Raw genomic sequence first — 72,089 nt, forward strand, 5'->3', positions numbered from 1 at the left:
CTAAAAGTTTGCCCTTCACAGTTGTACTTGTCCACGTCTGCGTGGCAAAAGCATGTAATATTTACTCTCTCTTTTTGTTTTTGGTTCATTAGAAGTTTACTTGATCGCGGTTAAAGCATTCATCGATTAAGTAGATTAATCGATCAATTGTTATGTTCGTCAAGAAGTGCTGATTTGGAGGAAGCGTGTCGAATAAAGTCTTGTTTTCCTGAAGTTCTTATTTTACGTCTCTTTTCAACGAAAATGTAAATTTAACAAATTTTCCTTTGGAACGAAAAAAAAAAGAGATAGAAAAAAACAAAAACATCACTGAACGAAAATGGTACAACTGCAAAGCTTGCTATAATTAAAACAAGAAAATACTCGTGCTAGAGACAAGTTTTTTTTTTTTTTTTAATATTCATTACTTACTTTTACCTCTTTCTCCTTCACTAGAAAGTTGCAGCAGTTTTATGTATAACATTCCCATGTTATTTGCAAAGCACACGAAAAAAAAAAAATAAACGAAAAAAAAAAAGAAAACGTATGAATGAGGAAAATTATGTGATCGAGAATGACTCGCGCCCCGTGTCGCTTCCAGCGAGCACAAGCTAGCTCGCCATTCTAAGTCGAGATTATCCCCGCGGCCCCTTTTAGGGAGTTCATTTTCCCACTGGGAAGCGCCAGACGCTCTTCTTTTTCCCCTGTTGCTGTTTGCGCTTAGTTTGTATACGGTGCCGCACTTCAATCCCAGTACCATTTGCGCGTCCTCCCCACTTGTTTTCGTTGGGGGCATTGGTTATTATACTCTCTCAATTTTTCAATTCTCTGCGAGGGTGAGACAGCACAGGCGAAGAGATATATAGATGGAAAGAAAGAAAGAGAGGGAAAGGACAGGGAAAAAGAGGTGGTCTCGGCAGGAGCGTTCATTTTTCCTAATTAAAAATCGTAATTACGATGCCAGGTAATTTGGGAAGGAATCCTCTTCCCGATTTTTCGTGGGGTCCTCCATTTGCTCTTGCTTTTTTTCTTTCTCTCTTTCTTTCCCTCTCATTCTATTTGTATTTTTCCCTGTGCAGCTCACCCTTCCCTCGTCTTCCCTAACGTTTGATCCCTAGTTTCTCTTTCCGTGTCCTCATTTTCTACCCTACATTTCTAAGATGCAATCGTTGGTTTGGAATGCCAACCACCCGACTTTTGTTTCTATTTTTTGTAATCAAAGCTTTTCTTTTACTCTACCTTTTTGCCCTGCATTTTTGATTTCGAGATTTTTTTTTTTTTTTTTTTTCCGCTTTGCCTTATATGTTTCCGAATTTTTTTTTTATTTTCCCTTTATTTTCTTTGGGTGACGTCCACCCATCTTTGACTTACCCACCTTTCAGTTTCTGGTTTTCTTTCTGCCTCTTCCTTAACCTTTTCTCAAGCCTGCCTTTCTTCAATGCAAATTGTTTGTTTAGTATGCCAACGTACCACCTAATTCTGTATGCAATCAGGTCCCCTCTCTCTTCCTGATCACCCTTTTCTCCCTACATTTCTGATCCCTAGATTCCTATTTTCATATTGCCTCAAATGTTCGCTCACTTTCATTTTATTTTTACCTTCTCCCTGTGATGTCTTCCCTAACTTTCGTTCCTTAGGTTCATTCCGACATTCGTCTTAACTCTTTTTCTTGTTCGCTATTCTCTAGATGCTTTTTTTTTTGGCATGCTTGGCATGCGAACCCACAACCTGCTTCCCTTTAAATGTAATCACTACCAACCTTTTTCCCTCTCGCCACATTTGCTCCCTAAATATCTTATCCCTAGTTCCCTATTTCGACTCTCTTTTCCTTCTACCCTCTTCTCTCTTTCTCTCTCTCTCTCTCTCTATCTCAATTTATATGGCTATATGCTTGTTTGACTCACGCGATTGAACCTGCTTTTTCCCCAATTGGTTCTTGCTTCCCCAAATTGAAACCCGATTATAAAAAATAGAAAAGGGACTCCTTTGTTTTATTTCTTCTTTTAAGTGCAACTCTAATTGCGATGCTTCGAGCGCTCCCTGTTTGATGTTAAACAATTTGTACGGTCTGTGCACGTTGAATGTAGCCTCGGGCTCCGAAGTTTAATGATTTTCTTTGCTCTGCGTCTGTTCATTTGCTCTTTGACAGAGTTTGCATGTCCAACGCAAGACGACAATTGAAGAAAAGATAATTGTCATACCAATTTGGCCACCGGATTTTCACGTGTGTTTCACTGTACGGATGTGCGCGCGCCTGCACGATTTCGTATGTTTGTGTGTTATGCGCCCGCGTGCACGATTTTGTACATTTGCGTCTTTGAGTTTATTCTTGTGAAAGTTTGTTCGCTTTTTAGTTTCTGTATTTGAAAGTCTTTACGTGCGCATGTTAGCTTGCGTATTTATAACTTAGTATGTGCGAGGCTGGGTGGATGTATATTTGTAAGTGTACCTGGGAGAGTTTGAGTTGTATTTTTAGGTTTATTTGTGCGGCTTTGGGTAATGCATTTTTAAGCTTGTCTGCGAGGATTTGAGTCAGTGTATTTGTAAGCTTGTCTGTGGGAATTTGAGTGATGGCATTTGTAACTTTGCCTGCGAGAGTTTCAGTTTGTCTGCTTTGTAAATTCGTCTGTGCTATTTTTTTTATAACAAAATATTTTGAATGCACATACAAGTGAATTAATTCACCACGCGAAGGCGTAAATGAGGAAAGCTCTGTACTTGTTTACACGTGATTCCTAGGACCAACACAAGTATAGTCCCGATGAAAAGGTACGAACATTGAAAGGCTACGACAAACAAGAATGAGTGCTGGGATGGAAAATAAATAACCCAACAATCTTAAGAAAATCCGTTATTGCTTCTACTTATGCACAGAAGTTGGACTTGTATGAGCTTAAGTGCACCGCACTAAAGGGCCATTGTTTATCTAATACTAGTGGATGACTAGCTATTTGCTGAGTAACATTTCGTGTCCATAAAATACCAAATGCTACCCCTCCGCTATACGGTTCAGCCCTAATAAAAGCGACTAGGCAATAGCGCAAAGTGCAAAGACCAATTGACAGTATCCTTGCATTGGGCGAATAAACAGCTCGATGTTCTTCAGGCTTCCTATTGGACGGCTCCGCTTATCGGAACGTCCAATCGAAGCCGGCAGGCAAAAAACCCTGTTCATTAACCGGTCGTCCAAATGAATAGGGTGGAACCTTTCGTTGCTTATCGCGATCGAGGGAACCATCAAAAATGGACGTCATTAACCGACGCACGAGCCACGTCGTTCAATAATACAGTCGTGTTCAGTCCGCACGCGCACACACAAACGCCAAAATACGTACAGACACACACGCGCGCGGACACAAACACACACACACACAGACACAAGCAAAAACACGGAAACGCACAGATACCCCCAAGCACGCGAACACAGATAAACACACGCGAACACGAACACACATACGCACACGCGGACACAAACACGCACATGCGGACCCACATATACACACATGCGGGCAGCACAAGCACGTAGACGCACACACATGCACATAAACAGCCGCAGACAGAAACGCATGAATGTAGGCACCAACACACATGCACACACACGCACACGTAAACATACAGATGCCACATGTAGAGACAAACGCACACGCCTACACATACACGCACAAACACACGAGCGAATGCTCATGCACACGCAGACACATGCACACATGTGCACACCAAAACTAAACCATACAAGAAACAAAATAAAGACCTGTGTTCAGAATATGAAAGAATATCTGGAGCCACCCCAGAGTGGCGCCCAACGTGGGGTTCTCCAAGGAAGGGGCGGTAACACGCGAAAGCTCTTAAACATTCCGTTGTTAATATTGCAACGACGGCGACGGCGGATTCGCCGGGTCGCCCCTTCCCCCCTCGCATAATTACGCGAGCGATAACGGAGCATCCTAGTGCCGTTATCTCGGGGATAATTTCGTGTTCATTTTAGTTCTTTTTTTTTTTCCCTATTATCGAGAGACGAGGGGCACCGTTATTTTTTTGCTGGACCGACGGCAACGCACGCGTCCAACGCGTAAATGCTTCAAAGTGAAGTCATTCGATGATTGTTAGAACACGACACGTGGATATTAACGGTTGTGACGTCACGGACTATACATAAGAAAGCCAAGTATAGGTATCGATTAACTGAGCGCGCCGGCAACATTGTTTTTCTTTTACAATAACAGCGGTTATTGGCAAGATTTCGCAGCGGGACCCGTATGTGCACTCAGGTCATAAAGTGTTAAACGCAGTGGGAAAACATATTATTCGCAATATTTTACGGGAACATGTATTCGCTAAACTTAGATGGGGAATCACTGTCTCGTTACACCGTGACGTCGAAGTGTGACATGACGTCAGAATCTTTGGGGGGGGGGGGGGGTGTTTAGCGGGAACACTTCTTCGCCATCATGTAGCGGGGAAAATTAGCTGCTAAATTTGGCGGTTAAATTTCTCCACTAAATTTAGCGGGGGATCACAGCGGTTAAATTTCTCCACTCAATTTAGCGGGGGATTACAGTGTCGTTACCCTGACGTCTTGGTGCCTCTGATGTAATATCGCATCATTTACATGACGTCACAATGTTGTTGTTAAATCTACGGCTGCGCCAAGTCCGCTAAATTCAAACACGGATGCAGCCACGCCTTGATTGTCGCCACAGTCCATTTGCAAGGGGGGAAATTAATCGGTCGTTTCGGTTTTGTATTTTAGTTACTTTGAGATGTCAAGGCATCAGATCAGAGTGAGCATTCTTTTTAGTAATCTGTTTAAATGTACGCACATGATAAATATTATGCATTTAATTATCATTATTCTGTTACGGAGTATATGGGAAATGAATGGTACACTGAATGCCGCCGCGGTCACCATATCCTTCCAGAAATTTTTAAATTGTTAAGTTGTCGCGATCTCCTTAATCTTTCAATGTATAATGTCTTGTGCAATTGAATTGACGGAAACTCGACTTTATAAGATTAACGTATATATGCTTGTAGGTTTCTTGCTTGATGCCTTTTTAGTTTTCTTCATTTGTCTGAGAAAAAAAAAAACGCTAACGTACAGTGAAGGAAAAAAAAAAAACGACGGGAAAAGGGGGGGGGGGGGGGGGACCTGTACTATCCTCCAAGCTATTGGTAAAGAAAAATCGATAGTAGTACAATTAATTGAGCTCGGTCCAATTACGTACATCATAGAGCATTTCTTTCTTCATTCTTTCGTTTCTAAAGAAGCACTCTCCAAAAAGAAAAATAAAGTTCCGACAGCGCATAACGAGAATAATTATGCTCTGTTCCTTCAAAAAATTACCTCTATCCTATTTCTTTTATCTCTTCCATGGCTCACAACGCGATTTCCACGAAATTTCCTGAGGTCTGACATTCGTCGGACGTCAGTCATTGTTCTCTGGATTTTGCTGGGTTCGTGAAGATCGACATGAATGTTCTTTTGTCTGTGCGTGCGTGTGTGCGTGCACGAACGTGTGTGTGTGTTTTATTAACGTAGCAGCTTGGGCGAGTTGGTTGCACATGATAACACACACCACAGCGCACTATAGCAAATAACACTCACACCTTACACACGAAAAATAAAGCAAAATTCAAACAAACCGCGCTGACTGACAACTCTTTTTATATAACTTTGTCTTCTTCAACCTCTAGCACCACCGAATTTCCCAATTCACGCGCACCGATCTCCTAGATGCCTAAAAATGTTTTCTCTTTTTCTGTCAGGTGTAAAGATGGTGTACTTATACAGTTGTTATAGTTCCTGGCGATATGTTCTGCTTCGATAATTTCTCGAGTTAATTGGTTTCTGTTCCTGCCTAAAATTGTACAGGATGGCAAGTGAACGTCGCACACCCACAATCCCGGCAGTGTATGCCTAGATGCCCTGAGTTGGCTCTGGAGCTGTTGTTGTTGTGTTCCCGGAGCCTATCGTTAAGGCATCGTCCGGTCTGACCAATGTACACTTTCCCGCACGAAAGGGGAAATGAGTACACCACTTCATCGGCACACTCAACGAACTTGTTCTGATGGTTTTTGGCGCAGCATACTGTTCGGTGGAAATCAGGTGAGTTGACTTGTTTACACAAGTTGCCAAGCTTATTGGGAGCAGTAAAGACGACAGTGATGTTGAACTTGTTTGCAATTTTCTTGATTCCATGGGAGAACCTGTGGAAGTATGGAAGCACGACAGGTCTCGTAGATCTTTTTATGGCTCTTGGTGTGATATATGATGTCGTATTTTTTGTTTTCAAGATGCTCTCAGCAATCGATGTTTTTTTGTTTTCAAGATGCTCTCAGCAATCGATGTTAAACGTGGGATATCCGGCGGATGTTAATCTGGAAATTTGGGCATCGAAGCTTATTGAAATGGAATGCTCGCAAGATTTTTGAAGAGAGTTACTTAGACATAATTTGACGATTCCTCTTTTTACTAGCTTAGAATGTGCCGAATTGTGCGGAAGAATTGGTTTTTTATTCCTTGGCTCATATTTCCAGCATATATTGCCGCGCCCAGGGCTGAGAAAGCAACGCTCGGTCACGGACCTCCAGAAAGTTCTCGTTTATTCATGTACCGCTCGTAACTTCTATCATTTATTCCTGCTTTTGTTTTCTAGAAAGTGCGTGTTCATTCTCGCCCGATCACGCGACGCTCGAGCCGCTTTCGCCGAATCTTCGAGATAGCGACGCACTCTAGATAAGAGGCCGCCCGCGACCTTGTCGGGTCAGTCTCGCCCTAGCGCTCGATTCTGCTGACACGCCGATTTCGACGCCCGCGACGCTCTGCTTTCTTCTGTCTCCTTCTTTATTTTTGGCACAAGTTCGCCACATCAAACGTTTATTTATTCCTGTTTATTTCTTGTTTATTAGTCACCACCCGTGACATTCTGGTGGAGGTGCTGGGTAATCACATGTCCGTACGGCGCAGCCCTCCAAGTTCCCGCAGTACAAGTCCAAACCCCAGCTCCGGAGGACCCGACGAAGACCAGATCGAGACCCGGTCAAGTCGCCGCATCCGAGCTCTACCCCCGGAACACGGACTTCTGCCACCCACTACCAAGCCGAAGACGACGATGGCCAACCAGGCGCAGACCCCGGCCGCTTCTGCCGTTGTGTACCTGCCGATCGCACCCAGGACTCCAACGCCTTTCCACGGAGACGTCCACGAGGACGTTGAAGACTGGCTGCAACACTACGAACGTGTAGCCCGCCACAACGGATGGACGACTGAACAATGCCTCCACAATCTCTACTTCGCGCTTGAAGGAACTGCGAGGCATTGGTTTGAAAACCACGAAGCGTCCTTCACTACGTGGGAGTCCTGCGCCGCGGAGTTGAAGCGAACGTTCCTCAACCACCACCGTCGGCAGCGAGCGGAGGACCTTCTACAAACAAGGGTGCAGGGCCCCAACGAAAGCGTGACCAGCTTCGTAGAGGATGTCATGCGCCTATGTGCCCGAGCCGATCCGGAGGCAGCCGATGAGAAGAAGCTTCGCGTCCTCATGCGTGGCGTGAAGGCTGAAATTTTTGGGGGCCTTGTCCGCCATCCCCCGACAACCGTCGACGGTTTTGTGGCTGAAGCCACTAACATCGAGCGAGCGCTGTCGGCCCGAGCAAGCCATTACCATCGACTCGCCGGCGTGCCTGCTCCTCGAACCGCCGCATCTTGCCGACTAGACCTGAACGGCACCGGTGTCGACGGCCTTCGGGAAATCGTCCGCGACATCGTCCGGGAGGAGCTCCGCAAGCTGCTGCCTGCTGCCAACCAGCCGGCTGAGCTGTCGATCGCCGAAGTGGTGCGCGAAGAAGTCCAGCGAGCAGTTCAACCGGAGGCTCCTGCCTGCGTAGCACCACCCGAAGAGCCCGCCCTGACCTACGCCGCAGCGGCCCGACGGCCACCGCCTCCTCGCCGCACCTATGTCACGCCGCCCCGACGTCAGTCTCCTGCGCCGCAGCACGACCGACGCCACGACGACCAGGTCCAGTACGCCTGCCCGGAGCCTCGTGCACCCCGCAAGACCGACGTGTGGCGAACGCCCGACCGACGCCCTCTGTGCTTCCATTGCGGGGAAGCGGACCACACCTACCGCCGATGCCCATACCGACGACTCGGGCTACGCGGGTTCCACCCGAACGACCCGCGCCCCCGTCATGGTGAACGCCCTATCGAGATCGACGAGTACCTGCGACGACCTCAGTCCCCCGAGCCTGCGTTCCGCCGAGAGTTCCGGTCGCCGTCACCGCGACGTCCAGCTTCGCCGATGCACCGACCGCGACGTGAAAGCCTGTCCCCCCTCGCTCCTCGCCGGGGAAACTAGGCGCGGCAACCCCTGGAGGTGGAGTTGCCGAAGACGACCGACGCCAAGATCCTCCACGAACGTCGGGGGGCCCCCACTCGAACGCTACCAGAGACCAAAACGACGCCGCTGCAGTGGTGTCCAATAACCTAAACGTCGTCATCGACGGCCACGACGCATCTGCACTCGTGGACACCGGAGCAGACTACTTAGTCTTGAGTGGGAGGCTCTCTCGCCGCCTTCGAAAAGTCATGACGCCGTGGGATGGACCACAAATAAGAACCGCCGGAGGACACCTGATTACACCAGTCGGGAGATGCACCGCTCGCGTCGAGATTCACGGCGAAACATGCCCTGTGAAGTTCGTCGTTTTGCAAGACTGTTCGAGGGACGTCATTCTCGGAATGGACTTCCTGTGTGAATACGGCGCCATCATCGACCTTGCGGAGAACAAGCTGACGCTTCGGAAGCCTGCCCCATCGGTGGAAAATACCAAACCGACGTTAGCTGCAGTGCGAGTCCTCGCCAGCCACGTAAACCTGCCGCCGCTGTCGAGTGTCTTTGTGCCCGTCGGGACCGAAGGAGCCACCTGCGGTGTAGCACTGCTGGAAGGAAGCGTCCAACTTCTCCTCGGACGAGGGATTGGCATTGCAAGAGGCGTAACCGAGCTCCAGGACGGGCGTACAGTAGCCCTTGTCACCAATTTCCGGCAAGAGTCGCAGCACCTTACAAAGGGTACAACTGTGGGCTACGTCGAGGAAATTGAAGACTCAGCCGCGATCGCCGTGATCTCAGAAGACGCCTCTCCGACGCAGAACAAGACAATCACGTCCTCAGAGCTCGACATCGACCCATCCCTCCCAGCCCCACAACGACGACAACTTCGTGACCTCCTCGCCGAGTTCAGTGAGTGCTTCTCCACGTCGTCGAAAGTGCGCCAAACGACGGTTGCGAAACATCGGATAATTACTGATGACGACGCACTCCCTGTGCATCGGCCGCCGTACAGGGTCTCCGTGAAAGAAAGGGAAGCCATCCAGCAGCAGGTACAAGAAATGCTTGACGACGACATTATCCAGCCCTCAAGGAGTCCGTGGGCTTCACCGGTAGTCCTGGTGAAAAAGAAAGACGGGACTCTTCGGTTCTGCGTGGACTATCGCCGACTGAACGCCGTAACAAAAAAGGACGTCTACCCACTGCCACGCATAGACGACACCCTGGACAGACTACGCCACGCCCGATACTTTTCGTCGATGGACTTGAAGAGCGGGTACTGGCAGATTGAGGTCGACGAACGAGATCGTGAGAAGACGGCCTTCGTCACGCCGGACGGACTGTATGAGTTTAAAGTAATGCCGTTCGGGCTGTGCACAGCGCCGGCAACCTTCCAGCGCGTTATGGACACCGTCCTTGCCGGCTTGAAATGGCAAAGCTGTCTTGTCTACCTCGACGATGTTGTGGTCTTCGCAAGCGAATTCGACGAGCACCTGAGACGACTGCGAGCCGTGCTACAGGCCTTCAAAGCTACTGGGCTGACCCTCAAGCCTTCCAAGTGTCGGTTCGCCTATGGTGAGCTCAAATTCTTGGGACACGTCGTGAGTGCTCAGGGTGTAAGCCCTGATCCCGTCAAGACGTCCGCTGTCGCCGAGTTCCCGAAGCCATCAGACAAGAAGACCGTTCGAAGATTCCTTGGGCTGTGCGCCTATTACAGACGTTTCGTTCGTGACTTTGCGCAAATTTCTGCACCGCTGACGCATCTGACGAAAGACGACGTGCAGTTCCAGTGGGGAGAGGAGCAAGAGCAAGCGTTCGACGAACTCAAGCGAAGGCTCCAGTCGCCCCCTATCCTCGGACATTTTGACCAGTCGGCGGAGACTGAAATCCACACGGACGCCAGCAATACCGGTCTCGGTGCGGTACTCGTTCAGCGACAAGAAGGGGCAGAGAGAGTAATCGCTTACGCAAGCCGGGCGCTGTCTAAGGCAGAACAAAATTATTCAACAGCCGACAAAGAATGTCTTGCTGTCGTCTGGGCGATAACCAAGTTCCGCCCGTACTTGTACGGGATCCCGTTTCGCGTGGTCACAGACCACCACGCCCTCTGCTGGCTCGCAAACCTCAAGGATCCGTCCGGACGCCTCGCCCGCTGGAGCCTTCGACTGCAGGAATTCGACGTAACCATTGTGCATAAGTCCGGCCGCAAGCATAATGACGCTGACTGTTTGTCTAGGGCTCCAGTCGAACCTCCAATCTCCGGCGCGGACGACGATGACGACGCCCGTTTTCTAGGCGCAGTTGACGCTACCGACATGAGGGCACTGCAACGCGACGACGCGGAACTTAGCTCCGTGATCGACAGCCTCGAAGGTCGAGGAGGCTCTGTCCCACGGGTCTTTTCTCGGGACCTACCGAGCTTTGTCCTGCGGCGAGGCGTGCTCTTCAGAAAGAATTTCGGAACCAGCGAAACCCCCTGGCTCTTGGTTGTCCCCGCCAGCCTCCGAGAAGAAATTTTTCAAGCGTGCCACGACGACCCAACGGCCGGACATCTCGGCTACAGCAGGACCCTCGCCCGGATTCGTGACAAGTACTACTGGCCAAAGCTTCCGAAGACCGTCCATCTCTACACACTATCGTGCCATGAGTGCCAGCGACGCAAGAAACCACCGTCAAAGCCAGCAGGTCTCCTTCAGCCGATTACCCCGCCAACCAAGCCCTTCCAGCAAATTGGAATGGATTTGCTGGGTCCTTTTCCACCGTCGACGATGGGGAACCGCTGGATAATCGTCGCCACCGATTATCTTACTCGTTACGCCGAGACAAAAGCCCTTCCTTCGGGGACTGCTGTCGAAGTCGCCAAGTTCTTCATCGAGTCCATCGTCCTCCGCCATGGCGCCCCCGAAGTACTGATCACAGACCGAGGGTCATCGTTTATGGCACAGTTGACCCAAGAGATCCTGCGTCTAAGCCACACGGAACACCGTCGAACAACGGCATACCATCCGCAGACCAACGGGTTGACGGAGCGGCTCAACAAAACAATCGCCGACATGGTCTCTATGTACGTCGACGTGGAGCACAAGACCTAAGACGAAGTGCTGCCCTACGTCACGTTCGCCTACAACACAGCAGTGCAGGAGACCACAGGAGTGCCGCCCTTCCAGCTGGTGTATGGCCGGGCGGTGACGACTATGCTAGACTCTATGTTGCCGCACGAGTCAGTCAACGACGGGAGCGATGACGCCCAGGTGGTTGCTCAACGGGCAGAAGAGGTCCGCCAGCTAGTCAGACTACGAATTCAAGACCAGCAACATGTCGACGCTCGCCGGTATAACCTTCGTCGCCGCGACGTCCACTTCCAGCCCGGAGACAGAGTTTGGGTGTGGACGCCGATTCGTCGTCGCGGTCTCAGCGAAAAACTCCTGAAGCGCTACTTTGGGCCCTACAAGATCATCCGACGCCTCGGCGATCTGAACTACGAAGTTCTACCCGACGGAACGCGCCCATCTGCAAGCCGTCAGCCGCGACCCGAGGTGGTGCATGTCGTCCGGCTGAAGCCGTATTACGAACGATAGGACTCTCCACTCTCGTCGACGAGTGAACTGTGGACTGTGAACTCCGGCTAGCAATTCTGCTGTCCTTTTGTTTTTTGTTTTCCGTTTTTGCGCTGCATCGGGACGATGCACTTTTAAAGGGGGGGATAATGCCGCGCCCAGGGCTGAGAAAGCAACGCTCGGTCACGGACCTCCAGAAAGTTCTCGTTTATTCATGTACCGCTCGTAACTTCTATCATTTATTCCTGCTTTTGTTTTCTAGAAAGTGCGTGTTCATTCTCGCCCGATCACGCGACGCTCGAGCCGCTTTCGCCGAATCTTCGAGATAGCGACGCACTCTAGATAAGAGGCCGCCCGCGACCTTGTCGGGTCAGTCTCGCCCTAGCGCTCGATTCTGGTGACACGCCGATTTCGACGCCCGCGACGCTCTGCTTTCTTCTGTCTCCTTCTTTATTTTTGGCACAAGTTCGCCACATTAAACGTTTATTTATTCCTGTTTATTTCTTGTTTATTAGTCACCACCCGTGACAATATGAGTGTGTTGTAAATTGAGCCTGAGATCGAGGAATCGGATTGATCTTTCTTCCGGAAGCTCATAACTGATTTCCAGTGGTTTTAGGCAGTTTTTAAAAGTAGATAGAACACCGGCAATAGTGGTTGGAACATTACTGTTCTCGGCGTCAAGAATGATTAAATAATCATCGACGTACCGAAATACTCTAGCAACTCTGGTGGAGTCAAGCCAATTGTTCAAGAGTCTGTCTTGGTGGGCGAGATAGAGATCACTTAGCACTGGGGCAATGCACGACCCAATGCAAACACCTTTCTTCTGTAGATACGTTTTTTCTTTCCAGGTAATAAAGGTGGAGTGTAGATAAACCGAGAGTAGATGTAGAAAATTGTCTTCGGAAATACCCGCAGAATTTTGGAACGCTATGCCACCAAAAGAATCAATACTCTCTTCTACACATCGCAAAAGACAGTCCTGGGGCAGTTCGTAGTACAGGTCTTTTATGTCGATGGAAAAAGCTTCTAGGTGATCATAACTCTGCTGTGACAGGAATTGGATGACCTCGTTGGAACTCTTAATTAAGAAAGGGTCGTCAATTGTAAGAAGGTTTAGCTTTTCTTTGAGAAAAAGGGCGAGCGATTTTTGCCAAGTTCCCTTTTCGGATACAATGACTCTGGAGGGATAACCGGGTTTATGGGTTTTGGCACTGAAAAATACACTGAGGCTTAGCAACTTGTTGCGATCGATGTGGGTGTAAAGATTTTTCAGTTCATACGACTGGCACAATTGTCTAGCATATTTTTTGGCCTTACTCAGGGAGACATCTTCTTGACATTGAAAAACTGACTCAATCGCAGAGATGGCTTTTGTCCCATACATATCTTGGTGCATGACAGCGAAGCCTCCTTCCTTGTCGGCAGGCAAAAGAAATAAGGAATTCTCTTGTAGATATTGAACCACCCTCCTGGTAGAAAGAGAAGAGGCCTGCGGTACTTTTCGGAGTAGCAGGTCAACTCCTTCAGATGTAACCCGGTCGACTTCCAACTCAGGAACACGGCGCGAGACCTGGCGGACAAACGATAGCATTTCATGCGGTGACCTTTTTGGTTCCACAGCAAATTTTGGACCAAGACTGAGAACACTTTGCACAGCGTGGGGGAGATGAATGTCACCTATGACATGCACAGGATTGCTGGGACCTTTCACCTTTTTGGGTGTGAGATTGCGGAGATGTCTCAAAGTAAGTCGCCATAAATATTCTGTTAGGCGATGCCAGTCAGGAGGTAATTGTGCTTTTTTAACTGCGTAAATTTCCGATTTTTGGGCTTTCATGTCCCTTTGATGTTGTGCCGCACCTTCTGTCCTCACAGCCATGTCGTATGCTTTTTTAAACGTTAGGTTGGTTTCCGCAAAGAGACGTTGCTGTAGGTGCTCATCCATTATGCCACACACGAACCGATCCCTGAGCATTACGTCCAGAGGCAGCATGGTAGGCAGCATGGTAGAGACCTGTCGTGCTTCCACACTTCCACAGGTTCTCCCATGGAATCAAGAAAATTGCAAACAAGTTCAACATCACTGTCGTCTTTACTGCTCCCAATAAGCTTGGCAACTTGTGTAAACAAGTCAACTCACCTGATTTCCACCGAACAGTATGCTGCGCCAAAAACCATCAGAACAGGTTCGTTGAGTGTGCCGATGAAGTGGTGTACTCATTTCCCCTTTCGTGCGGGAAAGTGTACATTGGTCAGACCGGACGATGCCTTAACGATAGGCTCCGGGAACACAACAACAACAGCTCCAGAGCCAACTCAGGGCATCTAGGCATACACTGCCGGGATTGTGGGTGCGACGTTCACTTGCCATCCTGTACAATTTTAGGCAGGAACAGAAACCAATTAACTCGAGAAATTATCGAAGCAGAACATATCGCCAGGAACTTTAACAACTGTATAAGTACACCATCTTTATACACCTGACAGAAAAAGAGAAAACATTTTTAGGCATCTAGGAGATCGGTGCGCGTGAATTGGGAAATTCGGTGGTGCTAGAGGTTGAAGAAGACAAAGTTATATAAAAAGAGTTGTCAGTCAGCGCGGTTTGTTTGAATTTTGCTTTATTTTTCGTGTGTAAGGTGTGAGTGTTATTTGCTATAGTGCGCTGTGGTGTGTGTTATCGTGTGTGTTTTAGTGTGTGTGCGCGCTCGCACGTGTGTGTGTTGGAGTACATATTTCAAAACCCTCAGGGCAGCTTCCACTTATAGGCTGGTTAAGGCCTTCTACTTCACGCGCACACACATACAAACGCTCACAGCTTCTCAAGCACACAATCTCACTCGCACAAACACACACGTACTCGCTCACGGCCTCTCACAGACACGCACACATACACTCCCTCGTAGTCTCTCACACGCATACACGGGCATCCGAAAAAGGCCGCAAACCTGCACCCCATCCCCATTCCGGGGATGTAGACGACGGGATGTGACGTGACGTTGTTTCGGTGACGTACTTTTTAAGCTGCAGTGACACTGATAATACCTAATTCAAAACACAGCCTGCAAACGCCGTCTGAGCCGTGTTTCTTTCGTGTGGTACCGTCCCGTGCCACAATGGTCATACAAAATCGGTGCGCAGACACGTGCTAAGCGTGTATGGAACAAACCTGCTTCGAGAACGTTCGAGCCGTGTCCGTAGATACTTCTTTCATCATGTCAGGAGCGATTACCGTGTTTTCCGCATGATGTATGAGACGTGTGACCGAGGTTTTATGGTTCCTACTCGTCACGACTCAAGCGCTGCATGGATGTCCCGAGTTATCCAAGTACCGCCATCGTTTGATCGTGCCGCGGGCGCATTGGATGCCGGCGACGCGTCGCCATTTTTGACTCATGGCGCATCCCAGATTCAGACGCGCACGCTCCTATTGGTCTGCTGTGGCTGCCGGTGACGCGCCGCCGTTTGTGAGAACGCTCTCATTGGTCGACAGTAGATGGCGGCGCCGCGCCGTCGCGACAAACTAGGTTGGCGGCGACACTCCGCCGTTTTTGTCTCAAGTGCGTCCCTGCATGCACCAGCTTGTCAATTGACCCCGTAAGTGTGACGTCATGGGTCCAAACAAACCGTTGCTAGGGTCGTTGTTATGGACAAATACATGTGGCTAGGTTTCGCTACGAAAACCCGACCGCTCAAAAACCGGGAGTAGGATTTAAACTTCTAAAAATCACAGATATAGAAAGCTTGAATATCATACATGTTGCGACAAAAGTGTGCGGGTAATCGCTTGTTTCTGAAATATTTACGACTGGAACTTCCGGTCTTCAAGATGCCTGCAGCAGACGACGAATGCAAGAAGAATGCCGTCTGCCAGACGACCACCGGCCAAGCCTGCGCCGGCGTCTGAATCGGGTGAATAAAGACGATATCCTGATATTGCATTTGTTTGAAATATAATGAGTTTTAGACACTTATAAGAATTCATAGTGGGGTGCGATGCAAAATATGGTTTAGCGAAAGTCCGGGCGTCGATCGAGATGATCGTCTGCTAAAGGATCGCAATGCACCCGTGAGAAAAGCACTTCAGGCGATCGGTAGAGATCCCAAATTTTGTTTGCGGACTCGCGCTATGGGAGGGTGCTTCGTATCTGATTGTAACCATCGCGTGGAGAAAGATTCTTGCAGTTTCTTCAGATTTCCGCAAAACCCCAGTACGCGAAAGAACTGGATAAAAAACTTAAGGTGAGTTTATTACAGATTGTACTCTCATCGCGGGTTCGATGGAGATCTTCACCGAAAGAGCACATCCACTAAATTTAATGTATACAAAAAAAAGTTTGTGAAATTGCGATAGACATGCAATATTTTATTAACCTGACAACCTCAATAATAATAATAAGAAACGACTTACCTCGACGGCGTACGATTTCTTTCTCATGCTGGCCTGCACTACGCCGGTAATGCACTTCAGGTCGTCGTCGTAACTGATCTGCATGATGTGGTTTGATTTTACTTAATTTTCGCCCTTCTGAACTAATCTGGGCTCTTCACAGAAAAAAACGCACATTGTGGGGGCCTCTGCGGCCATGGCGAGGCACTTGCTTGTGTTGTTCGTTTACCGACGCAATTCACTGAAGACTCCCGCTGCAACAGAGGCCAGCAAATCTATCGTGTCGTCTACTACCAAAGCAAAGCGGAGTGGAACACTTCAGAAATGGCTTTCATCGTTGCAATACGACGCTGAGATGACAAGAACATCTTCATAATTTCATAATTAGATATCAAGAAGTTAGGTTGCTTACAAAAAAATATTTATTTACTTATAAGCGAAAATCTAGCCTCGTGTGGAGTCTCCATGCATTAGTCCATAGCAACGCCCCTAGCAACGGTTTGTTTGGACGCAGACGCCAAGTTGCGACGTCATCACTTACGGGGTCAATGCTCATTGTTTGTAAAATTCAAATTCACCCAGCGCTTTAGTGACGGCATGACTAGGATTATCAAATGTGAACGACGAGCTCGATGCTATATATGTGTAACAAAGCACGGCGGAAGCAGGAATCCATCTTGTTCGTCAAACCAACACCGTCAACATTGGTCGATAGAAGCAGAATAATAGGCAAAAATGACTTCGATTCGACTGAAACATTAAGTCTGTTCGATTCGGCCACAAAGTTCTGAACTAGTTCTGTCCGACTTCAGACTAGTGCAGGAGTCGTGCAGCGGCGGCGCAGAACCAGTGCAGCCGCCGCGTTAGGACGGCGCTGTGATCGGTTTTCCGAGCGGAAGCGCAGGGTTTCGTCTGCATTTTGTTTGTTCTTGTTTCTCTACGCCACGTCGTATGCTATAATTTAATTAGTCGCGGTTTGATGAGACCATTCGTGTTTCCTTAGTTTTAAAGTATAATAACGGAATCGTTTCTGTGAATATTTTTTATTCGAGTATACTAAAAACGTTTTCTGCACGAAATGTTTCTGTCTGCATTCTTAACGGCCGTTCGGTTCCTGTCGTTTCCGTAAGCGTTCGTGTCCTTCACATTCATCTAGCAATAGTAGATTCATGCCAAGTCTCTAGAGTTTCGCATTTCGACGATAGGTTCGCGGCATCAGGACGATTTTGCGTCGGGAGTCACTGGCGGCGGCGCGCGGTCGGTAGTGGTCACCTCGAAGACGAAGGCCTGACGAGAGCGTTTTGGCCAATACAGTTATAGACCGCAACTTTGGCGTCAAGCTGAAGCGTTTATTCTGATTCTCAAGAAAGACCTGCGTGGAACTACCGCGGCCAATGCCGATTCTCGGCGTTTTTCCCAGGTCCGTTAGTGGGCGTCCTCAGATACCAGCGGACAAAGCATGCAGTATTGTGCTCAGCTACGGGGCATGCGAGGTCCATTGTACTAAATCCCAGACCTCTGCAATGTATCACAGTCGTCAGTATGCATCCAGGAGCAGCTAAAGGCGGGGTCTATTAAGAGTGCAATACTTTTCCCGCGTCTGTAAGGAAGAATATCAACACTGTGGATCCCCACATAGCATCAAAAAGAAACAATTTACGTGAGCCCGTATTTCAACACTTACCACAGGGAGCCAAACCTACGTGAACAGGTGCCTAAAACGCTTTCAGAATATCATAACCAAGCAAATTCTTACCCTCGGTTGTGATCTCGATTCCGTGTCCACTGCGGGTACGTTATTATCATAAATGAGACGAAATGCAACCTCCGTATCGGCGTTATTGTTAAACATGGCAGACATTTGAGCAAGAGCTGCGAAAAATTGTACCGCGAGCAGAGACGGACGAGGAGTGTTGTCTGCTATTGCCGTTTGCATGCTCCTGTCGTCTGCTTCTGCACGGACGCTGAACTAACTCCGGAGCCGGTGCAAGATTTTGAGGAACTAGGTCTGAACTCGTTCAGAACTGGGAAGAATCGAACGCGCCAGTGCAGCGGCAGTGCAATTTCCGGTTGAATCGAATGAACCAGCTCCTGCACCGCAGAACTAGTTCAGCCAGTTCAGGCGAATCGAACAGATCTATTATAGTGCCCGTTTGGTCAATCGTGGTTGCTTTCGTCTAAACAAAACTGCGTACTACCCGCCCCCCCCCCCCCCCCCCTCTCCTCTGAAACAGGGTTGCCCACCCTGGAAAAATGTTTTGCGAACGCCCATGCGCATACACACTAAAGCCTCTCCCTCCCACAGAGTACACAGAGATTCACAGTGTCTCTTTCTCCCGTGTACCCCTGTAACACGGGTACCCTTAACCGCTGTTAACTCAGCGGTTAATACGCGGCACCACAGTTACCGCACTATACTCTCGAACAGCTATTTCGGAAGAAGTGAAGAGCGCGCGTGCAGCGCTTTGACGGGTGCTCAAGAGGCTCAAGCCCACGTTCCCCCATGGCTTTGCCTGCATAGCCGAAGAATGCTGTCCGCAAGTATTGTGCGCAAACTGTGGTTTAGCGTAACTGTAGTAAAGTGTGCCCGTGTATTTAACAAGGACACACACTCCCAGCCTCTCTCACATTTGCACAGTGTGTCCTTCTCTCACACACACAGACTCACAGCCTCTCTCTCTTTCACTCCTTTTCTCTCCATTCACAGTCTCGCACAAACACAAACAAACACACAATGAAATCAAACTGGGTCTGTGCCTGTCCGAGTATTTTGTTTCCCGCTTTCGCGAGTCAAAGACAGCGTGTGAATCGAGGTGTCAAGAAATGTCTGTGAGAGCTTATGGTTCCAAAATCCGCTCAGGAAAACATAGAAATGAACGTCCACACACTCGCGGGAAAGCGTTTCCCCACCTTACGTAATTCCAGAGCGAGTTTTTTTGCTTTTTTTTCCGCTAAGTTTTTGTTCTGTTAGCTTCTCTTTGGCGAACCTTTCTCTTCACACTTTTTTGCGCTGGGGATTTTCTCCGGTTAAACCTTTTTTTTTAAACGAGGTAGCGTTTAGGGCCACCAAAATGTCAAAATTTGTGTGTCTCGCCGTCGCAACTCGATGACTAAATTTAGCGAAGACCCAAATTGGTGTAAATTAAACATTAGTTTAATTTCACCACTGCATTTTGCGGGAAGCGTTTTTTCTTTGTAGATATAGTGTGAAATTCTCAAGTCTGTCCACACACCAATTTTATTTGAGCGGTCAACGTAAGGCGAAAACTTGAATTGGTTCATTAGGTACCCCGACTCATGTCAACAAATTATGGCTATCAAATGTTAAATTTCACACTCCCAGAGTTACTAAATAGTTTTAGCACTGATAATATTGACTTTGATAGTTTAACTTTCAAAAACCTGCGCTTATATTTTTGTACGTGATTTTTGTTTTCATTCAATGTTTTGTACTTGGGTGAACCTTGGTTTGTAGAAATGTCAACCGTAGATGTGCAACGGTCTCACTATATACTTGGCCTTTTTTGTATTTTTTTCCGCCTGCTTGCTGCTGACCAACGTAAGGGGCCCGAGGACCAGTCAAGCTGCCTCCTTCAGCTTTTTTCCTTTGGGCCCCCCATCATTTGATGGAAATAAAGTTATTATTATTATTATTATGTTGAGAAGATTGGGCGCGAAAATGGCGCAGCTCTGCATGGGATGTTCAAAGAGAGATGCAAAGCAGCAAAGGATCCCAAATGCCACTTGCATTACATCTGCCTTCGCAGCAGTCAGAAAAAGAAAAATCATCGTTCCTTTTTTTTTTTTTTTTCAACATAAGATTTGTTTCAATGATAAGCCGACTTCCGCAAGAGAGCCGTCACGAAGTGCCTTCACCTCAGTTTTCCCTCTAAATTTAGCGGGAGAATTGACGTCATGTAGCCACAAGACCTAGGTGACCTCTAGCTACTTGATTTCAATTTCTGCGACATGGTTCTGCGAAGAGTTAATAGTTTGCGCTCAACACATCACGTGCTCTCCGGTCTTCGTCGTCATGGTAAATCTTACGTAACTTTTTTTTTCTTTTTTGCTATGAGTTTTTTTTTTTTTTCTTTGTAAGCTTGGCTCCAGCGAGATTTGTTTTTTGTTTGTTTTCTCCGCCACCTTTAACAATGCAACCCTTCTATAGGATTCGGCGCTAGCATTTTCGCAATCGCAACGCCGCACGCATTTCGTTCGACGAAACAAAAACGGGGAGGGGGCGAGACAATTGAGCACGATCCGCTCTAACAATCGGATTCATCGTTTCCGAGGCGCAGTCGAGATCTGTTCATAACTCTGTCACACGCCTCCACACACTTTCATGAATAGAGGAATAAACGCCTGGAGAGAAACACGTGTATCGATTGTTTCAGCCCCGCAGCGCACACGAATGAGATGACAGGGCGTGAAATGGGATAGACGATTGCGAAACGACTACTCTAACGTCAGTCTTTCTCGGCGTCTCACCCCTTTAACGCTTCGCGACGGAGTTGCCGGGGGAACGTGGTAGCATTTCGGAGATCTTGCTAACTGGGACGCGTCGATATCGGTCGCCACCCGTAGTCTCAATACTGATGCCGTGCCCACAGGGTGTTTGTACTCCGTGGGTGGACGAGGTTCTGCCGAAGTCATTAACACGACTCGAAGAGTGTAAGAAAATACAACTTTTTTTTTTTTTTTCTGAAATAACGAGCTGCATTCAAGAGCTTCTTCTCTCGTTGGCAAATTTAGTGTTGCTTTCTGAAAATTACATTCTCCGTATGTTTTTTCTTAATATCCGTTCGCCTAAAAACACACTCGCTATGGAGCATTTTTTATAATGAAAATGCTCAATGCGAACCGCCATGTTTGTGCATGCTAAGGTGTGCTGTGGGGGAGAGCGTTCTGAGCATGCGCACACACTGTCTTTTGAAAAATAGAGAAGACGCCGCGCGTGTGTTCATAGCTGAGTGACTCGGCAATTTTTCACCCGAGTGATAAGCGCTGCAGAACTGCATATATAGAGTGAGTTTACCCAACTCCAAAAAATATTTTCTTTCCTTTTTTGGAGTGCGGGGGAGGGCAAGAGACCATTTTTTATAATTTCATCAAGCAACATTGTCGGTCGCCATTTCTGGGGCACGAAGCGTCTGATTGGATCCGAGTCTTAGCCGAACGCTGACATAGTCCCCGTGTCCAATGCTAGGGTATATTCGTGCCCAAACAATGGTGGCCTCGGATAACTGCAGGCAGCAGCTAGTAGATGGCGCGCGCGTCACAAGACAGATTTTTGAGTGAGAAGCGAGCCTAAATGTCAATTCAAGAAAAAAAAAAAAAAAAAGATTGATGTTTTGGCATCGTTTTTTTTTATAAATTCAGTGTCATCTAGTGGCTGAAGCATCAGTCTAACCGTCTGTATATATGCTAATGGCGGTTTCGGAAGTACAGGCAAACTACATCCGCTTTAAAAAAAAAAATATACCCCCCCCTTTTTTTTCTGTTTACGATTCCAGGCGGGGAGAGGAGAACACAAATTGATTGTGTGCGCCTGTTCGAGAAGCTCGTATACGCCAACAACACCGGACGTACAAAAGAGACAATGTTCTTCGCCGTACAGTTCTTTCCGTATTCGTTGAAGTTTCGAAGATGATAAAGAACTAGCGCTTTGTGCGAGACGCTTACCTACTAACACTTCACCACAACGAGTAGCTCGCGTGCCGAGTGCGAGCAAACTGTTTTGTTAGCCACGAGTTTGAAAGGGAGTGTTCACTGATTAAATATCGCGCTATTTTGTTGCTATAGGGTTATCTGGCGCGTGACAAAGGCGATAAGTTCAAGTATTCAGGTGACACCCTCGCATGCGCAGCGAGCACAAGCTGATAAGTCTCATCATGCTGACATCGAACAACGAAATATCGGACCAGCCTTCTGACTATCTATGCAAGCTTCGTGTTATCTGCCGGAAAGGCTGCTGGCGCCAGCTCCTTGCTCGATAGCTTGTATAGTGCAAATTTCAGCGGCACAAGCTTTCGTGCATTAAATTCAGCTGTCAACGGTATGATCTCGCGATTCTAGCCTTCGCTGTGGTACAACCTAGGGTGAAAGAAGACACCCTAGGGTGAAGCGGAGTATTAAGGCCTGTTCACACACGTAGCGGAGCGCTACAAGCGTAGCGCTGACCTCGCGCTAAGCGCGTGCTGACGGGAGCGTTCACCAGCTTTGTATCGCACCGTCAATACTGTTGTTCATGCCAGCCAATAAGTAGCGGGCGACACTTGAGAAGCGCTACATTAGCGCTTCGCTGCATGTGTGAACCGGCCATTAGCGATGTGCGCGACCAACAGCGTCGCTGCGGTCAGCTTTCCACAATTGGCCAAACCATAGGTGTAAGAGCGTTATCAACTTTGACGGTGTTAGTTTCGGATTGCGATGGCTCTTCGCTTCCACTGTGCTTTTTAAACACACCGTCGAACTCGTCGTCGCACCTGAAGCAAAGTAGCCAGGGTAACAACTGGTGACGTCACGGCGAGGCAAATCCCAGTGTTGCGTCACGGATGGAAACCATAAGAGGGCGCCACCTAAACATCTCGGTTCTAATAGCACCGGAGCCTTTTTACAATTTCTTCTTTCATCAGTCACCAATACACGTTTGAAAGGAAGGCTCCCGTGCGCTGCCATTTTGAGCGATGGTGGCCCTATAACGTTTCCGACATGTTGAGCTGGGCTAAGGACAGTCTTGTACGCGCTACTAAAAAAAAAAAGAAAAAAAGTAACGATTACAATTACAGTTACTTTATTGAAAAATGTAGCTGATTACAGTAATCAATTCCTGCACCGCAAAAGCCATTGACGAATTACCAGAAAGTAATTGATTACTTTTCACGTTACTTCCTTACACTTTTTTATTACGAAATCAAACATGCCTACCTATGCTCAAAATTTCTACATTTTGTTTCTTTTTGTCATTCACACCTCGTTAAGCTTCAAGAGCAGTTGTCGTTCCAAGTTCTCGTCAGTCGTCTTCCCCTGTTTCCCGATGAAGATACCTGCCGCAACGTTGAAGACCCTCTCCACGGATACGCTTGATGGAAGAGCGGTGTTGTAGCGCACAAACACTTTGCCCTATCAGTTCGTCGTTGCAAAGTCCTTCGACAGACGCTTTCGAGTCCACTAGGAAGCGGAGCGCTTCAGTGTTAAGAGCGCTTCAACCGCCTGTTAAGGCCGCGGTCCCACTGAATGTGGCAGTTTAGGTACTTTTTGGCAGGCCATTACTCATCTCCCTTTAAATACTGTTTTGTGGGATTGATGTCATTCGAAAGGTAATGCAATCTTCTTTCATTTGATATTATGTATGTGTTAGTTTTTACTGTTCATGCGCATTAGTAGCGTTGCGAATATGATGGCGCGGACCCTCACTTGCTCCGCTAGTTCATGTTTTATGAACGATCCCTTAAAGATAGCTCGGTTCCAATATAGCAGTTTTGTTAAGATGATGTCGGAGCAGAATCTAACGATCCACTTTTTTGATATTTGCACTACTTTGTTTTTTTCATCCCTCCAAATATTGCCCTAAAATTGACATTTTTCAGTACAAATATGTTTTTAATGACAAGCGCTATGGCAATGAAATTAGCTACAGATGTAGTGCTTATAATTGGTAATATGCAGAAAAAAATTTAATGTTGTGTAAAATTTTTTTGTTTAGATATTTTATATCAAACGTAGCACTTTTTTTGTGCTTCGAGTCATGGTAGTTCAAATGCCGCTGAAGAAATAATTAAACTATGATAAAATCTTTTATAACATTTAGAGCTACAATGATTGCCTAAGAGGTGGACGATGGCTTTTTTCCATTTTCAAAGTCATAACGCTACAGGAGCCCTTCAAACTTACCAGTTTTTGACGCATATCTGTTTTGGACATCAAACAGATTTATTGGCATTTAATAACATTTATTGTTTGGAATAGATATACATTGCGATGTATTAAATTTTCACAATAATCTTGCTTTGGTTTCTTAATAGGTGTAGAGCTTAACTAATTTTAAAAACAATTAAAAACTGTTTGGGTGTTTTGTTGCGCTACCTGGCGGATGGCAGACAAACTGCTGATTTCTAGTGTTCAAAAAATTTCCGAGGGCGGCGTTGGCATCTGTATCATCATCAATCTCCGTGTCTTTTTACCTTCACAATTAAAAAATATATTGGAAGATTTACTATCGATAAATGAATGGTTTAAGTATTAGGTCAGGCTAATAAATCTAAGACAAATAATTACACAAGTGTAGCGTGATATAATGCGTTCATTATTCGATATGATTGAAATCAATAAACAATAAAGACAAAGAGGAAAATAATACACCCGAGTTCACTTTATGCCTAGAGTCACTACATGAGCTTTAAAGTATCGGCACTCAGTTCCCCAAAATTGGTTTGGGCGGCGCCATTTTGGGTCTTGCTCAGAGCAAACGCAACTGCCGATCATCATGATCCAAAAGTACGACTTCCTCAGCATTAGATCCGGTGCTAGGAAGCTGATGCAATATTGAAATGCTCTGTCGCGGGTTGTTTAAACATTTGTGAGGGACGGAAAAGCGTTCCCTGTGATTTTAGATAAAGCTCCATATAACTGGCAACCATGATTTTAAGGCACAATTTTAAGCCAAGTGTCGTTACTCGGAACCGCAAGCTAATTTACTGGCACAAGCGGGAACAATGAAGAAGAGGCAGGTGTCAAAAGGTAGTGGCTTGTGGAATCCACGTGGCTTACGTCATGACCCCTCCAGGTATTACAAGCCTCTTGAACAAGAGCATGAATAGTGTCATTAAGTAAGCTACGCGTCAGAGTAGCGACACTTGGCCATATTGTGGCTTAAAATCATGGTTGCCAGTTATTTGAAGCTTTATCTGAAATCACAAGAAACGCTTTTCCGTCCTCCACTTTAAACAGTGTGCGACAAAGCAAAGCAACATCATGAGCTTCCTAACACCGAATCTAATGCTGAGGACGTCGCACTTTTGAATCATGACGATCGGCAGTTGCGCCTGCTCTGCACAAGCAACAAAAAGGCGGCGTTCACAACACTGTCGGGGAAGAGAGTGCCGATACTCTAAGCGCAGCTCATTTATTGGCTCTAGTTCCCGCGAAACTCCTTTTCCCTGACTGAAACGGAAAGTAAATATGAATAGTACACCATCATTATAGCTTATTTAGTTATAACAAAATGCACATAATGAGAGGAGGAAGCGGGCGGGTAGGAGAAGCGCGTGTTTTATGTGTGACGGTTCTAACCGTTTCAAAAGAAAGAACGCACGAGCTTGCGCTAATTTAAAAAAAAAAAAAAAAAAAAAACACACCAAAAGAAAAGATGCGGCACGCTGTGTTCTTTGTTATTATGCGTCTAATTGCAAATTGTTGTGCGTATGTTTATACAGCCGGAAGTTAGTCTGCCTTAGTGGGCGTCTGGTGTCTCAGCTGTATAGATGAACAATTTAGCCAGTGCGGTACAGCCGCAAACCTGGGGTCTTTAACGTGCACCACGCAGTAGTGATACACGACCGCATGCCGGTACGATGCTCTTCCAGATCGAAACGGGCAGGGGCGGAGTGGGTTCTGCAGCGCGAGCTTTCGCTCCATGTGCTCCGAGCTGGTGTGCGCTAGACCATGCACTTGGCTACCGACCCCCCCCCCCCCCCCCCCTTCTTGTGCGTCTAATTTATATACAGGTAGAAGTATTTGAAGATCGACGATGGACGTCGATTGTCTCGAGGTAATGTAACGTAATAACAATAATAATAAACTTGTTGAAGGACTGAACGACTAAATGTTTCAATTCTTGGATTGTAATATGGCGGTAGCCTATTGTACTTACTGTTGATGAAGAGCAATATGAGGTGACGAGGTAGTTATTAATTGATGAGGCTCCATAAGGACGACGACATTAGTGGGTGTCGAACCACAACGTACAGTGCCAGACTTGTTTCAAGTATCGTGTACCCAAAGACTTTCTTCACCCGCAACAGTATAAGGTAGAATCAATGAGGATGCTGCTTTACAACTGTACGTTGAACAGGAAATCTGCAATGTGCGGAAGTGCGTCTTATTCGTTAATATGAGGGACGGATTTCTAGCATCATTCCCTGATTGACTACTTGGAACAAATGGCCTCGTTGACGTAAAGTGTCCGAGTTCCAAAAGATTCTTGAAGCATACTTAGACCGCAAAGGAGTATGAGGCGAAAAATAAGAAAAAGGAGCCTGGTGTGAAAGGTCCATATCACCACTATAGCTTCTACTATCAAATACAAGGGCAGTTAAACAATACACAAAGAGAGTTTTGTGATTTAGTTATATTTACACTGAAGGTCATTGAGATCCAACGTATTCAGAGTGATGACACCTCCTGGTCAACCAACATAGAGCCTTTTCTACTCAAGTTTTACATGGAAGGCCCCACTTTAGCTGAAATTTCTCACGTAGACGAGTTTTCCGACCGATTAAACTGACATTACTCTCTATCTGGGAATCTCTCGATCTTTGTTCGTAGGCTACAGTAATATGAGATCGAGGGGTGTGGCTCTTCGCCCGCCGAATATTGCTTCGGCGGGGTTTTTTTTCGTGTAAGATGTGACCGTCGCGTGCTGCCGGAACAAGAACCTGGCGATTCTTCACTGAACTGCTTCTTCCGTAAGCTTCAAAAGGGCTTTTTTTTTCGTTTCGCACATCATCTGCTCTGCTTGCCCGTTAGTTGCAAGATGGTATGGTACACTAATGTGATGCCTCATGCCGGTTTTGTTTCTTCAAAAACTTGTTTATTTTATTTGAAGCAAAATTTTGCGCGTTATTAGAGAAAAGTATTTTCGGTAGGGCAAAAGTAGGTAAAAGAGACCGTAGAACGTCAATGACGTGTTTGGACGTCGTGGGAGGCATCATGTAAACTTCCAGCCACTTAGAGCACGCATCGCCCATGACTCCGTAGATGGATGCGTTTCGCCACCCACCGACTGAATAGTGGATCGTTTTCAGTTACTGTTCATGATGGCGTTGGATTCAAGGAAGACTTCGAGTCTTTCCACAAAGTTAGCCCAGGTGCCAGGACTTTTGTCGAAAGCGGCAAGTGTTCGAAACGTCGACAACGTTGGTAGCCACGTGTTGTGCTTGACACTGGACACTTACCATTCGCTGAGAAGAAACTTGCTTTTTCGTCATGAGTCGTCCGATTTCAGGTCATCACCGCAACACCATCTCCCGACAAAACTGGTCTTCATTGTTCGCATGTCCATAGTTAGCAATCACGTCAACTTATAAGTTCCCGAACGCTCATAACTGGCCGTCGCTAAACGCCGTTCATTCATAGCGTCTTCATTGCAAATAAACGTCTTCCTATTTCTTCTGATGGTTTTCCTAAGCTGTACTTACAACATTATGTGTGTCGGTACTTCCGAAAATATTGCAACGGCGTTTGTTTTACGGAAACTATAATGTAGCAACCCGTGAAACACAATATTTCGTGACGTTATTTTAGTCGTCATTAAAATGGTGAGGTAAGTACCGTAAATCGCGAAGCAGTTTACTTGACGTCCGCTTCCACTGGTATTTTGAAAGATTGAGTCTACTGAGCGTGATTTCCTGCAGAGGAAATTTTCATTGATAGAATATTGACACGTCAATCAACATTTGATTCCTTCTTGGTAAGATTTATTGCGAAAGCCTGTTACAACCGCCGAACCGTATGTCCCTATATCAGAGAACAATTTATACCCAGCCTGACATTCTGGCATACATCCGTTTGGTGGGCCACGCTACTTGAGCTAGCGGAGCACAGCTGGCAGCGGCGCGAGCAAGGCCACGAGGGGAACGTGATGGTGCTCGAGCCATCCCACTATGAACCAATGTTTCGGCCACCTCACGGGTGCGTGTCGCCATCTATTGGTTGAACTAACGCCTTGTTCAAGATGGCTGCCGTGGGACCGAGCGTTTCAGGTGGGGGTTTCCTGCGTACAACCCGTACACAGGAAACGAGACACTCTCGACAGGTCAACAGCCGAAACGTCGCTAAGCGCGCTGACATTCTAACCCTTCTGGTATCTTGCAATCTTTTTTTTAGTTGTTTAGGGATAAAAAGAAAGTGTCCAACGTTCTTGCAACATAGACGAGCGATATTTTACGTAAAATAACTCTAACTTTTGCCTTTTCGGAAACATATTAATTCTAAGCGATTACAGAAAAACAGTAATTGAATTGCAGAGAACATTACAGCAGAAAAAAAAACAAAAAAAACTGAAGAGTTATATAGTTACAAAAAAAATGTAATTGATTTCTAGTAATCAGTCACCTGTAACTCTTTAAGCACACTTCTGGCTAAGGGTACGTCATTGAGGTGGGCGTGCATAAGATGGCGGCGTATGTGCTGCATCGCCGATGGCCAGCGGTAACAACGCACTTACTGTTTCCGAATGCAGAAGGATCCACACACAGTCGTAGCATGAAATATTGCAGGAGCGGACATGTTTAAGGCGCGAAACACATGTACGACGAAACCTTCCGATCCGACGTGCGGACTGCCCGAATGACCTTGGGGGGAGAGGGTTTTCGTAGCATCGGAGAGCGTGGAAAAACCTCGCCTCCGGCCGTCGTATTGCGCGGTCGGACGTCGGATCGGACGGTTTCGTCGTACATGTGTTTCGCGCTTAAGGGTTGAAGCTGACTTTATAACGATGGCAGCCTCTGTTCCAGCACGTCGTCGAAGCCAGCGCTGACTCATGCGCCGCCATCGTTGATGCAAGGAAGGGCCATGCGGCTCCTGACGTCCTTCCCGTTCACAATCTTTGAAAGCGTTTATATTTTCCTTTTGGTTTTAACTGGGTTGAAAATAGCCACGCAGCACGTGCTAAAACACTTTCCAAGCACAAGAAAGGTTGATTTCGTTTTTTTTTTTTTTATTCTTGTATTATTTAAAGTCTATGTTTCTCTTTCGTAAGGGACCTTTGGCAACATTGTACGACAAGAAGCGAACTTCGTGGCTTTCTAGGTCAGCTGCACCTCGAGGTTAAGCTGGGATCCCACTTGCAAAGGTGTATAGACCGCCATTAGCGTGGGCAGATGCCATGCACTGTGATGATGATAGTTGTCCAAGTTGCCAGACTGAATGTCGGAAGGGGTCTGGATACTTAACTGTCTCGAAAATATATTTTTAAGTTCCCAATGGCACGCAGACGTCACAAAACAAAATTTCCCCGAGAAAACGCAACAACCATACTTGTGTTGTGAGACTAATTTTGAGTGAGGATCGATTCGGAAATGTCATTCTATTTTGGTACGTCAACGGCGTAAATATGGCGCTAACGTATTTTTTTTTTTTTGTGCATGCGTTTTTAGTTTAGGCATTTAAAAACAAAAGGGGGAGTTTAGTGCCTCTTCATGATTCCAAACGAGGAACGTGAATCTTTGAAAAAAAAAAACGTCATCTTTGGCTATTGTCTAGAATTATGTTCTCGTAGAAGCAAGCAAGTTTTGAAATCTCTAGACGGTTGGAGACGACTTATCGGGACTGTCATGTCGGCATATGCAACATGTTTCAATTCGCCAAATGGTAATACAGAATTTCGGAAAGCTCGACCTAAAGATGCCATCCACATAACCACATTTCTGGTTTTAATTATTTTGTTAAGTAACAAGTAACATTGATTAGGTTGTTATTACACGAAGTTCTGCGTTCAATTAATTTCCTTGAACTAGATGGCACTGAATTGCTCCGAACACTGGTTCACGTTAATGATTAAAGATATAGATGCGTGCATTTTCTTCCTTGAACACGAAAGAAAAAAAAAAAGAAAAAAAGTAACTAGCATTGTTACGTTTAATGGCTAATAGCGCGTTACTTTCATCGAATAATTTTGTAACTTTTTTTTCTTGCTACATCTGTCTTCAACATAGCGCGACCAATGTACTGCTTCTTGCTGCAAACGTCTGCAAACTGCTAAACCGAACTTGGAGCTGCGAAAGCAGAAGACACAGCTGACCACAGAAAGGTAAGGAGCGACAGAAGCACGTAAACATACACCCACCCTCACACGTCACAACACGACAAACCAAGGAAGCAAGCCATGCAAACACGCACAGCACACGGCCCGCGGCGTATACGTCGCCCAACCTTCTAAACGCGGGTCATTTGCGTCGGTGGAGCCTAACAGTTGCAAGAAGGCAACGAAGAGGAACGATACGATGGCATGAACCACCACCAACCGACCGATCGGACAGACTGTCCGTTCCTGTTTCTCCGGTCCCCAATTTCGTTTGCTTTTTCTTCTCTTTACCTCCTCTACTTTTTTTGTTTCCCTCTCACCAAACGTCCCCTCTATCTCAAACGAACAAGCACGCCGGTTCGTTTTAGGGTGAGAGCTAAAGAGAATAAAAGCAAACCCAAGACGTGAAAGTAGCTCCTACAAAACACGGAGACTCAGACGGACCTGCTAACGGCGGCAAAGACCTACTGCCTCCCCTCCCTCGGAGCAGCTCGAGAACCTCCTCACTTACCAGTGCCTGTTTTGCCTACCCTCCTTCCATTTTCTTCAGAAGCCAACCTCCTCCTTCAAGTCCCCTACGTCACGGAGGATGAAAAAAACAAAATAGCGAACCCGAAAAAAAAACAAAAAAATTCAAAATACCGGGGAGCTGGACGCGGAGTAAGAAAGGAAAAGAAAGTAAGAACTCGAGGGAAGCGGACGACGCCGCAAGCCAGCCGCTCTTCTTTCACTCCTCCGTCCCCCCATTTTTTTTCTTAATCTTCCTTCAACTCTCTTTTCAAATGCGAATCCCGCCGCGACCGTCAAGTCACTCCCTACACTTCCTTCACCCGGTGTTTCCTCTATTTTTACCACCTCCTCCAATCCTCCCAGTCTTGTGCACTCCCCTTTCCTCTCCTACTCTCTTCCTCCCTCTGTTCGCTCATTCCACCTCTCTCCCCCCCCCCCCCAAAAGGAGAGATAGGAGGAGGGGAAATAGAACATTTTCTACCCTCCCTCCCTTTCAAAAAGGGGAAAGGGTGAGATCGCCTCACCCAACCTCACCGCGCCGCCGCCGCCGTGCGAGCGCGCGCACTCACAGGGTGGGCTTCCGAAGCACAGCCCAGGAGGGAGATAGACAGAAAAACCGGAAAGAAGTGAGGCGCGCGTCGCGTACGGCTTTTTCCCCAGCCCACCCCACCCCGAAATCAAGTCTAGGGGGAGGCGATGGACTCGTCCGGCACTGCCCTCCTCTCCCTCTACGCGTCTCCCCCTTTCCCCAACCGTTGTTGCCGGCTCCCGTCTCGGGCGAGATCTGCGAGTATTGACCGACGCCAGTCGACGCTGGTTTGAGCGAAAAATCGTGCGCGCCGTGTGTGTCCTCACTAGTCTCCCGGTTCTTGGGGGGGGAACTCCGGGGTTCCCTGCGAGAGCGACGAGTAGCAGTTGCTGGCCCTCTCTCCCGTGCGTTGAGTCACTATGGTGCGGTGTCTTCGTCGTGGTGATCGACGCCGCCGCTGCTGCTCGCCTCGTCGTGGTGATTGTGGATGGTGCGGTGGTCGCGGCGCGTCCCAGCGACTGGATTATTAGTAGTCGAAGCACCCTCGATTTCTCCTTACTTTTCTTCTTTCCACTTTTTTTTTTCTTTCTCGTGACAGCGTCAATTACTGCGGACGGAAGTTTTCTGAAAACCCAAGTTCGATTCGACGGATATCTCTTCACCTGTTCGACCGCAAGGCACGTTTACCTGACAACTAGGAGTCTTTGTTTACAAAAGCGGCGAGCCCCTTCGCTGAGGTGAACGTGTGAGTAACCCCCGGCGGTCGCCCATTTGCTCGCTACGGCGGTAGCGCGTGCCTGTAAAACCGATTGTTCGGAAGCGAGTGTGAACCCAACTTGACACAACGTCTCTGCGCTGTCAAAAAAGGAAAAGCATTCATTCGTCGTACGAATTCAAACTGCTCCTTTTTTTGTTTTGTTTGTTATTTTGTTTTTGTTGTTTGGTCTGTGCGGCGTTTGAGTGTTTGGTGCTCCGCGGTCGTCGACTTTTTGATGAAGCAACGAGCGTCCATCTCCCGCGAGCTCTGTGGATACAAACTTCCTACTGGATACGGACGGCGGCGATCTGCTAGCTTCGGTCATCTAATGGATACCACTGCTGGGTGAGTTCTCTTTTCGGCGGCGTTTTTGCGTCCGTGGTACGGCTTGAAACGGTGGCGATATCGCGTCGGTATGGATGATTTGCGTGCGCTTGAGACGGATGCCTTTTAAATATAATATCGTTTTTTGTTTTTTTTTACTTTTTGGGTTTGGCGCGTGACTTGTAACCGGCGAAGCAAGCGTCTGTTTTATACCTCCTTCAGTTATGCGTACATAGGGCAGTTATGCGCCCAGCGAACGCGATCTGTTGGATTTGAGCTTCTGAACGGCAAATACTGTTAGCGATCGTCTTTTTATCGTTATATACTCTATGTAGTAAGAGAGAAACACTTGATTTTGAGTCTGGCTTCATCAAAAGTCGTTGATTAGCCGCGGAAAGCAGGCAGTTACTTCTATGAGTTATTTGAACTAATTTTAAATTAAGTTTTCGAAGATTTCGCGGGCAATGTATTGCTGTCGCATTTCAACTGCAATGTGCACAACGATTTCGGTAACTTTTTTTTTATGAATTTGTTTTGTTAATAATCTCTCTTTTGTTTTGTTTTTATATGTTTATAACTTCACCGCGAATTTCTCTCGACGACCTCTGACACTGACGTGTGATCGATGGGGCTTTGTCGACCGAATGAGTCACTGGGCTTATTTTTGCACGATGAGCTGGAACAGTTGGTTGATCCCATGAACATGTGTAGTGGTGCTGCCTCTATCGCTACACTGCGCAAATCCTGTGTCACTTCCGAAAGAAATATTTCGCAACGATAGTGCAAGATCGGATAATCGCGTATGAACAAACTGATACGGGCATGTAACAGATAATACTGACTCCTTAAAAAAAAAAAATTAGCAATTTAGGGAACTTACAAATGCTATTACTCTTGTTTGAAACGTATTCAGTTAGATTACTTCAGCAGAAAAGTAATTAGACGTTGCGTAAAAGAAAAAGTAACCGTTACTTTTGGTTACTTCAGATTTTCAAAGTTTTCTGCGGGTTCAAAAAGAGGGCCTTTTGTACTGTCCGTTATACGGACCGTAAGTTTTCTTCTGCTTCATGCACAGGGGTTGCGATGATGTCAAAATACCAAGCTCTTATTAGCTAAAAAATAACAAAACAAAAAAAAAACAGTGGGTTATTTTTAAGCATACATGGGTAAATTACTTCCAAAATGTGGTTTAATTACAATTACTTTGCTTCAAAAGTAGTTTAACCTCAATGACAGTTACTACTACGTGAAAAGTAATTTCAATTACTTTTAAAAAAGTTATTAAATTACTTTACAATTACTTATTTCTCAGAACGACCCTACTTGAGCCATATCATATAAGTTTAAACGAGTTGTATAGAATGCACCGTGTTTCTTCCTTATTTGCCGCAATGTTTGAGGAGGCTTAAGCATCGCTGCACAAATGTCTCCTTTTATGAATTTTGTTCAATCCATGATAGACCTTGATAGTTTGGGGCAATTAAGTACTACGTTTTGTATTTTTAATAAATAATAATGAATTAGTTCATATGCTGGAAGACGCCAAATCGCTAAAGGAAAAAAATTGGCTGACAGACTTTTGTGAACCAGGCAAATAAAAGTGCGGCAAGTAGTCATGTATGAATATTTTGCGAGTGTTAATATAAAACTAAAACCCACACGCGCTAGTACGACCACATCCGCATAGAAACATCATCGTATTGTAAATTATTTTCATTGAGTTGAAGTTTTTATGTCTCAGAAATATATAAGAACCGAATCAGGGCTCCCAAATCATTGGTGACAATATTCACAGGTGCGAGGTCAGTCTCCAAATTGTTTATGCAAATAATATCCGAAATAAAACCAACAGGAAATAAACTTCAATTATTCCAAAACTACAAATATGCGACATTACAGGAAGAAGGAAGTAAAAAACTGGCAAAAAAAAGAAAAAATACCTTCACCGACACTTAAAATTCGCAACTTCGGCTGAAAGCTGAAGCTCAATTTTTTTATCTTTCAATATTTTGGCATGTTTACGCTCTTGTTCTGTGCTTGCACTGCAGACGGCGCTGCACGGCGCCGTTGAGGTAGGCTCCAAAGAGGATTGTCTCTCAGCCCGCAGTGTAAGCAACAAAACAACAAACAATGCGACGCTGTTTATGTTGTGCGTGTGTGTGAGGGCGTGTCTGTGTGCAAGGTGTTTCACCGAAAGCCAGGCCTCTTGTACGAGCGCTGAGGCTTTCAGAGAGGTTCCGTCAGCGCCGCAAAGTTTAGCAAAAGTAATCGTAATTCTGCCTAAAATTTTGCAATTACTGACGCTAGAAAATAATTAAATTACAATTCCTTTTAGCCAAAAGTAATTCATTAAAATTACAAATTACCAAGAGAAGAAATTAGAATGCAGTAATTTAAGTACTGTAATTGAATTACTACCCAAGTATGTTTTTAAGGCATCTAGCATTGAGGTCGACCCACTATCCTTTCAATCAAAGCCAATCATAGATTGGCGTCGTCCTGACGTCAACGCAACTGCTGCGCTACAAGCAGACTTGTTTTCCGCATTGAAAAACACTAAATTAGGATTTTTTTTTGTCTTTTGAATCGGGGGTCCCGGTTTCGGTGAAACCATTCTCGTTTCGGTGATTCGGTTCGTTGGCCGGAAACTTGTTCTGACATAGGGGCGTTGTTAAAAACGGGAGGGAAGAAAAGTTAACTACAGTTATGTGATTGCTGCTCCAAACTGCGCCAAAGGGCTTACTTACCCTGCTACATTTAGCCCACATGTGAGGAACGTGCGCCAACATTGCGCCGAAACTTGATTTCACTTTATGAAATACTGAAAATAAAATGGCTCAGGTCCCGCTCGCTACACGTCCGAATTGTTATGGTAGGCCCGTGCGAATTTTCAGAGCTTTAGGTTTTAGCCGCAAATAAGGTACTATCCTGTTCGATATGTTTATCAGTGTCAAACACTGACACTACTCGGAATTTTCGCAGCAGCATCTCTTATCTTCCTAGTCTTCTGTGAAGTGTAAGTTAGCTTTGTTGAGTGCGTTTCTCACCGCGCTCTTGTGTGCCGCAGTGAAGCGGCAACCGCGAAATAAGCGTAGCAATTTTACTTACCTTGCTTCGCCGCAGTGCATCCGAGTGTTAAAGGGAAAACATTCCCCCAGAGCAAGATGTTAAATATGTAAGCGTCGGGTAGATGAAAAGAAGAAAGAACTTCGTGAGTAGCAATGGAACAGCTCTTAGTTGTAGTAAGAATTCCTGAATTATAGTTTGGCTATTATTTATGATAGAGTGCGGTGTTCTAGCGAAATATCTTTTCAAATTGGTGATTTCACGAGGGTACTCGCACGAAACTTATGTGAACTGCTCAGTGCGGACAGGAAGTCGTCTGCTTCGTGCGCAGGAGTTGTGGTGACGTCAGAACGACGCGGAGTTCTTATTGGCTGATTGAAAAAAAAAAAAAAAAAAGTAGTAAGCAGATCTTAATGTTAGATGCTTTGAGGTCTACCTACTCTTTTCTCAATCAGCCAATAAGAGCTCGGCTTCGTTCCGACGTCATCGCAGCTGCTGCGCAAGAACCAGACGACTTGATCTCTGCGTAAGTTTATTTTTATATGACCTCCATTTTATAGGAGAGCAAGTAAACATGCGAGGCTGCTTGATGTTACACATGCTTGAAGAAATCGGAAAAAAATAATTTTTTTAGTTGTCACCTTTATATATATTTCATCCGTTTTGAGGTCCGTCAATAGAATAGACTAAAACTAAATTAGGTGAAGCAGTAGACGGAAGCTCTGGAATAGCGGAACAACTTAAGAAAGCCTACTTATCGTTCTCATGCCGATGTCTGCTATTACGAGGTTTTACATACAATATGTCATTAATTTTCACAATTTAATAATCACAAGTATTTCTCTTTTTAAATTTAAATTAAGAACTTTTTTTTTATTACAATTTTGAGAACTTGAATGAAACATCAATTTGTCTGCTCAACATTATTCCAACATATTACTGGATTATACTGTTCGGTTTACATTTTGTTTTGTACCCAAAACGACCATTCAAAGCAGTCCTTCATCGACCAGCATCTTGTTGCCCTTCCCAGTGCTTTTACGTGCAACTAGACAGCTAGTTCTGCGTTCAAGAAAATCACGCCTGCCTTTACACAGAAGTTTTAGAGGCAAAGCAGGCACATTTTTTAGTTGGATAGGCCACCACACAATTCTTAACATATAATATTCACAATGGTATGAATAAAAATGAAGCGTGTGCTTGTGCTCTGAAGTACTTGGTAGTGCCCCCTACTTGACTTTTGGCTTCTTGAAAACGTGGTGCAAAATGACTTGGGTCAATCGCATCGCTGAAAGTGACGGTTACGTATAATTTGAGTACTTCCAAAAGTAATCAAAACGAATCGATTACGTGTAATTTGATTACTTGTAATGAATACCGCGCAAGTATGCGTTTGGGGCTGGGGTGCGAAACACTTTTAAGAAACTTTCAAGTCGAAGGAAAATACAACAGTAGGAGATCGACTTGAAAGTTTCTTAATTTTTCCGCAGCACGAGTGCTACATTATGATTAATTATCACCAGCTCGCCTGCACACTCACTGTTTTTTTTGTTTTTTTTTTCTATTTCTTAGTTTTGAGACCCTCCCCAGTCCGGCAATTAAGATAATTGCGTAGCCTATACTTTTTTTCAGCACTATATAATTTGTGGACTATCTCTTTCTACACATTTCTAACTTTCCTGAGTAGCATTCCCATGGGAAAAGCTAGCCGCGAAGTCGAAACCACACAAATTCCGTTGATGTCGTAAATTAACTACCGAGTTCATTCCTCTGCCGTTGCGACAATCCCGGCTACCTGATTTTCCTATCCTGCAAGCCATCCCCGCCAGATACCGCCAAGCCTACCCTACTGAAAGGCTTGGTTTGCACGTTAAATCGAATTGGTGGTCATTAAGTCAAACAACGTCATATTGAACTGGTCTGATACATCGCCTGCTACTTTAGTTGCGTTGTCTGCTACCTTTAGTTGCGCCGTCTGCTACTTTAGCTACATCGTCTGCTCCCTCAGCTGCGCCGCATGCCACTTTAGCTATACGTCGTCTGCTACTTTTAGCTACGTGGTCTGCGGCTTTATTAAAGTCGTCTACTGCCCTAGCAGCGTAGTTTGTTACTTTAGCAACGTGGACCGGAACATTAGCTACACCGTCTGCTACTTTAACAACGTCATCTGCTATTTTAACTTCACCGTCGGTTACTTGAACAATGTTCTTCGCTATTTTATCTGCGCCGTCTGCCATTTTATTCATGTCGTCTGCTGCTGTTCAGCTTCCTATCCCGCCCGTACACCAGAAGTGGTCCCGAAATCAAAACAAATGGCGTCACAGTAGCCGCACTGCCGTGTCGCCGGATGTCGCGATCCTGGCGGTTGGTCGTAAAAATGTCGGCAAAAAAAGAAAAGCACGACCGAACGCGAGTGTCGCTCGCTGTCATGGTGGCGTCCCAACTCCTGGCTGCCGATGCTTCCGTGGCCTGTCAAACTGGAGAGCGATCTGTACCGGACCAGGCGTCTGCCAGATTCACCACCGCCGCTGGGACGCCGCCAGGATCGCGACAGGCGACAACATGACGTCACCAGGCGGAAATCGAGGGGCCTCATTCGAGTCGCAGACGCGTTCCGGGCAGCTAGGTTACGCCGCCTGCTACCTTGACAACGTCGTCTGCTACCTTAACAACGTCGTCTGCTACCTCAATCTACGCGCTTTCAAGCGCACAGCTTGCAACGAAAAGAATTGCTCCGCTTTCAATCACGTCGAAAGTGATTCGCGCCACTCGCGTCGAGTATACCTTTCGCCAGTAAATAGGCAATACGTTGGCGTTAAGTCTGGCAAACAAGAAAAAAAAAATGTAAAGGAAGGAGCGCGTTTTCTAGAGAGAGCGGACTCGGCCGCTACGCTGCTCCGAGCAGGCTCTGTATTATTATCTGACAGCTTTTCATAACGCATAAAACTGAGGGGAGATCGATTTCCCGCGTTCTTAACGCTCTGTGTCGTCTTGATTATGCCTCGGCGCCGGAGACAGTGTGATCCCTTTTGTTTCTTTGTTCGTTGTTCCCGCCGCTGTTTCTTCGCCTTTTGTTCGGCTGTACTCAGTGTCGCCCGTTGTCGCGGCCTTTTGAGGGATCCGACAAGAGTGTCCTTGAATTTGCATGTATTCAGGACGACGATGCTGCCTTGGTGTTTTCTTTTCTTTTTTATCTTGCACTCCTTGATTTGTTCGTTTCTTTTCTCCTTTTTGTCTTTTCGTGGCTGTCTGGTGATCATTGACGAGCGTAGTTAATCTGCTTCCCCGGCGTATTCTATTTTATTTATATTTATTTTACCAGGGTCGTGGCGTCACCGCTGTCAAGCCCCCTTTTTTTTTTTTTTGGAGATGTGGGACTTGATTACGAAAAAAGAAATGCTTATCTCGCAATCTCTGACTTTTTTTTTTTTTTTTACCTGAATTGAAAGCAGACAAACCGTGAAACACGTCTGTTTCGACGCACACGAATTTGAAATTCAGTCTTGCTTGAGCCTTCCAAGCAGACGTGGTGAAATTGCTTTGGTTTCGCGATTGAACACATTCGAAGTGATTCAGGGTAAGGCCCTTCCTTGCATCAGCCACTGACAGTTTCAGACACGCGGGGTCACAATAGCTTTGCCATTTTCTTCCGCGATGCCTTTAGTGACAAGCGGGGGTAAAGGAGAGCGGCACATTGCGTCCTTTAAATTGTTTATTTAGAAGACATAGGCAAGTTTTTTTTTATTTATTTTTTGTTTATTGGTGTAAACAACAGGCAGTCGAGATGAGTGCGTGTATCAGACTTGTCTACGGTACTTATGACAACAAGTAATCAAATTATTTTTAGTCGATAACTCTTTGGAAGTAATTTTTGTGATCGTTTCAATAAATTTATTAGGAAGTAATGACGACAGTAATTTAATCCCTTTTGTGAAAAAAAAAAAGAACTTACGTTACTTGTAACGGTTATTATTTTAGCTCACCTTTCTAATGGCGGCGCCCTTTGTACAAGTTTCCTACGACGTAATCCTCGAACCAAGCTTCTGACAGAAGGTGGTCTGCCAACATTGGTGGACTGAGAAGATAGGTAGTAATAATAATCATCTTTATTTTCGTATTTCATAGTTCTATATATATTTGATAATCTAAAGTAACCAGAAAGGTAAAGGTTATCTTTTTCAAGTAACGACCAATAACCTTTCTTCTCGAGTAATGAAGTCATTCGTTTAAATATTCTTTAACCATAAATAATTGTTATTGATCACTTTCTTTTTTTTTTTTTGTTAACGTGTACAAGACTGGTGTGTAGATGGACTTTTGTTTGTCAAAGTACACCCGAAACAATTACTGTTTTTAGTGGGGAAGAGACAGCAATTATATCGTTTGAAATATTTGAATAGATCGATTAATCGCGCGATTAAATATAACCCGTCCTCTCGCAATCTAAATTACCTCGTCTCTTCAAGTAACTAAATTACCTTTCATGTTCATATACATCCACATTCTGTGAGAGGATGAACGATTTGTTAGGAATTCTGTTAACTATCGTGAAAAGGGAAAAAAGAAGCACTAGGTGGCGCGAGCCCTCGCTCGATTGGACGATCGCGTGCATCCATCGAAAGATTGAACGCATCCATCCGGTCTATTGCTAAGAAATCTCCGTACTGCGCGTGTCTGAGAGCTCCTGTCAAAGCATTTTTTGCGTGCCTAAATGTTTACAGAAAACCTCACCTAAAAACAATCGCCTACGAAAAAAAAAAAAAAGTGTTATAATTGGATATTTGTTTCCGTTCGAAAAAACTGTTCAGACCGGTTATAACAAAGTAATCGGGAATCGGAAATCACTTCCCTATATCCGCTATTTCGTTATAACCGACTTCGGTTTGAACGAAGTCAACAAGAATCGGAAATCACTTCGCTATATCCACTATTTCGTTATAACCGACTTCGTTATAACCGGTCCCGACAGTAGTGTCAATTTTTTGAAGCAATATCTTGTTTCCTCAGTAATAATTTTCTTACTAATATTTTCGTTAAAAGTACAATAAAATTCATAAAGAAATTAAAAAAAAACACCAGCGCGAACAAAACGAAGGACAAAAGGAGACGTACCCAGACAGGCAGCGCTGACTCTCAACTGAACTTTATTGGAAAGCAACGCAAAAACAATCGCCACGAATAAACAGGATGCAATTCTTATCGCCTTTTCGTGCACTATGACTGTCATACACGCGCCCCTAGAAACGCCAGTTCTTTATCAAACAGAGCGATCGAGGGTGCACTCGGCAATCTCCTTCGTTGTTTGCTGTCTATACCCTCCCCCAGGATGACTGTGTTCTAACTTCTACGTGTCCTGTTGTCCTTCATCTTGTTCGCGCTGTTTTTACTTTCTCCAATACGCAAAACCAACTCGCCCTACTGTAATTAATTAGACGTGCATTTCACGACCACCGAAACACCGACCAAAAATAAACGTAATTCCGGGTTTGTTTAAAAAAGAAAATCTCTGACGTCATTTTTATCTTGGCATATGTACCCTTTGCAGGTCTTTTTTTTTTATCAGTAAATACACGATTTTTGTAGCAAACCAATTAATTGGGTGTGGTGTCTTCGCATCAAATCCAACGCCTCGCGCAATATATATATATATATATATGATTTTCTTTTTTTCTTTTTTTTTTTTTTTGACGGGGAGATTAATATATTAGCGAAGGGAAACCCGCTGTGCAGGTTTGCGATGTACCCAACAACAAGCAGTAGACGTGCGCGTACATTTGCATGCGGTGATCGATGAATTGAGTAACAAATCGAAATATACTGTATTTGCGCAACGCCGGGCATCATATTCGAATCGGACCGCCGGTGAAAATAAAAATAAAAAGAACAAGTAAAGTATTCGCAAACAAACATCGAGCGAATGGGTCCTAAAGGTACCCTATACTCGCTTCCGTTTCAGGTTGATGTTGCAAATTTGCATATAACCTGTCCGACTTAGCAACAACAATCTCTCTCAATCGAATAAAACAAGAAAAAAAAAAAAAAAAAAGACGCGACGCACAAATTGATGCGGGTATAAGAAATATAAGATCCTCGGGTTCATTCGTTTTTCGAACTGGAACGGGAGGGAGGAAGAAAGAGGGAAAGGGAATTCGATGGAGAGGAGAGGTACAGTCTGCGACAAAGCTTGAAGAGTGGATTTCCGTGTTTCATGCAAATGAGGTCCGCCTGTGTGTGTGCGCGCGTATGTGTCGTGTGCATTTCGAATAACGGTGAAGTTCGGCTTCGTTTTGGAGGGGAAGGGGGGGGGGGGGGGGGGGGGAGTTCTGTTGAAGTGAAGTCGTCCGGCTCTGGCTTCAGTTACGGCTCCGACTACGGATCTAACTGTAGCGCTGCTAAGCCGAAGTACTGTATAGCCGAAGACGGTGACATGATTTAATCGAGATTACACACACACGAACGCAGAGACGCACATACGTTTGCTCTAGTGTTAATACGATGTGTGTCAGCTTATTGGGTTATTTCTAGCCCTTATCGGCGCTACCCTTGATTGCCTTTTTTTTTTCTATTTGGAGCAGGGCGTTTTCTGAACCTCGTGGAATAATATATGCGATTGCTCTTCTCACGAATGTCACTTCGCGTCTGTATCTACGGCTCTGAATGGAGTGGGAGCTTTTTGAGTATTGTTTAATGTACTTTCGTAACAGTCCACGGCTGTGTGTTTTTTGTTATTATTATTATTATTACTTCGTTAGCTCCCTTTGTATCCCCAGAATACAAAAAGAAGTAACAAAGTCTTTAACTTTGGCTCCATACCTTAAGCTTTGGCTCCATATTTTAAGCTTTGGCTCCATATCTCGTGCAAAGCGCGCTAGCAAAAAAAGAGAATATGGAATAGAGTTGTGCATTTTTAGTTCTGCTGAACAGAAAACGTCTTTTTTGTTTTTGTTTTTTTTTTTGTTTTTGGCAACTATTCGCGGGCAGTTTTAGGTGTACTGTGGAAAATTTTTAAGTGCGACAGGATTTGCGATGGATTCGTACGAATTTTTACGCGACCGTGGTAATAACCATGGACGCAGGCAGCACGCACCTGTTATACTTCGATGAAATTATACGTACACGGGGTTGCGCACCAAATTCAGAGCTAATGCGGTATACGCATTAGCTCTGAACGGTAGACATTATTATGTTTGTTTGCATACGGTAAGAGAGGAGGCTTGAGACACGCAGGAATGTTTCATCAAAACCCGTAGTTTGGTCGCGGGAGGCCCGGCCGCTGGAAGCAGGCAGTTATGTAAATTTGTTAGAAATAGGATGCATGATTTTGTAAACGTTTATGAAAAAAAAAATCCTAGAATATTTGCGGCAGTTTTTAAGAGGTTTAATGAAGAAACGTTCACAGGACGGGTGCAAAAATGCTATCGCATTTCAGCGATAAATCAGCGCAACGATTTCGGCGGAAATTTTGTGCGTTGTCTTATCGGAACGCACATCTTTCGAACGCAGCAAGAATCTTTTTTTTTTTTTTTCTTCTGACAACCAAACTATCCTAAAAACTTACTCCGTGCAGCGTGTTGAATTTTGCAACACCGCAACTGGGCTAAGAAACCGCTTGAGACTCCGTCGTGTGTGAGCGAGGAAGTTATCGTAATAACCCTCTTCTTTTCTTTTTTTTTTCTTTAAACTAACTAGCACGCACCGATAACAGCCCGGACACCCATTACCACTATTAAGGAAAATATAAAAACTAAAGAAAAAAGAAAAATGGAGCCCCAAACAAAGCAGCGTCCGGTTGGAGCGATCCCTTCACAAAAGCGCGTTACAAAAAAAACTCGCGCGGCTCTACCGCTGGGCGGACAGCAGACAATGGTCAGCCGGGCTCTTTAGTAACCACTGCCACTAGAGCTGAGAGCACATCTGGGTCAACAACCGCGGCGCCGCTAGTCTCTCTTCCAAACAAACCAACACCATAATCATCATCATCAACAACAAACAAGTACAAAGCAATAGAAGTGAACAAAAAACAACAGAGACAACTTATATTCCGTTTCAGGTTTCATGTTAGGATGAACCGCGCCGGACGCTACGAGTGGTCGGAGGCCAATCGAATGTGTGTCGCGTGTGTCATGTGACCTTTTCGGGAGGGGGACGCGCCGCGAGATACGACGGCTTTGCGGCTTGCCATCGCCGCGGCTGTCGGTCCGTTCTTACAGGGTGAAGTGGTGGGACGCTAACAAGATCGCAATGAAGTCTCCTTCCTCGACTAAATACGCTCTACGCAAGGAGAACCATTGTGGTGGGTCTCTTCTGGGGAGGGAAGGAGAAAAAAAAATATAATAGTTTTCGTATCTCCTTTGCCACGACGCCGTGTGGCGCGCGTGGTGTTAGCTCGTGCTCTCTTTCTGGCGAACAAAGAGGTTCCGGTGTGGAGGATGTATAATTACGGAACGTTGCACGAGCCCGAGGCGTAATCTAGTGCGAGTCTTTTTGTGTGTGACTAATCCTCCTTGCGCTCTGAAGTGTTGTATACGGGTGAGGAGGCCGTTTACCCCCCCCGCTCCCCTCCCCCCAGCGGACAGTACGGTGGAAGCTCGAGCGCGTAGCTTCCAGCGCACGGTCAGCTTAGGGGGTAGGGGGGGGGGGGGGGGGGGGGATGGCTAGGGCCACTACGTAACGGTGTCATCGGACCATCAAAGTGTTGTTGGCCCGGCGCCTTGGTTGTTATCGCGCGGTTGCTTTTGAATGCTGGACTACTGGACTCGGATGCGTTGCCCAACGGATCTTGTATTGTTCGACGCGAGGGCGCTCGCGTATGATATCGTAATCCTCGTTTGAATCTGTTGGTGGGGTTGTCGCTGGTGGATTAGGTTTTTTTTTTTCTTTTTTGTTTGTTTGCGATTCGTTTTTTTTTTATGTATAGTTTTGGTTTGAAACGTTCGCTGTTTATTGTTGCGTGGGAGCGGTGTCGAGGTCGGTGGTACACACACTGCGCCCCCTTGTGTGGTCGCTGCGGTTCTGTGCGGGGTTGTGCGATGACGTGGCAGATAGCGGGCGTTAGTGTTTTGTGGGTTCGGCAGGAATGGAGATGTTTGTAGTGTTCTAGTATAGGGGGTCCCCTCCCAAAACACTTTGGGTACCCCCGAGCAGCTCGGGGCATCGGTCTGCGCAGACGCGATGCTTCTGCGCATGCGCAATGCGCCGGCCCGAGCTACACGAGGGACGCGAAGCGTTTGGGGCCCCCTGTTCTAAAACTATGTATGAAGCGAAAACGAGCGGTGGATAAAGGTATCGGTCAGGTGGGTTAGAGAGTTTTAGGGAACTGTTTTCGCCCGTCCCGTACGGTACGAATTGCGCATGTGCGAATTTTCTGCGGTAGCACATGCACACTTTGTACCGGAGTGCCCATTGCATACGTATCGGATGTGCAAAAACGGTTCCCTAAGACTCTCTAATCCTGTGTTCGCGTAGCAACAACACCGTGTCTTTTTGCACGCGTTGTGTAAGCGATGTGGCCTGCGGCTTTACGGACAATTTCGGTTGGCTCCGGTTTGTTGCGTCGCCGACTGCTACTATGCCTCGGAAAATGCGGTGTGAGTCGGCGACGCCATTATGACTGCGTGCCAGAGGCATGCCTGCAAGGGTGCCTCTGCTTCCGCCAGAGTGTCGCGGTGACGCTCGTTTTCGACAGTTTCCTCGTGACAGTTTATTATTTTTGTTTCTTTTCGTTTTGTTTGTATGGTCGCTGCGCGAGTGAGAACTAATCGTGCGCGCCCTTGACGACTGTCCCGCTGGCGTTGTATACTTCGCTTCACCGTAACTTGGCAGACGGCGAAGGCTGCAAACCTGGGTAGCGAATCAGAGCGATGGAGGCGAAGCACGTGACGGCCCTTAGTAAAGGTGCGAAAGTAACCGATGCAGGGGGAGAAGAGGGGAAGGAGGAACTCCCTCCTTACCCTCTTTTGTGCGTCAAAACGCCGTTTTGGTCCCCTTCGGAGATTAGCCCGTCAGTCGGAATTCGTACAAAAGCGGGTTTCCTCTCTTTCGCCCATATGGCTTCCACAGCACCGCTCGATCGAAACTAAGTGGGAGAGGGAGCATTGTCACGTGTCTCCTTCCGACGCGCTAATTGGCTCACTGGAACCGCAGCCTTCGCCCCTTTTGGCCAAGTCGAGGTGAGGCGGAGTGTACGTAGTTTCGGCGTCAAGGATTCTTCCGGTGCTGCCAGCGAGCAGTTTGGCCACGGCTTCGGGCAATACCACCTAGAAGAGCAGGCCTGCCCGTGACGTCATCGTGAGTGGGTCCCCGCCCTTCCCCAAGCGCCTGTCTTAACGACGACGTGTGCTAGTCTCGAGTTTGTGGGGTGAGGAGCTGCGAGACGCGCTGTGGGGGTGCACTACTGATGACGTCTTTGGGGGAAAAAAAGGGGGGGGGGGGGGGAGTGGAAGGGAGGCCTTGTTTTCTAGGATGTATTGCTTCGCGCCGCGTGAACGTACACAACTCCCCGGCAACGCGCACGCGCCGGTGGCGTGAATATTTAAAAGAAGCCCTTTTTCGAGTCTACGGCTCACCTCTTACATTTTGTATTTACGATCAGCGCGTTCGGTGCTTTCGCTTCCGTTTTTTTTTTTTTTTTTGTTTGCGTGCACATTTATAATTCTTTACTGTCAAGTGGGTGGCTGGATTTGCGACATCGGGACGTTCGCTCCCGTGCCGTTGGCGTTTGGCGCCGTTGTCAAGTTGTTTGCGAAACTGCAAGCGCGCTTTCCGTACTTCGTTCAGTGTTCCATTAAAAATACGGTCTGTGTGAACACGCCATTTGGAGATATTTAAAGGGCGTGAAGCAATCAGCTGCATGAGCGTGGTCGAAAAAAATGAAAATAACTATTCAGTAAGCTATACGCGTGCATTCGGTGAAACGGCATTCGATAAAAGGACGTTCGATGATACGAAGTTTGACCGAATGTTAATTTTTATCCATGGTTTGGATAAAATGTCCAGTTTTCTCGACGAAGCGGCGTTCGATGGCAATGTCTTTGATGACACTTCCGCGTTATCCACGAAATAAAGTTTGTTGAGGTGGCCCTTTGTGACACATTCTCTCGTTTGATGAAACTTTGGCCACTGATGCGGCAGTTAGTGAATGTTCACTTCTTACATGAAATGGCGTTCAATGGAATTGCGTTCGACGAAGTGACAGCGTCCGATCCGTAAGTCCTAGCGAATAAACGTCGAATCATAGCGTCGTCCTAGCGAGTAAACGTCGTCCTACGTAATTGCGTCGCCCTAGTAAATCCTAACGTCGTTCTAGCGAATTGCGTCGTCCTAGCGAATAAACGTCGAATGCCTTAATCGTGACCTGGTAGACAGGTGTAAAATGTATAGCGTTTTGAATGTGTTTTGTGTTCATGTGTGAAGAGAGTAGAGCTTGTGGCACGGTTGGACCAGAGCCGTGTGTAGGGAGAGTGTGGTCAATGGGAGAATTGGGCAGTGCCAGGGCGTACACCAGGCTTGGCATGCTCTCTTGGCCAACCAGAAGCCGAAAAGAATCCCCCTAGCGGTGGTAGCGAGAAGCAGTTTTAATAAGATCGTGAGGGTTAAATGTACTAACTCCTTCGTGGTCGAAAATAGGGTGCACGTGATGTTTCGGTTATGATTATGCGGAAAGATATAAGAAACGAGTGAGCCGCGGTAACTCTGTTTTGCTCGGACAGAGTGTGACCGCTCGGAGGGCAGATTCCCGGCGTTTGGCGTACAGATTATGTCGATCGTTCTGCTAGTCGCGCTCTTCCACCATGATTTCGGATGAACGCGCGGTTGAAACATCACGTGCACGACATATTCAGTCACCGAGAGTTACTCCGACGCACTTACTAATTTCGTTTCTCGCGACCACCGCCAGGGTACTATTTCCGGCTTCTGGTTGGCCACGTTCGAATTTGGGAAGACGCCCTGGAACACGCCCAGCCCACTTTCGGCCAATGGCGCCTCCTCATTTGTCTCCTATACTTCCCAATGAATGGCCAACCCCTCTCTATATATACGGCTCTGGATTGGACGTGCGCACAGTGCGCCCCCTATATGAAACTTTCACGCGCCTCTACATACTCTAAAAGAAAAAAAAAGTTTTTCAAAAGTTTTTTGACGCCACAAGAACTCGTTCAGCTCGTGAAGAACGGTTTCGCCTCAACCACTATTGCCCCCTGGCGCACTAGAAAGGCAACTAAGCGATGATGAACTCTTTCTCATGAAAAATAAGGAGCTCAAAAAGAACCCTTTTTTTGGTTTTTAACGAAGAACCCTGCGCTTAAAATAACTTTGTAACGTGCAAAATATCGACAAGTTGAAGAACCCCTAAGATGTTCTTTTACGACCAGATTTTTTTCAGAGTGTACATGCAGGTCTGGTTTAAAAGGACAAGTCGCAGATCACGCGGTTCCCCCGCTTGTCGCATACTCGCTATAGATCTGTGACAAGCGTGTTTCTTGCTCTTGTTTCTTTTTTTTTCTCCACCCGAAAATATCAGAGACCCCGATCTCGGGTGACCCGGCGACCGCAACCGTCCCGAAAGCTAGAAGAAATGTAAAGTAACATTTCTGCGGCAGATGGTGGGACATATGCCGGACGTGAAATGGCAACTCTCGAACTCTTGGCTGCGTCTAGAGCACATACCCGACGCAGATATATCTTTCTGGGATCAGTTCTTGCGGATCGGGCGGGAGGCTGTGAGATAAGAACTGCGTCTCGGGGGGGAATTGATGGGTATACGCATTTAAAGACGACTCACGCACACATAAAAAAGAAGCAAAACAAACATTCCTTCCAATTTTAGTTTTTCCAACATGTTTTTTCGCGGGGTGTCGTAGAACACAGGGAGCGCCACCAAGCAACCGATCGCCGTTTTTTTTTGTTTTTTTTTTTAGATTTTCAATGTTTTTTTTAAAAGTATGGATACCCTGAACGAGGTTCCCAGGTTCAACTTTTTCAGATGTTCAACTCGGAAGTTGGACAAAAGTTCGACGGAAGTTTCTTTTTCGAAGTCTCTAATGCGCATGCGCGTGAGATAAAAGAACGAGCTGGCAACGCCTAGAGGAGGGAGGGTGAGGTATCTCAATAAACTACATACTGTATACGTTATTAAAAGCCTATTTAGGCTAACTGTTCTATGGTCTAAACATTAGTCATTAATCTCTAAATTGTAAAACAGGTTAATTCATAAATATACACCCCCCCCCCTCAAAAAAAAAAAAAAAAAAAAGTTATTTATTATATTTTTTTGTTTATTTATTTGTAGAAGTCGGCCAACTCCGTCTAGGCAACACAAACGCAATGGCTTAAAAAGGGAAAGGGGAAATCAGATTTTTGTATTGTTTGGAGGGTAGGTGGCGCAAGCTACCGCTCGTTATAAAGGGTCCAGCCGTTATCCGTCCATCTATCACGATGCAAGAGGCATAGCCATAATAAACCACGCCCTAAGCCTTTTTTTTTAACATCTAATACGATTTGAAAACGCAGAAAGTACAGTTTATAGCGTTCATTCCTCTCGCTTCCCGATTGGTCCTTCGACGTTCTTATCGGCCGATGCTGGAACCTGATTGGCTGCGGACCGATAATGAGTTGCTGGGGGACTCTCGCCACACCCTGCCATTTCTTGGGTTCGTCGGTGAGTCTATGGCTCTACACAGACGCATTACATTTAGGAAGCAGACGGTCACGCTTAAAGCTCTGCCTTGAGCGAAGAAGGCCGTTTTTGTCCGCTCGTTTGACGGCCGCGCGCACGCATGCCTATACACGAGCGCCTGCTTACGTCACACGAATTTCGGGATGACATGCGACTTTTGTTAAGGGTGATCGATGATCTCGTCCGGCTCTTTTATGCGTCCGCTCTACCCCGTGTTTGCCTTCCTTCCCGTTGTTCTTACCCCCCCGGTGGGACTATTTTTACTCGCTTTTTTGTTTTGTTTTATTACCCACAAAATGACGATGGTTCATTGGTTGTCAAAAGCTCTGTCCGCAGCCATCTTTTTTTTTTTTTTTTTTTTTGTCGCAAAGATAAAGATAAAAACGGATAGTGAGAAAACAAATTGGCTGCTTGTTTAGGAACCGTGTGATTGAGATGCCGTAAGCGGTGTGGGTTCGGCAATGACACCGACGCTCTTCGTTTGTATTTTTTTTTCACTTCTTTTTAACGAAGCTGTCGCGTAGTGAGTGCGTGCTTATCGGTCATCGTTGAGTGTGTACCAACGAGGAATGACCCCGCTTGACTTCCTTTCGACGGTTACGTAAACGCTCGTTATATTGTTGTTTTTTTTCCCGCGGTTGCTGCCGCCTTTTTGAGTCGGGCGGCTCGCACAGAGTCATTGAGTTCTCAAAGAGGGGCCCTGACCGCTGCAGAAGCTATGCGTGTCCCTTTTTGGGGCCAATCGTGGGTCGGGAACGGGTTGCGTCATTGTACGCTCTCCGCCCCGGTGAGCCAATCAGAGAGCTGCGAAAGCGTCATTTCAGTGGTGTGCGCTGTCAGCAGCGTATCTACAGCGTGTCTCCACTCAAAACATTTTACAGTTTTTTTAACTATGCATCGCCGAACGCTCGAGGTTGGTTCACACAGGGGCGTTTGCTTATGAGTTCTTAGGTTACATGAGGAGTTTGCCGGGACATTCGAGGTTTCTTATGTCGCGTGCAAAGCTACTCCTTGAACATGTCGCAGCGCTTGATTCGAAGCACGGACGTCCCGGTTATTCGTGACTTAAGCGGTCGTAACGTAACGTGGAAAAATGCCCCTGTGTGAACCGACCTTCGCTCTCTGACCAAATGTGGCGCTAGCGGTCCGAACCATGGCTGCCGAAGTTTCAGCCCTAACCGTTACCTTATAAGGGATTTTTTGAAATTTTCTCTAGGGAAAAGGGGGCAAATTTTCGCCCGTTTTCGTTAGAGGCTGCCATATAGAGCTCCATGTATTCGAGAGCTCTGTCGGCCGCCATTTTACCACTGAAGATTAAAAAAAACGAATCAGTTATTACTTTTAAATAAAATAACGGTTAGTGCTGAAACTTGGGCATCTGCAGTTCGGACCACTAGCGCTACAGTGGAGTGGAGATTGAGTCCAGCGACACATAAATTATTTTTGCAAAAAACAAGAAAAGCTTTTTTTTTGGCCCGGGGGGGATTTTGTACGGTCGCTCAAGGTTAAGAGCCGAGCTTGACGCGTCGTCTCGAGCATGCGCTCGTTGCCTTTTGCCGGGCTTTGGATGCGCATGCGTGGAAATGTTATTAAAGACAAAGACTGAAAGCTTGCTCCCGAGGTGGAGCATCTGCTGGGCATCTCCAACTTTCTCGAACATCAACACCTTGCGCCCTCTCTCGGCGCTTCTCAGCTAGATGCACTAAAATGGGAATTTCACCTGAACAACGACAAACCATTGCAATGTTCCACGAGAATATTTTATGTGAAAGTCATAAAATATCATTGAGCAATAATTAAAATGTTTGGACGCGTATAATATCTAATCAAGGGCTCTACATTTGTTTTGTTTTTTTGCATTGATTTTTATGGGTTTTATTCACAGAATTGTTAATTTCTGCTTTTCTCGACAAAAAGCATTGTAACGTTCTCGAGGAGGACTGTAATTGCCCGGGGATCATACAGTACGAAAATAAATTAGAATTTTAATATTTCCTTTGAAAAGGTTTTATTCCGCGGATTGTCCCCGAAAGGTGGTCGCGCGTTCCTTAGCCCATATCACCGACTATTCACTCTATAAAGCCGTAGCCACACCGTTCCCACATCGTACAAAAGATGCGGTGTTCTGGGCAGACGAGATGGTGACAGAAGTAGTAGTTGCTGTCACGCCTCGGAGAGCATGTGGGCTTCGTACACGTGTGTTGGGCTTCCAACACCTTTGGAGACATTTTATTGTTGTGTGCGACCAATGTAACGGGGCCTTCGTTACACGAGGAAGAAACACGGTCTGCACACTGTCGTTTTTGTACGATGTATACTATGCCCGAGTCCCACTAGAGCGACAAACAGAAACGACCGACAGCCGTCGAGCCTCAAACAGGTGAAGAGCGCGCCCGAAGTTTGTACCATAACCTCCTCTATGCTCACAACCTGGCAGTTCGACGACGGAGCAATAGTGCGCCCGGTCGCAGATTTGGAGCGCGAGGATCTGGTAGCACAGAGCGCGCTCTGTGCTATACCGCGGCTGTCAATCGTTTCTGTTTGTCGCTCTAGTGGGACTCGGGCATAGTATACATCGTACAAAAACGACACTCTGCAGACCGTGTCTCGGGAAACCTGGACGTCAGCGGACAGCTTTTGCAGCGGCGAGGACCCGAAAGCGTATATACAGACCGAAGTGTGTATATACGCTGCTGATCTCGCCAGGATGGCAACAACGATGGCGTAAAATACGGTTTCTTGGGAAGAAAAAAGGAAAAATAGGAGCGACGTTTTTTTTTAAGGGGTTTTTACCTCAAGAAAAAAAAGAAAAAAAAAGGAAATTTTGCGAATCGTTCTTGCGCCGCGCCAAGTATATGCTTCTTTCACGGGATTTGGTTGTCGGAGGAACAGCTGATGCTTTTGGCGTTTGAAGCGTGTATTTCTTGATAATAATATATATATATATATATATATATATATATATATATATATATATATGCATATATCCAATATATATATATCCAATCTAAAATGCGCCTACATTTATTTGTATTCATTCTCTCCCTAAATGGAAAATTAAGAATGCGCAGCAAAAAACCGTTTTTTTTTTTTGTTACGGTTTATGGCTGTGAACACGAGTATAGACTCGTCAAACCAAAAGTTTTGGCGGCAAGTACGCGGAGCTTGCCGATGGGACTTGGGTGACGAAAGCGCTGACGTCATCGCCCCGAGAGTCCAGGCGGCGCGCTGCCTAAACCTCGGTCCCAACTCCGCGTTTCACGTGTCTAGGGGCTCCTGGGGTACGTCGGGTGTTGTAAAAGATAGCGAATTATTCCTAGCAGGCCCTTCGGGAGAGAGGGAGAAAGAAAGAGAGAGAGGGCGATGGGTATACGACCGCCATCATCTCGATTGATCGAGCCCCAGTATCTTTACGTTCTCGTTTAAATTTTATGCTAAAAATGTTTCCCCCACAAACAAAACAAAAAAATAAAAAAGGAATGAAATTTGGCCATCGCAGTCCCAGTATAACATCCGCGTTATTGTTGTGTAACAGCCAAGTAAACATCTCGTTTCGGTCGAAAGATGGAGGGTTTAAAAAAATGGAAAAGGAAGGAGACGAGTACTAGCGTACGATAAATAAAGCATAACATTCCGAACATGTATACGTCAACAAGACAAACCAAAAAGCCGCGCGACTCGAGAGACGAGTGGTATGTACACTGGCGCGAAAGACGGATTGCTTTCCTAATAATAATAATAGGCGGAACCAACGGCGACTGCAGCCAGCCGGGGGAGAATCAAAAGCGGCGGCCGGGCGCAAACAACTCAGAGATGTACATGAAAAAAAAAAAAAAAAGTTAAAAAGAAAAAAGAAGCTACAAAAGATTCGGTAAAAAGAACCGGCAGGGAAGGAATGGGAAGCGAAAACCGGTTCGTCGGCCCCTGCGAGTCCCAGTCGAACCGGACGAATGGCTGAACTTGAAAGAAAAGCAGAAGAGATATTATATGTGTATTCATGGAAATCAAAAAGGGTGGAAACAAAAAAAGAAAAAAAAAAAAAAAAAGCAAGACAGCCGTCGCGTCGTGGGGATGCCAACACGACGGCATATTGGGCAGAGATATGAGGTTTTGAAAGTATAGCAGACGGACCGCGCGCGCTCGTGTTGGAACTTCCAACTTGAGGGACGGTGTTTTTGGAGGGGCGAGTTGGCGCCAGGGTCGAAATGTGGCTGGCCCGTCTCTCCTCAGTCTTTGAACGCTTTCGAACGCCGGCGTCCTGCTTTCGGGCGCCTTCGAAGAGCGAGTATAGAGAGAGACGAAGGGCAGCTCTAGCTTTGCGTCTAGACCGACCCAATCGTTCCGATCAGAGTTCGGTGTTCCGACCGCGGTTCCGACGTCCGCCATCTTCCCCTCTCCCTCCATTTCTAGCCGTATATGTTCTCGTACGTCTATGGGAGACATTAGTATAATAATTATTTCTCACTAGGGGGGAATATTCTTTTCTTTGTGGTTTTGCGCTAATGTCGAGGTGTTTCTTTGTGTGTGTGTGTGTGTGTGTGTGTGTGTGTGTGTGTGTGTGTGTGTGTGTGTGTGTGTGTGTGTGTGTGTGTGTGTGTGTGTGTGTGTGTGTGTGTGTGTGTGTGTGTGTGTGTGTGTGTGTGTGTGTGTGTGTGTGTGTGTGTGTGTGTGTGTGTGTGTGTGTGTGTGTGTGTGTGTGTGTGTGTGTGTGTGTGTGTGTGTGTGTGTGTGTGTGTGTGTGTGTGTGTGTGTGTGTGTGTGTGTGTGTGTGTGTGTGTGTGTGTGTGTGTGTGTGTGTGTGTGTGTGTGTGTGTGTGTGTGTGTGTGTGTGTGTGTGTGTGTGTGTGTGTGTGAGAGAGAGAGAGAGAGAGAGAGAGAGCTGTGTGCTATGACGGTTGATTTAATAGACGCTTTGGAGCAGCTGTGCATAAACACCGTCATAGCCGACCTCCTGTTCTTTTTTTTTTTTTTAAATCTTATTCCGCTAACTTCATTTCATCATCAATCACGATAGCAGGCCACGTTAATGCCATTTTAGATTCTACCGTGTCCTTCTCCTCAGCATTTCTTGGCCTTTGTGGAGGCTCGTTAGTGGCCGTTTCAGTGGATCGGTGTCTCGGGAATTCAAGATAAGGTCAGCAATGGCGGATGTAATCTGGCACGTGTGCAAAAGCGCCTATGAATATGCCCTACTAGTAAATCAAGTCGCCCCTCCCGCCGTGTTCTAGTAAAGTGCGAGTGTGACGGTACACCGTGCGGCACACCGAGCGGGTAGCGTGGCACCTTCGCCTATTCGCATTTTACTCGGGTGTGTACGCAGTCTTGACCCTCCAATTTCCAAATGGGTTGCGTCTTAGCATTAACGGCATATAGAAAACTTAACTTGGCGGGCGCACTCCACTAACCGTATCTTTCCTTAACAAACAAACAAAAAATAAAATGCGTATTATTTTGTAGGCTTTGCAGTTTCTTTGTTTTTCTTTTATTTTGTTTTGCCAGAAGCAAGCACTACTTGCTTTCGGGCTGTTTGCAGTCATTTGCGCTACGAAGTGATCGTTTCGATGTGAACGCCATTTTGATGTTCGCGACATCTAGCGGAACTTCATAGAACCCCCCTTTTCTAGGGCTGGTTCGGTACTCCATTGATAATAATCCTACTAACACCGGTGACTTCGAGCTACACCGTGTAACGAAAGGGCTCTGATTGACGAGACTGCCGCCGACTGAGAGCAGCATATAGACATTTGAAGCGTGTGAATCTTGTTTCGTTTGGTTTTTAGCGTGAAATGTTTCATATTTTTTTTTGTCGCGATGTCACGACGTTGAGTTTGCCAAGCGAATATGAGCGACGGCATCGCCGAGACGTCGTCGGGAGATGACACCTTCGTGTTAGGTGACGTGCCTTCCATCTTTTTCTCCTGGATTCTTTTTTTTTGTCTTGTTTTTGTTGGCAGGATTTTCGAAAAACGTCAACCCCGTTGACGTGTCTGCCGTCTGCCGTCGACGTCAACCTTAGTTAGCCGCGACATGACGTTGAACCGGTCGGCAACTTCCTGGAGTCAAAAGATTTTTTTTTTTTTAGACTTCATTTTCTGTTTTGCTCTTGTCGTAAAACGTGTTTGACCAGGTTCCTTCTTGTCAGACCTCTGGATGCCCTCTTTTGTTTCTTGGTGCTGTTTATGTTAGTGGTCGGTCACACTGTAACTTGGTTTTTCATTCTATGCTTTAAAGAATCTCTACTTCGAGTCACTGTACATATTAACGAGCGAACCCTTTTCAGAAGCTAGTCTGGCCACTGTGAGCGGAAAATGGCTTTTTTTTTTTTTACTCCTATCCGACAACCCTGAGCGCGCTCAAGCAAAGCGGGCGATGAAGGCATAAGGCGATGAAGGCATCCCTGGAGAGGAAAAACAAGGTAGACAAGAGACAAACACAAATCTCCAAATTCAGCTAGGTGACTGGTACGAGACTGTAACAAATCCGCCTGGTCCTGGTATCGAACCAGGGACCTTTCCATTTCCAGTGAAGGTCCCTGGTTCGATAGCAGGACCAGGCGGATTTTTTTTCAGTCGCTCACCAGTCACTTATTAGCTGTGTTTGGAGATTTGTGTTTCTTTTTTATCGTCGTTCTTCCCCCTCTCCAGGGATTATTATTGTTATTCTTGTCCAGCTCGCTAGCACCTTTTGCCTTACTTGCATTATTATCCATCTATGCACGTCAGGATCAAGATGGCGGTGCCCAGTGGCCGCACTTGCATGCGTGTATATTTGACCACTGGCAGCTTAGGGGACGCATGGCGTGGTGACTGAGCACATTTTTCAGAGAAAGCTCGTCCTAGTATTAGTCTAAATGTTACAAAAAAAAAAAATGAAAGAGAAAAACGTGCACGCCAGTTTTACGGGGGTTTTCACATAGTTAAAACTGGGGATTTTTTTTTAGCTTTTTTTTTATTCTTTTTCTTTTTTGCTTTGCGGATCACTATCGACGCTAACCCTAATTACCGTCTTCCGGTTCCGGTAAGCCTCCCGCGGCGCGGCGACATACCTTTGACAGGCTGTCCACCGTATACTATATACATAGTCCGATAGACCGCACAATGAAGATAGTGCCTTCATCGGAAAAGGGGGGGGGGGGGGGGGGGGAAGGGGGAAAGGAGGAAAGGACGAAACGTGCATGGCGACGATGCCATTCTCGCTTCGCTGGTCGAATTAATATCGGCGCCTTGTTGTTTTTCTCGGGTATACAAGGCACAGGTGTTTGTCAGCGCTCGTCCTTTTCTGGTCGTAAATACTTAAATAAAAGCGCAAATGAACAAATAAATAAACAAGTAAAATAACTCGGAAGAGAGATGATTGAGATTTCGGGTTTGCAGTCTTCGTGCTATCAAAATCCGGCGCTTTTTTTTTAATTTTTTTATTTCTTGTTTATTATTTGCTGATGTGGTTCGCTTATTGTTGCGGTCTTCGATGTGGCGTGGGCTAATGCATACTGTATGCATATTGCTAGAGCGGTCGAAGGACTGGCCGCGAAAAATTCTTACATTATTTTTCTTTTGTCTTGTATTGTTTGATTGCAAAACAAAGTATACATTATGGGAACGCGAAGATCTTCGCGAAATGCAAGGAAGCGACTCCGCAGGGCTTTTTTTTTTATTTTCCCGGGAGATAAAAGTTTGCGGGGCGAAAATTCCCGTTTAAACCACGTAACTATTCGAAGAAGGCGATTCTGTGCTTATTTGCATCGTCCGAGTTGACAAAACGGTTTAGCGGCTTGTGTAGATATACGTTACGGAAACTAACGACATAGATATATATATATATATATTTGTTTTTAAGGGGAGGTGAGGTTTTGCTTGTTCTATAATATCCTGGATGTATGCAACGGGGTGATTCAAAAGTGTTCATCCATAACACTTGTATACACTACAGCTTTCTTCGTTGCTGCTTCTAAAAAGCAGTATGGGCGATGATGTCTACACCTTCTCCTTTGGAAAAAAGGCTGTCTTCACGAAAGAATTATTTTCTACGCATGGGAATCAGCTTGTAGTGTAATGCGTGCCTCACCGACCTCCGCGTCTTCTCGTGTTTTTGTTTCGAGGGCACCAAGCATTCACCAAAACGATACCCACATAAAAAGGTCGAGAGTCATACTCGGGCGGGGACATGTATATTTTATCGACGTTATCTCTTCTGCAGCACTATGCGTATCATTGAGGTTACAAAATAAATACACATGCTGCTTGTTTTTACGAATTAAATGTCATTAACACGGTGCAATGTTGGAACACATACGTCGGATTATGGATTATGCAGATATGAGGTTCATTTTGTTTTTCATGCGTCGTGTCTGAATGTTAACGTTTGCTTGTTCTCTTTAAACCTGAGTTTCCTATTTGCAAGTTTCGCTGGCGTGCCTAAAAACTTGCACTTAAACAACGTGCTGAATATATATATATATATAATAATACACGTCAAATTCTGCTCTATGCCAGGGAACGCGAGTTGGAATGTTTATGCGCTCATTTTTGGAAAATATCTGACCCAGCTTTCAGCCGCTGGGATTTCTCTGACGACGACGAATTCCAAATCTTTTTGCGCTTTCCCTTTCCGTGGAAATTGGCGATATGAGCCGGGTTAGATTTTTTCCCCAGCGGTGTCTAAATATGCCAAGACTTGAAAGAAAAAAAAAAAAAAAAAAAAAAAAAAAGAGACAGAACTCCCTGGAGTCGAGAGTATATAGAAGCAGACGACCGCCGCGATTGCGTGTTTCAACCTAATTACGGCTAAGCCTCGTTCCCAGGGTGCTGGGAGGAGAGTCACGTTTTTTAGAAAGAGCACGGTTCGCTCTTAGGCAGACGGCGGCGGCGGCGTAAAGGAAATCAGAAGAAAAATGGCGGCTTTTCGAGTTTCTTTGGTGTTTTCTTGTTGTTTTATTTATTTCCCTGAGAGGGCAAGCTGCTGCGTGCTTCGCAGACTGGATTTCGGATCAATGCTGGTACGACCAAAGATTTGTTTTTTGTGTGTCTGTGTGTGGGGAGGGAAAAAGGGGGGGGGGGGGTCCTGCTAATTAAGAAGGAACGTTTTCGATCGTCGCCTTTAACTTTAATGACCTCAGAGAGCGGACTTTATTTATTCATGGATATCAGAGTGCGGGTCGAGAAGGGTAGACAGAAGGACGGCCAAATGCGAAACCGCGTGGTGCGGCCGACTTCTCTCCGCTGTAAAACTTTCCAAAAACATTAAAAAAAAAGTGTGTTTAGCTCTTATTTTCATCTCTATAACGATATTTTTTTTTCTGTGTACAATTTTTGTTTGTCGTTTTCCCGACATCTCTCATTCTCGTATTCACCTCAAAAACCATAGTGAAAAGAAGTCCATCTTCTTGCGGAACGTTACTAATTTCTCCGTTGCTGCGTTGAATTAAGATATCAGTAGGTGCATCTTAGATTAGCCTTATGCTATTTCATCTATACGTACACGCTTCAAAAGCCAAAATCGTCGCTTTTTCCTTTGACAACCAAATGTTCTGATCACTAGCTATATTTCGCGCAGCACATAAAAATACTCAAAACGTCCCTTTATTGTTTTTAAATTATTTTTGATGTGACGAGACGAGTATAGATAAACAAGGCCTTAAGGCCGAGTCTTCGACGTCACATGAAGAAGGCCAACCCGAAGAACATATTGGACGCGAGTGATGACGTCAGCGTGAGGCTGGACTGCAGGCACGGAGCAGACAACCGGGCGGCGAGCAGACGATGGAAGCTTGGATGGTGGCGTCCGTGATATAGGTAGGAAGCTTCTGGAGGCGACATGACGCTGTGGAGAGGCACATGATGACCAAACCCAAGATATGGTATTGAACGAAAAAGGGGAGCTGACCTGGCGTCAACTCGTTTTCGTCCAATGGCGGCGCTTGGTTTTGCTCATTGTTGGTGACGTGCCCCTCTCCACAGCGTCATGTCGCTTCCAGAAGCTTCCTTCCTCCATGATGGCGTAGCTGTGCATGACGTCATGCCGGGTCCTGCGGTATTTAAGCGTCCTTAGTACAAGCAGAGTCGCTCAATACGCTACTGCCTACGAAACTTCGCCGCAACGCTATATGAAAGCTTGGCAAGGAACCGCGCGTGGCGCTGGCGTCGACAGGGAGAGCCGCCAATCTTGCCAGCACTGCTGGGAGTCTGGCAACCGGAAAGTGGGATCGTAACATAACGTGACTTGACGTAGCGGTCACGTGACGTCACGGTGTCATATGACACGATAACGTTGTGCGACATTTAATGTCTTCGATAATTTAAACGGTATACCACTTCAGATACTTCGTTGCTCTCATTATGGGACATGAAAAATGAAAATCGCTGTCATTTTTTTTTTCTCAGGGTGTCTAGCACTGCATATTGCTACACGCTGCAGCATGTCATTGATACTTCGTCGAATTGACGTCTTTCTGCAACAGCACCGGAAACGGATGCGAAATCACCGCAGCGAGCAGATGAACGAAATTTTTACTTGACGTTTTCTCTTTGGGTGGGTGCATATGTGTGTGCCCTCCGACGGATGTTTTGGATGGAAAAATTGAAACGCGAGTGCGTTTCCGCCTTCCCCATTCGTTCTTTTTTTAATGCATATTTGGGATTGCTTTTTTCGTTCGGATTCTCACGCGCTAACCAGACAAAACAAGCGGTATGAGAAGCGTCGTCGCCAGGCGTCGCTGCTGACGTCGGCAAAAGCAGATAGCGGATGTGGTTGTCAAATCGCAGTCGTTCAGACCTGCTCTTTCTTTTTTTTTTCCGTCCTCGATTTTTGCTGTTATTGTTACCGTCCAATGCCGTTAGGTGAAAATATGGCGCCACCGTACGTCCATTGGGAAGAAAACACGTTAGAACAACTTGATGGATGTGTATACTGATTAATTACCGTGGAGGGTCATTTTACTTCTTGTTTCATTACTTTTGCGACGGAGTATAGTTGTTCGAGTAATCTTGTTGTTTTTAAATATACCGCCTTTTTTTAATTTTGAATTTAAGCTTTTCACACGCAGATCGACGTTTTTTGTTACTCCAGCGTGATCGAAAGTCAAAAACGCACGCTTTACGTCTTTTTTTTATTTATTTTATTTTTTTACATTGTGCGAGACAAACAAGCAGTACCGAGAGCACCTCTAAATATTTTGTCGAAGCGTGAGTGTTTCGTTGAAGCCGTTCAAAAGGTAATTATTTGCTATCAAAGAGTAGTGTATAGCTAAAACCAAGGAGCTTTGAATCTTGCTAAAACTACCGCATAAACACTTTCGTGCTTGGGCATCAAAAGCTATCTGTGGTGTTTACGACAGGAAAATAAACAAATATTCAGAATGAGATGTAATGAATTGTAACGAATACCGTCACGCTCAACACCGTCACGTCGACTACCGTCACGCTGAACGCCGTCACGTCGAATGCCGCTGCGCTGAATACCGTTATGCGGACTACCGTCCTAACGAATACAGTCACACGGAACCCTGTCATGCCGAATACCGTCACGTCGACTACCGTCACGCTGAACGCCGTCACGTCTAATGCTGCCACGCTGAATTTCGTTACGCAGACTACCGTCCTAACGAATGCCATCGCACGGAACCCTGTCATGCCGAATACCATCACGCTAAATACCGTCACGATGAAAACCGTCACGCTCAACACCGTCACCTCTAATGCTGCCACGCTAAATTTCGTTACGCAGACTACCGTCCTAACGAATGCCATCGCACGGAACCCTGTCATGCCGAATACCATCACGCTAAATACCGTCACGATGAAAACCGTCACGCTGAACGCCGTCGCGCCGAATACCGTTAAAAATGAACGCCAGAAAACGGCTCGACGCTTGCACGTCTCCCGCCCTCGGAGATGTTTCGGTCGCATCATCCGTGCTCCGATTCGAAGGCGAGCGCGCGGCGGGCCGCTGTTTGTACAACGGTCTCGTGTTCTCGACAAGGAACAGGCAGAGCAAGAAGAGGCGGCATGCAGACAGTCACGCTGCAACGCATTGTTTCGGGTTCCGCTTTCCGCTTTTTGTCTTCGGGGAAAAAAAAGCTGGTTTTCCGTGCGTTTCGTCCTCAGCTTGTGCTTTTCGAGGCAATTGGAAACCTTTCTTCGTGCCGGTTTTCGGCGCGTCACGCTCGTTCTATTCGAGGCGGTCGATGGATCTCAAATAGCTGTTGTCGCTTGGGACCTTTCTACTTGATTTCTGGATCGTTTTGTTCCTTTGTTGCGCTTTTCTTTTTTCTTTTTTTGGTCCGGGCTACTGGGGTAGAGGGGTACTCGTGGGACGTCTGGTATAGAGTTTTTGTTTTTGTCGTTTTTTGCTGTTTTGTTTGTTTTTGTCGTACGCTTACTAACGAAGCAGCACGTGAGGTGACTTCCATTCACTGATTTCCTTGTCAAAAACAAAATCCTTCCGCCGCTCTTTTTTTTTTTTGGCAACGTTTCTTTCGCAGCTTGCCCATATGCTTTTCTTTATGTTCTTTTTTGTTTTTTGTAAAGTAAATTACGTTTTTTGGCAACGGTACCTTCTTGAAAACGTGAAGCGAGAAGGTGAGACGGAAAAACGTTACGACCGAGAGATGATGATGATGCAAACTTTTATTTGAATATGGAAATATTCGAAGATGGTGGGGCCCCTAGTTCAGGGCTCCAGCGGCGTATCGTTTGAACGCCGCAGCAGCTAGGACTTCCTCGCGGGTGGTTTCTGACTCCCATCGGCTGACGCGAGCGTTCACGTGACCATAGCGACAACCAATGGCGTATTTTCGTCGGCAGTCGCGGCATGGGTCTCGGCTACAGGACGATCCTGTACCGAGGTGTACCGTCGCAATTCGCCATTGATTTGTCATTGCGTTTCACGTGGGCACAAGTGTGTAATACAAGTTAAAACTACCTAATGCCTTAGCGTTGGATTTGCCGCTTGAAACGCGATGTCTAAACTTGGTACGTTTTGTTTTTCTCGAAGAGATTGGGATACTGAAATACAATGCAACCGCCATTATTTTTCGGAAGTTCGACAGACTCTGTCTTCTTCAGCGACTGCCAAAAGGACTACAGTCCACGAATAAGCTGACCATTTCCGGGCTATTTTGGCGGGGCCTGCTCTGTTCGGAGGAAGAAGGCTTTATGTTTAATCCCTTTCTTTGTTTCGTGCTTTGTCCGCCAGGCTGTGCCGGTTTTCGTAGCACATTTGGACAGGCGTAGGGTCCCCCTTTTTGTACTTCACGTTTTGCCCGCTAGGCGGCGTCACTTGTCACCCTCCGAATTAAAGACTGGATTTATGCGCGCTCTTTTCTCTTTCTGCGTGTGCGTTTCCCCGTAGGATGTAACAAGTAATCGTAGCTTTCGGGCGAACAAGTGTTAGGAAATTTTTAGCGAAAATGACGTGTCGGGTATGTCGCGGCGAAGAGAGCTTCCAAACATAGGATAGGGTTAACGCTGGGAAACTCGCGTGTTTGCAGTTTTCAAAGGCTGAAAGTCGATGCCGCCTGCTAATGCAGCTTACTTGCTCTTTTTCGCGGAAGGGCGGTGTACGAAAGCGAAACCGAACGCCATCAGAAAATATCTCGTCTGCTTCGTGAGCGGCGTCGCCGTCTGCTTTTGGAATTCGATGCCGGCGCGGTCAACTCCCAACCCTTTTAGACCGGAGCTCGTTTGTTTTTAACTATTTTTCGACTGCTTCGATCCGCACGCGATAACTATTGTCACGCAAAGGAAACACTGGCTAGGTGTCTAAAATTGCTTCGCCCCAGCGTGTCTTGGAACCGTTTCGCGTGTTGGGGGGGGGGGGGGGGGGGGGGGGGGGGGTGTCGTGTCACGTGACGTGACGATGGAACTTCGAAACTCTGTGCGAGCCAAGTGCGAAACGGCGGCTGCTCGGATGTCCAGATGTTAGTTTCGTAGCCCGTCTGTAGAGCTAATTAACCTCGTTTTAGGTTACCTGCTTCGGAACTTGGCACTCTTACTCTCTCTCTATATATATATATATAGTTTTTTTTTTTTTCATAATCGATTTATAGTTTATATATGTTGTGAACTAACAAACCTGGGGTTCTGCGGAAGTTGCATTAGCCAAATCATGTTTTCAACGTCATTATGGCGCTTTCGGTTTCTGTGAATGTGCAGTGCCCTCAGTTATACGCGAACGCCTGGTAGCAATAATAATAATTGACATGATGCCCTAGGGAGAAGTAAACCGCATCTATTTTTGAACAAAGTTCCTCCCGCTCTCTAGCTAGACCGTAAGCAGTTTGTGGATTTCCAACTCGGGATTAGGGATTATGGGAGCATCGATTGAAAAGCGTGCACTCGGATTGCCCGGGATTCGGGAGAGTTGTTCTCCTTTCGCTCCTGGCTTCGGGATTTGGCTACGGATTTCGGCTTGAATTCGAAACCTCGAAGTCGTTGTTGACTCGCACGATTCGCCGCAATTTCACTCTCTCTCTTTAAGCAGTTTTAAAGTTTTGGCTTGCACTCGACAAGTGGATTAAAAGAGGGACCAGTCTGAGGAAATCTGTAGAGTCTGCTTTTTTCTCGAAGCACTTGAGAAAGCCATCTGCTGAAGTCGGTAGTGAAGGGACTCTCGACGGGTAACGAGGCTGAATATATGTTCAGATCTAAATAAACAGTCCGCGTTTTTGGCACTGAACATTGTGAAAGGTCACGCTCGGTTGCCAGACTTAATTACTCGTAATCGGTTACTTCGAAGGGTGATTTCGTAATCGTTTGAATACATTTTTTTAGGACGTGATCACGAGAGGAATCCGAGTCCTTTTGGAAGTACTAAAATTACTCGTAACAGTTACAATTTATTCCTCGCCTTCCTAGTGGTGCCATTTGTATACAAAAGGTCTCTACAAAGGAATCCCCGAATCGAGTTTCCCTACCAAAGGGAAGTGTACCGAAATTGATTGGTTAGCAAGGTGAGTAGTTCGTATAGTTTCGCGATTGTAGTCCAATAAGGAACAGTAGCAAAAAACCTGTTTTCACCCCGCCGAGGAAAAAAAAATAATATATCGCCTTCAAAATTCGAAGTAATCGGGAAAAATAACGGTTCCCTTTTTTAAGTGACGGCGAGTTGCTTTTTAAGTAATCGAGCAACCTCATAAAATACTTTTGAACAAAAAATATTAGTAATAGTTCTTTTTTTTTCTCTAGTAACGTGTTTTAGCGCAGATCGCATCTTATAGGCCTAAGCATATACTTTTCTGCCCGATTGTTCGCCGACACTCCCCCCTTAGTTTTGCAGCGACTGGCTCTCCTAAAGGATTTGGCGGGAAAGCTGTTGCTCTAGATTTTGTAAAGTGATGACTCGCGGCGGCTCTTTAAACTAAAGCAGCGGTATACCGCACCGCTAATAGACGGCACGAAAGACACAGTCTGCGGACGGTTTCCGGGGCGTTTGTGTGTGTGTCTCGATTGTAGAGCAGTCCCGTCGCGAATGGGTCGTACAAAAGCGGTCTGCATGGATCCATGCTCGAAGAATAATGCAGGGAGCGAGCATGATTCGGTCATGCTTCAAACGTGACCGCAGAGACTTTTGTAATCGTGTTTGCAAAGAAATACCACTGTCTTTTTTTTTTCTTTGTATGATGTACGACTGTGACAGGGGCTCGATGGAGACACGAAATACCTAATTACGGAGACGCGTGCACGACACCATTCCAAAGATAGCAGACAAACGAATGAACGATGGTTGCCGCCATTTTGTTTTTCGTTTTTGAAGCTGCAGCTGGCGGATGTGCGTGTGTTCGGGTCATCGTTGAGAGAGAGAGAGAGGAGGGAGATGAGAGAAGGGAGGGTGCAGGTGCGCGGTTGTTTGCGGCAGGAACGCGCCGCGCGAACGATTTGGCGAACTTTTTAAACGCTCTTTAATCCCGCTCATGTCTCTCGGCTACCGAGGCGCCATGTAGTTTTTGTTTTGTTTTTGTTTTTCGAGGACACCCGCCGGCGACTTGTTGTGGAACGCGGCTATCCACTGACATGTGCTAACGCAAAAATAAGATGGAAAAACAAAAGGAGACAAGACAGGGAACAGGATATTGAGTCTGGTTTTTTTGCTCGGCGTACGCGTTGGTTGATTCGCTCTCTGGGCCGCGCTCGCACGCACTCTGGAGGTCAGACGCCTAAGCTTCGTCTGGTTTTGGCAGCTGCTTGACTTGAAGCTCATTCCTCGGTTTTCTGTTTTTGTTTAGCTGCTTTTCTTCTTTCGTATTTTTGTTTTTTTCGCGTGATTGGTTAGTGGAGGTTGACTGAGGTTGTTCCCGCTTTTGCGTTTGTTTGTTTTTGTTTTTATGCCGCGTTAAATTATGTTCGAGCCGGTTAGAGCTAACGCGTGCGGAGTGGGTTACAGTCTCGTCGGCTTCTTTTTGGGATCTGTATACCGCTGAAGAAGTATTAAAGCGTTTGCCGGTTATTTTGGCGCGTCAGAACTGTGCGCTGGAATCAGATTCGGTAAGTTTTACTTTTACGTAATAGTTTGAGGCATGGAGGCTAGAAAAAATTTAATATAGTCACTAAAACCCTAAAAAAAAACGCGCCCATAAAATAAAATAGAGCATAAAAAAAGATATCCGTTCTTGAAAGGTTGTTTTACGCTAAGAGAACTCTGAGCTCCTGAAGAACGGTTTTGCCTCAACCAGTTTCGCCCCCTGGCGCACTAAGACGGCAACTGGGCATTTAAAAAACTATACCGCTAAAAACAAAAAGTGAAGAAATTGTAGTTTTTTCATGAAAAATCTTTTTAGGGGGTGCTTAAAAGACCATTTTAAGGGGAAAAACACGGGCCGAAGAACGCCTCACACACTTGCGACTCCTTAGAACCGAGCGCCTTGAAACATCTTAAAAATCTCTCAGGACAGTAAAATATACTGACACGCTGGAGCCATCTATGGGGTGACCCTGAAACTGCATTTCATTGAGCGAAGGTTTGGCTGTATTTGGCGAGGTCAGATGTACGTGAAACTTAAGATAAATGTTCGTTTACAACATTGATTAAGGTTTTTCGAGCCATGGAAGAAAGAGCGATGCACGAAAGAAAATGAAAATGTACGGGGCCGCCCAGTGTTTCGCTACCACCCGGTAGGTGGTGCCAGTGTGTCCTCTCGTCGTAAGAGATTTGAAGAGGTGTCATAAGCCACTCGATCGGTTCTAAGAAGTCAATGGCCGCGGCTTTAAACAAGCTCATGACACTCGGTTCTGTATTGTCGTTCCTTTTTCAGCTTATTGTTCGACCGTGTCATAGATCATCCTGTAATACGAGGCAATTATCTGAGCAATTGATATATTGGAGCACTTAAAGCATCTAGGTTGCCTGAGCACCCCTTTTTAAAAATGTCGGACCCCTGGGGTCGATGAGGGAGTCACTCCGATCCGCCTGCTTCAATAAAAAAGAGAAACGCAAAAATAAAGCGTGTCGTTATTTTTGAAGCAAAAATAATAATAATAAGACAGTCGGAGTCGTTTTCCCCGGGCGAACGCCGGAACGTGCAGCGCACCCGAAAGCACCCTTTCAAACATGTCCGCCCACTCCCTGAAAGCTATGCTTATGGATGGGGAGGCGTCGCCCGCGTATACGTCCGTCTGCCCGTAGATTGTACGCCGCACTATGGATGGACCGAGTCACTTAGTGGCGTCCGCGGAAGACGCCATGTTGGGTGCGGGCAGTTGACAGTTATGGCCACCGAGTGGCGCTGACAGTAGGGAGATTAATTGCGTCCGCTGCTCTCTGTATTCTCCGCTGACTCATAAGCTAATAGTGCGGTGGTATCTGCGCACTCGTCGAACCAGTCATCCATCTCCCCGCTCTGCGCACGGGTACGGGTGAGAGCTTGGTCACGTGGTGAAAGACAGACAGCTGACTGGTCCATCTTGCAGGTAGTTTCCACCGCGCTGTCGGCTTAGGGGCGAAGGGATCAACGGTTATTGTTTTGGAAGATTGTAATTTTTTTCTTTTTTATGCTATAGGTTATAAATGGCTGAAAAGGGTTGTCATTTTGCTTTTGGTTTTCCGAAGACGGTTTGTGGTCTATAGCCTGACGGAGAAACATTAGTCCAACGTGGCATGCATACATTCTGAATACAACTAAACTTGTCTTAAAAAAAGAGAAAACGAAAGCTCCGAGCGTACTTTCTGATTAGGGCGAAATAATTCTTACGCAATTTGATTTGCAGGCGAAGAGAAAACGGCGCTTTTTGCTTCGTCATCTTGTACTTTTGGTCATATAAGAAATTAAGTGATCTTCGATGAGTTACAAGGACCGTAATTCACCACATTAAGTGGGAATTCAGTATTACCGCTCCCTGACGAACCGTATTTTCTTTTTACGGTTTTTTTACGTGAACATTTGTACAGTTGCCCACATTCCTTGCACTCGCGGGTCACCAACAAGTGTCGATTCCGTACACGCGATACGATGGTGAAGCTTGTTCGCGTCAGCACAGAACAAAATCTACGTTTTGATGTGTTGCAAAACAAACGCGGTGTTTGTCGTGCTGGTGGGGTAGTCGAATCCAATTGAAGTGCTTTATGTCCTAGTTACACTAGCTCTCTCAACTGTCATTAAGCCAACGAGCGTTGGCACCTCCCTATACTGGCATTGAGCTGAACTGAGCTGTCCGGTGTTACAAGGTGCATAAGCCTAAAACCCCAGTTGAGTTTTGAACCCAGGGATCCTGGGTTTCTTGAACCCAGGATCCCTGGGTTCGATTCTCCGTTCATTCTTTATTCTCCATTTGCCCGGAGCCCATACATTTCACTGAGGACTATGACGTCACTATCGTTGCTTGTGCTCGCAGACACCGGCGGCTGCTGAATGGCTCGTGGATAGATCGTACGTCACTTATTATGGACACTGAAATGTTTGGTTCGGTATCCTTTTAAGCTCCTTTTTTTTTTTTTATGCGAAAGAGTTTTTTATCACCGAGTTGCCTTTCTAATGCGCCAGGGGGCGATTGTTTTTGGTGTGAAACCGGTCTTCACGATCTGAAAGTGTTCTTGGGGCGTCAAAAAACCTTTCAAAAACATTTTTTTTTTTAAAGTGTGCACGTAACGAGATTTTGTAGTTCAAATAGTTTTCCGAGTTTTAAAGCGTTACAGCTAAACCACGCAAACATGTAACATTGAAAAAAAAAAAAAAAAAAAGAGCAGAGAACATGCAGGCATGGTGAACTTTCATCGTCTTGAAAACCCCAGACCTGAGAACACAGTAAGTGAGACCTGTGCTTGTCCACATTTTTGTTTTTAAGTCTCGGGTTTCTGAAAATGTTGCAAAATACGACTTTGAAGATTTAATAAAGATAAAATGGCTATTTCCGTCGTTCCATTTTTCTTTTTGTAAATGCGGTATTATATTTTTTTTTATGTGGAACGAAATTGTTTGTTGTACGAAATTTCTGGCTTTAATGTGACAATAAATATTTTAAATACCATTAATTCTTTCTTTTTTTTTGTATTTCTGTGTTTTTTTTGGGAACTGTCACGCAATGGTTACGAGTTTTGTTTTATTTTCCAAAACGAAATATATACGGTGCAGTGAACCACTGCTCATAAACAAATAAAATATAAAGAAAAAAAAAAGTCGGTGATTAAAAGCGGTGTACCGCGCTGTCAAGTCATTTCCTGTCAGAAGTGTTTCCCAAAAGTTTAACGACTAAGAACTCGGACGAACTTCAAAGAAAAACGAAAACAAAAACACATGAAACATTTTTTTGTGTGAGAGTTGACACAGAAAACGTTTTCCGCTACAGTTGTTTTACTTTACTCTTTTTTGTTTTTTTTTCTCATAAATGATAAAAGATTTAAGGAAACTTAAACCGCGGTTTTTTGTTTTGTTCCATTATTATCCAGTAAAGCAGTATAAACACGTACAGCAATAAAGTCGAGGCCGCTCTCATTTTTCACGTTTTGTGAGGACCATCGCGCCCGAATTACAAAAACCGCATGAGCGCTTCGAAGCCTCATTAACACCAAGTCTTCGTTTTGTTTTTTGTGTTTTTTTTTCTTCTATGTTTGTAGCGTCTTTAGTATATGTGGTCAAATATTTAGAAGCCCTCGAACTTGCGCTTTTATTTTTCTCTACCTTATTTCCAGCAGCACACGAGCTGTCTTTTTTGTCGTTGTTAATATATGCCGAGTACTGGATAACAGAGATCAGTCGCGTCCCATGGTACACGTGGTTCCGGAAATGACGTCACGACGTCTAGGCACAGGTGGTACATGTAGAGGCGCGTATCGAGAAAGGACAAAAAATATATTTAAAAAAAAAGTATAGAAAGTTTAAGGAATGACTAGCGAGAGAGAGAAGGTCAGAGCACATGAACGCACTGGATAGATGGACCAATCGGTACGGTTAATTGAACCCATTTGAATCGGGCGGCGGCTTGCGCCCCCTGGTGGGTGGCATGTGCACAACTATATGTCACTGACGAGGTAAGAATGGCAGATAGGAGCGGCACGTGGAGCGAAAGCTCGCGCTGCAGAACCCAGGGATCCTGGGTTCGATCCACACCCCTGCCCGTTTGGATCTGGATGAGCATCGTATCGGCGTGCGGTCGTGTATCACTACTGCGTGCTGCGCGTTAAAGACCTGAAGCTACGGGTTTGTACTGCACTGGCGAAATTTCTCACCTACAGCTGGAAGACAAGTCGGTCGTTGAGGCAGACGAAGTTCTAGGCTGTACAAATATACATACACCCCGATTTTTTTATTATTTTTTTGTGGGAGAGGAGAAGGTGAAAGGCGCGCGGAAACTCGGAACGCCGTCCGTCCGGCATTCGAACGCGTTAGGAATGTGCAGAGTGCAGATAAAGGTAGAGTAGCTTCGCGTGGGTACAACGAATCATTTCTACCAGAGCTCGGGTGATTCGATGTAAACCCTCGTCTCTTACTATCGGTCCGTTTCTGCCCGCGTATAGTATAGGGTGGGCGATCATTAAGGATACTCGAGATATTACGGGATATCCCGCTCGGACGCGGTGAAAGATAGCCGAGATCGTGGATATGCGGTGTCGACGTCATAGGCGATGCGATCGCGATGTCGCTTGTCAGTGATGTCACGCGATGTCACGCCTAAGAGAGAAGTGTGATCGATATAATATGCGCGACGCTGCTAGTGCGAAGATGACGTCGGTACCAGTTCGCATTTTGTTCGGGCAGGGAATATATATATACGAGCTGTAAATATTTTACCACTTGGTTGATGCCCGAGGTAACAGTTTCTACCCCACTATACTCGCTTTCGCCCGAAGGGCTGTCGATTTTATGTTATACAACTTTTAAATGAAAAAAAAAGAAAGGCGTTTACAACTCTCTGTAATGCCGAATTAGTGCGCAGCTGTTGAGGAGGAGGAGGAGGGGAGGGTCACATGACGTTCCCGGGACGCCCTCGTGACGTCACACGTGATGTCATTATGGGAATCGTCCCATAGTGCAACGCGCGGTTACGCCGGCACCGACGCTGACGCCACTCAACCCGAAAACAAGCGCCTAAAAGCCAGCACTCTCTCTCTCTCTACATATATATATATATATATATATGTGTATACCGGCGGTTGCTTCTTTGAGGTTAGCAGTGCCGCGTAGTGTGCGGGCTGCTTTGCAAGAAATGTTTACTAACTGCTTTTTCTGCCGACGAAAAAACAAACACTGTAATTTCTTGTTTTTGCGAACTTTGCTGTATTCTATACATGCTCGTTGTATATACACTTTCGAGTGACCTCCTTATGGTGTGGCGTCTCAATCCATTACATTTTGTTTGTATTTTTTTTTCTTCTTTTTCATCTTCCGACACTTGAAGTATTAAACGAAAACGCTTTAATGCGTGTCAGGAACGTGTCACCAAATATATATATATTAAAAAAAACAAAAAGACAAAAATGAGTGCGCCGTGGCTGGAGGTTGTTTTCCGAGAAACACACGGGGCTTTTCGAGCTCTCTGGCGCGGAAGCAAAGCTTGCCGCGTGTGCCATTACCAACAGAACCAAGCGTGGAAATATTTCTCAACTGCATTCTTCCTATCACGAACATTCCTTTTTTTTTCTTACTTCATTGTTTTTGCGTTTTTTATTTAATTTTTTTTTCGACCCACTATTTAAAAGGTAGGAAAATGTTGTTAGGATTGTTATAGCTTCGCTAATGATGAGAAGAATGAAAGTCTGAAACTCAAGCAGTGAGCAAGACAAAAGGAAAGGAGGACGATTTTTTTTTTCTTCTTTCTAATGAGATGAACGGAGCACGCCGTTTGGATTCCTGTCCCGCCCACAATTTATAATCGCGTGATGGAATATGGCTCCTGAGACCTTTTGCCTTTGTTCTAGGTGCGTGGTTTCGTCTCGTTGCTCGTATGTAGGGATTACAAGGATAAGGAGACCGACACACTGTGATGAATGACACGTGCTAGTCAGTGTGTGCGTATTATTTGGTTCTGAGGTCGAAACTTGCTCCGCCAAAAGTACTCGCGTTTTGCAGCTCGAAGTCCAAAATAAACTTGAAATGTAAAGTCGGCATTAAAAAGTGACGAACTTTGCCCGATATATTTTATTGATTTGACGGTGTTTTCACGGGAACTTTTATCTGGGAACGCTCGCTCGATGAAAGAAGGTGCTTATTCGGATGGTCTATGTGGACTTTGGGAAGTGCTTTATTCTTTTTTTTTTTTTTTTTTCGTTTCGGTTATAATTGTAGCCAGTTTTGGTGCACACTGTCATACTGATTTTTTTTTTTTTTAAATATAATTTAAGAAAAACTTTTGAGGCTGGGAAAACAGACGAACGACGAGACGCAACACACAAAGTCTCACCTTTTTTCTCCCGTCTCGGGGGTTTGTCTTCTCCAGCTTCTCCAGCTCATGTGCACCCAAACTCTATTGCTTGTTTTGGTGTTTTTAACAATTTTGCACGTTTGGGGTATCCTTCGCACT

This window comes from Ixodes scapularis, unplaced genomic scaffold, assembly GCF_016920785.2.
Source record: "Ixodes scapularis isolate PalLabHiFi unplaced genomic scaffold, ASM1692078v2 PGA_scaffold4__175_contigs__length_147842914, whole genome shotgun sequence".
NCBI classification, from domain to species: Eukaryota; Metazoa; Arthropoda; class Arachnida; order Ixodida; family Ixodidae; genus Ixodes; species Ixodes scapularis.